This window comes from Gopherus flavomarginatus, chromosome 10 (genome assembly GCF_025201925.1).
Source record: "Gopherus flavomarginatus isolate rGopFla2 chromosome 10, rGopFla2.mat.asm, whole genome shotgun sequence".
In the NCBI taxonomy this organism is placed as follows: Eukaryota; Metazoa; Chordata; order Testudines; family Testudinidae; genus Gopherus; species Gopherus flavomarginatus.
In genome coordinates, this window is record NC_066626.1 from 11,992,979 (window position 1) to 12,048,174 (window position 55,196).

At 51.3% G+C, this 55,196-nt stretch overlaps 1 protein-coding gene and 1 pseudogene across 1 annotated transcript in view; both read left to right on the top strand.

Annotated features, from left to right (window-relative positions):
• The window catches only part of LOC127030139 (E3 ubiquitin-protein ligase TRIM39-like), a 17,334-nt gene extending 11,237 nt beyond the window's left edge, over positions 1-6,097 (top strand). Inside the window, exons 4-7 of the mRNA XM_050916173.1 lie at positions 1,817-2,047; positions 2,922-2,944; positions 3,033-3,136; positions 3,872-6,097. Of these exons, the coding sequence (XP_050772130.1) occupies positions 1,817-2,047; positions 2,922-2,944; positions 3,033-3,136; positions 3,872-4,431 (918 nt within the window). The 3' untranslated portion in view covers positions 4,432-6,097. The remainder of the gene's footprint in view (positions 1-1,816; positions 2,048-2,921; positions 2,945-3,032; positions 3,137-3,871) is intronic.
• A 13,228-nt stretch (positions 6,098-19,325) lies between these two features.
• Positions 19,326-40,923, top strand: LOC127030102 (butyrophilin subfamily 1 member A1-like; annotated as a pseudogene).
• The last annotated feature ends 14,273 nt before the right edge of the window (positions 40,924-55,196 follow it).

Here is a 55,196-nt window from a genome sequence, read left to right on the forward strand (position 1 = left end):
CCACTGCCCCCCTGCTGAGCTTTACCCTGCGCCCACGTACCACTGCCCCCCTGCTGAGCTTTACCCTGCGCCAACGTACCACTGCCCCAGTCCCAAGCTTTACCCTGTGCCCACGTACCACTGCCCCCCTGCTGAGCTTTACCCTGCGCCAACGTACCACTGCCCCAGTCCCAAGCTTTACCCTGTGCCCACGTACCACTGCCCCCATGCTGAGCTTTACCCTGCTCCCACGTACCACTGCCCCGTGCCGAGCTTTTCCCTGCTCCCACATACCACCGCCCCCGTGCTGAGCTTTACCCTGCGCCCATGTACCACTGCCCCCCTGCTGAGCTTTACACTGCGCCCACGTACCACTGCCCCCCTGCTGAGCTTTACCCTGCGCCCATGTACCACTGCCCTCGTGCTGAGCTTTACCCTGCGCCCACGTACCACTGCCCTGTTGCTGACCTTTGCCCTGTGCCCAGGTACCACTGCCCCCATGCCGAGCTTTATCCTGCGCTCACGTAACACTGCCCTCTGCTGAGCTTTACCCTGCGCCCACGTACCACTGCCCTCGTGCTGAGCTTTATCCTGCGCCCACTTACCACTGCCCCTTGCTGAGCTTTACCCTGTGCCCACGTACCACTGCCCCCGTGCCGAGCTTTACCCTGTGCCCATGTACCACTGCCCTGTGCCGAGCTTTACCCTGTGCCCCCGTACCATTGCACCTGTGTCGAGCTTTACTCTGCACCCACGTGCCACTGCACCTGTGCCGAGCTTTACCCTGCGCCCACGTACCACTGCCCCCGTGCCGAGCTTTACCCTGCGCTCACATACCACTGCCCTCGTGCCGAGCTTTACCCTACGCCCACGTACCACTGCCCCTGTGCCGAGCTTTACCCTGCGCCCCCGTACCACTGCCCCCGTGCTGAGCTTTACCCTGCGCCCACGTACCACTGCCCCGTGCTGAGCTTTACCCTGCGCCCACGTACCACTGCCCCGGGCAGAGCTTTACCCTGCGCCCACGTACCACTGCCCCCGTGCCGAGCTTTACCCTGCACCCTCGTACCAGTGCCCCCGTGCTGAGCTTTACCCTGCGCCCCCGTACCACTGCCCCCGTGCCGAGCTTTACCCTGCTCTCACATACCACTGCCCCTGTGCCGAGCTTTACCGTATGCCCACGTACCACTGCCCCGTGCCGAGCTTTACCCTGCACCCACGTACCACTGCCCCCATGCCGAGCTTTACCCTGTGCCCCCGTACCACTGCTCCCGTGCCGAGCTTTACCCTGCGTCCACGTACCACTGCTCCCGTGCCGAGCTTTACCCTGCACCCACATACCACTGCCTCCGAACTCTGTCCCACTCCCCATGATCAATCCTGTCCTCCGCCGGTCTGTTCCCACACTGAGTCCCTGGTCCAAGCTCGCCCTTCTTACCACAGGGGTCTTCTCAGGACTCTCTGATTTCAGGGAGAAGCCAGATGCTCCCACTCCAGTGTCACTGTTCTAGGGGTCACCAAGGTTGGCCATTTCCTGCCGCCAATCCAGCAAGAGCACCAGGATCTACAGGAGAGGGACAGGGCCCTCGCACCCTGCTCCTCAGACTCCCCCTCACAGATCAGGGGAGGGGTTGGGGGTGGAGATACAGGAGCAGTGACTCAGAAGCGCATTTTACATTTCCCTTACCGTGACCCATTACTCGAAAGCCTCCTATGGATGCGTGATCCTCACAGCCCGAGCCTAGCAGCCCCGCTCCCGCACCCCGAGGCAGGCTCGGCTCAGTGTGTGCACAGCTCCGGCTCCTGCACTTTGTTCCTTCTCCATTTTCTCCTTAAGGGCAGAGTGGAGAATCGGAGACAGTCGATCACACGTGAATTTAAGACGCTGCACCAGCTGCTGAGTGAGGAAGAGCAGCTGTTGCTGCGGAGGCTGGCGGAGGAGGAGGGGGAGACTCTGCAGAGACTCCAGGACAATCTCACACAGCTCTCGGAGCAGAGCGCTGCCCTGATCAATCGCATCACAGAGCTAGAGGAGAAGTGTCAGCAACCGGCCGCCGAGCTGCTGCAGGTGAGACTGGTAACAACCTCCCTATCATCCATCCTGCAGCACTAAACTCCCCGGGCAGCGCCCAGATCCCAGGAATTAGTGACCAGTCCCATTTCCAGTGCCTGCTCTGACAGTTTCCCGACATGACCAGAAGCCCAGGCGTGACACCCTGTCACACTGACGTGTCACACCGACTTGCACACTTTGTGTTAGAGGGAAACGCAGACGCAGCGGAGGCTTTGCCCGTCGAACGGCTGGAGCAGAAGGAGCAAGGGGCTGACGTGGTCCCTGCTGCGGAGATTCTCAGCGGTGACAGAGGGGGGGAAACACGAGACAAAGTGAACTCTCAAATTCATGAAATGAAAGGGCCAAGACTGGCCATTGGCGCAGGAGGCCTCCATCTCTGGGTGCCAGCCTGGGATCCCTGGGCCTGATCAGGGGAAGTGCTGAGCACCCACGCAACAGCTGAAGCAGTGGGAGCTGCAGCTGCTCCAGCTGAGGATCTGGGCCCTGTCACCTTTGATCTGCAGCAGGAAGCTGCATAGGTGTGAGGCTGGGGACAGCTGGGTGGCAGCTCTGCAGGGAAGGGGAGGGACAGAGAGGTGCATTAGGGATGCTGCTGCTTTCCTTGTCCCAACAAATCTCCTGGTTCAGTGTTCACAGAGCATCACCCCCCCCCCAATCTGTGCCATTGTCACATGACACTGGGCTCCTCTGAGAGTCAGAGCCAGGGTGACGGGGCACCTGAAATCGGGGATCACTGCTGAGTGTCCTGCACAGAAGCCGCTGCCCTGACGTGCTAAATGTTGTGGATTCAGTGTGCTAGAGAATGGAAAGTCACTAGGTGTTTTTGCATGTGGTGTTAACTCAGTTCCCTGTCTCTGTCTCCTTTCAGGGTGTGAAAAGCGCATTGATCAGGTCTGTTCCCATTTCCTTTTCTCCTTCTGAGCCGGTGAGCGATGTGGGTGCAGAGCAGCTGAGTGATGAGGGGACCTTTTCTTCACAGGAGTGAGTGTGTGAAACTCCAGCCACCAGAAGCCGTTTCTCCTGCCCTGAAGAGCGGGTATAAAATCTGCCTTGACATGAGGGAAATGTTGAAGAGATTCACTCGTGAGTGAGAGTGCCTGGCTGGGTTTCCTCTGCATGTGGGCGGGGAGGAGAATCGATATGCTTTGTGCATGGGGACAAATGGCCACATTGTGACTGGCAGGCTTGTGTGGCAGCAGCCCCAAAGCCAAGACCTGGTCTCCCTACATTGGGAGAAATCTCCGTGCTGGGGATGTTGACAATCATTCACCACAAGTCACTGGGATCTGGGCTCCATCCTTAGAGATTTGACGTAGAGCTGGGCAAAATGTTTTTGGCAAATAGTTAATTGGCCAGAAAATTATATTTTGGGTTGACTGAAACTATTTGTGAATTCGTGTTGAGTTTTCTGAATAGTTTCAAATGAACAGAAAAGTGTTGTAATGGGCTGCACTTCTGGGGTGAGCCTGGAAGCTACTGGAACCGCTGCTTTGCCCCCCGCACTATTCATCTGGGTTGGCCTCTCACTCTGCTTTGGCTGATGACACAAATCCAGCCCCTCTGGGCCCTGTTATCACCCAACACAACAGTAGGTGGCACCACACCCCCAGCTGAGTTACCTGAGTGCTTTACCTGTGCCATGGAGGCGCCAGCCAATTTCCACACTCCCAAGCCCTGCCCTTCAGAGTATAAACCCAGAATGACGCCAGCTTGCAACAGCACCCCAACACAGTGATTAATGGGGACGCGGGTTAATTTCCCTTTGATCCCAGTGACCAGCCCCTTCCCCCGGCACTGACTCTGTGACTCTCTCCCCAGTGGACGTGACTCTGGATCCAGACACGGCTCATCCCAACCTTGTTCTGTCTCAGGATAGGAAACGTGTGAGACACAAAACCAAACGACAAAATCTGCCCAATAATCCTGAGAGATTTGATCCCTGTGTCTTTGTCCTGGGCGCTGAGGGATTCACGGGCGGGAGGCATTACTGGGAGGTGGAGGTGGGAGACAAGACTAGGTGGACCCTGGGGGTTTGTAAGGAGTCTGTGAGCAGGAAGAGTCCAGATCACCTGTCACCTAAAAACGGATACTGGACTGTGTGTCTGAGGGATGGGGAATACGAGGCCCTCACCTTCCCCGCAACCCCCCTCCATGTGGGTGTCAGACCCAGCCAGGTGGGGATTTTCCTGGACTATAAGGCAGGTGAGGTCTCCTTTTACAATGTGTCTGACAGGTCCCATCTCTTCGCTTTCACTGACACCTTCTCCGGGACAGTCCGCCCTTTCTTCAGTCCCTGTGCCAATGCTGGGGGTAAAAACGCAGCTCCCCTGATAATCTGCTCAGTCCCAGCTCAGGCCAGAGGGAATCTTGGTCCTTGAAGGTGACAGCTAAGCTGGCCACTCACACATTGCCGGAAAACCAGACTTCCCGACCCTTCTGGAACAGCGTGACCCTGCCCCCATGGGTGTGATGGTGGAAAGGTCATCGCCTTCCCCCACTTCCCACCCCCACCCCTCTCACTTTCCAGAACCCATGATGGGGGGGAGAGGAGATAGGGGAGCAGGTGCAGGCTGCTGGGCTGTGTAGGGTCCAGGGTAGGGAGGAGTTTGTAGAAGCAGGAAGGGAAAAGCCCAGATCATAAGAGGAAGGCTGGGGGAAGGCAGGGCCACCCGGGGGGGGTAAGTGGGGCAATTTTCCCCAGGCCCCCAGAGCCCCCCACGAGAGTTTTTTGGAGCCCCTGGAGCGGGGTCCTTCACTCGCTCCAGGAGCCCTGGAAAACTCTCGCAGGGCCTGGGCCCCTGGAGCTTCTTCCGCTCCAGGTCTTCGGCGGCAATTTGGCAGCGGGGAGTCCTTCCACCCTGGGCCCCCCCCCCCGCTGAAGACCCCAGGCCTCCTGAATCCTCTGGGTGGCCCTGGGCGGAGATGGTTGTAATGAGGGGGGAGGGGAGAGAGGCCCCAAGGAGGCAGAGCCTCTGGCAGAAATGACAGGGAGGGGCAGAGGAGCCCAATGAGTGCGAGGGGCCAGTGAGCGACAGGAAGGTCCTGGCCTTTCCTGCCCTGGGGAGTCTCTGCCCATGGAGGGGAGTGAAATGGCCCCAGGGGGCAGAGCAGGGGCAGGAGTGAGAGTACTGGGGCCCCGCTGTGGGGGCCGCTTTGCGCTGCAGACTCAGCTGTGTCGGGGGAGATGGTCCCAGTGCTATGGAGGGGGATAGGGAGAGCTGGGGGAGGGATTCGGTAGCTGGGCAGGGGAAGGGGAGTGAGAGCCCAGCCTCAGGACTGTGTGAGCGAGGGGCCCAGGTTGGGCAAATTGAAGCCACTTACTGGAAAAAGCCAGGCAGCTTTTTCCCCCCTTCCAATGTTTTGCTCTTCCCTTGTGCCGTGTGACACACAGCTCCTAGCACGGGGTGATACTGGTGAGAAAGACTCATATGCAGCTCATGGGTTTTTCTGCCCCAGCACGGTTTGCTCCCCCACTTTACCCCTCCCCTGGCCCAGGGGGTGCTGGTGGTGATGGACGGGAAACATTCACTCCTGTCAGAATTTCTACCCACGTAACATCTCAATTTTAAATACTGAGAGAAAGGAAAAAAGAGATTTTTCTAATTTAGAAAATGCTGTGATTGTAACAAGGTGTAAATACAAGAATATTTTAATTTACATTTCAACAGTATTTCAGAAACATGCCTCTAAAGATAGTCTTAGAAATGGAATTAACATGTATTGTTTGAATGCTCGTTGTCATGTACATTCAAATTTAATTTCTCTAAATAGCTGACTTTTGTTGTTGTTTTAACTGTTATTTCAAGAAATCCCAAATGTTTATCATTACAAAATAATTGTAAAACTGTCAGACCAGTTTATTCAATTCTATGTACAGCACAATGTTCACGGGTTATAAATATCACAACTACACACACGTTGAGGTCTTTCAGGACTTGCACTGCACCTTTCAAAAGTAAGAAGGAAAATCGATGCCACAGAACTAACAATGCAAAATATTATTTCAGTTCACTCCCTCATGAGTATAAAATAATATTCCTTGAACTTCTGCTAGACTTCATGTGATTTTTAACTATCTAGCTACATATAATACTCTCGAGGGAATTCTGCACCCTGGCACATGCACAGAATTCTTGTCAGATGCAGATTTTTTTTTCCTGCAGAAAAAACATCCTGCGGAAGAAGTGCTGCAGTTCTTCCTTTCGCCTAGCAGAGGCCAAGGTGGCACCAGCCCAGCCGGCTGACGGCGCTAGCCCATACTTTGCCCACCCCTGAAATGGCCAAGGACTAATCAAAGCAGTGTGTGAATTGGTGGCTAGGCCTTGCAGGTCTGTCTCTAGTTAGTAACCAGGTTAACTAGAACCCAGCTGTGCCCCTGCGGCTTCTCCATATTGTGTTTGTTGTGCGAAGAGCAAAGGACACAACCAAAGGTTTGTTATTTCCCATTCAGCTTTCCTCCCGTATTTACTGTCCCTCCCCTGCACCCAGACCATCACCCCCCTCACCTGCCAATCACATACCTGAGCCAGCACCACTCAGCCATGTCCCTTCCCTGGCCCTGGGAGGATGGGACGCTCTGGAGCAAGACATGGGTGTCATTCTGCAGCCTGTCAAGGCGAGAAGGGCAATTGGGCAGGCTCCAGAAAATGGTTTTGTCCATTTCACACCCCATTTTCTCCTGGGCTGGGGCCCCCCTCACCTGCAGGACCTGAAGCCAGGTCCTAGATTCTGCCAGGCTGGACAAACACTTGATTGCAGCACAGCACAGCGCCTCCCACCAGGACTAAACCCACTGAGACATTCTTAGAAGTTCCTGCAGGCAATCTCAGGGCAGATCTCCTGTTGGAGTAGGAGCCCCCTCCCCAGGAGGCCCAGGGGAGAATTCTTCCATCAGCTCAGCACTGTCTGCACCGGAGGTTAGGCTGCTTTCACAGTGTCGCTGAGTGACATAGTGATACTGACGTAATTTCCTAGTGCAGACTTGGCCTTAGAAAAGAACAGACTCAAAGGAGCCAGTTTTGGGGATCCCCCGACACTGTCCCAGGGCAATGTGTCTTCCCAGCAGTGGGGGGACAAGGCGGAGGCAGCAACTGGCTTCCCAGGAGAGTCAGTCTGTCTGTCCTGGGGGATTCATGTAGTGAATGGAGCTGGGCCGGGCTGGGAGCCTGGAACCTCCCTCCCCACTTATTGCTCCTGCTGCCCCTTTCGGCCTGTTTATTTCTCCCCTTCCAGCTCCTTCCCCCTCTGCCCAGCAGGAGTCGGTCCCTGGGGATGTTTGCTCTCCCGGAGAGGCCGTGAGGGCAGAGTCACTTTCCTGCCCGGTGCCAACCCTTCCCCCAGGGCCCCCTCACCTGCAGGCTCCTGCTTCAGGGCTGGTGCGGGCAGAGCCCGGGGCTGCCCCACCTGGGCTGGGCACAGCGGGGACTTGGACAGACCCCACTGGGGAGCAGCAGCAGCTCAGCCCAGGCAGCTCAGCCCCTGGAGGGAAGGGGCAGGGGACTCTGCAGGAGGTTTCCCACACCGCTGAGCTCTCTTGGAGCAGACTGGAGCGAGCTGGCCATGCCTGGAAACAGCTGCTGATGCTGCTGCTCTCACTTGCCATCAGACTCTCCTCCCAGCTGAGGGGCGCAGCGGGAGGAATGGGGAGAATCTGTGCAGGGACCGAAACGTGTCCAGAGATGGGTGGAACAGCTGGTGGTGGCAGGGGAAGGGGGGAACTGGGAGAGAACCAGGGAGAAGACGCAGGAACCCAGATTGGGGTAGGGAGAGATGCGCTGCCAGACAGGGGCAAAGGGGGAAACCTCAGGATAGGAAGGGGCAGAGGGGATATGAGTTACCACAATGGGATGAGCCGTCTGCTGTGGTTGCCAAGGTAGGACATGGGGGCAGAGGCTTGTGTTACTGGCCGGCCTATTGCAGCCCCCCTCCCCAGGGCTGTGGTGTTAAAGCACATTGCCCTATATGTCTTGTTACATAATAATCCATTGTCGCTTTATGTGGGTCTGATCTGCTGTTCTGATGGCCTGACAGTTACTCTGTTTCCCAAAAGCCACTGGGAATGCAACTTCACTCCATTTTAGTTAGTTATTTAGCCATTCATTTTTAAAAGCAGTGTTTTGGTTACTCCTGTTTTCCTTGGCATGCCTTAGTGAACACTGTGCACATGGGTGTCAATGTGCTACTCAGTGTACAGTTTTAATAATAAATAATCACAGAAAATAATAAATTGATGCTAGTATAAGCAACCACTTCCTATGTTTGTAGCAGAACATTTCCTATGTTCTTGCCATGAATTTGTAATTAACAAGTGTTATTTCACAATTTTTGGTCTTTTTATTTTTCCTCTAGCACAAGTTTACTCTTTATCATATGTTTTCATAGACATGTAGGCCTGGAAGGGACCTCAAGGAGCCACCGAGTTCCTCACCTTGTAGCTGTGGCAGGTTCAGTATATCTAACCATCCTCGACAGGCATTTGTCTAGCCTGTGTAGAGATTTTGGAAATCCTACAGACGCCCACTTGCATCTTGAGGTGCCTAGATACTTTTGTAAATCTGTCCTGCGGAATGCAGGCCCTAAGCACAGAATGGGGACTGTCTCCTGGAAAGCAATGACTCTAGAAAGGACTTAGGGGGTCCTAGTGGCCCCGTAACTAAACAGAAGCTCTCAGTGCGATGCTGTAGCAAAAAGGGCTAATGTGACCCTTGGCAATATAAACAAGGTTGTAGTGACTAGGAGCAGGGAGCAGAATGTAGCTCTGCATATGGCATTGGTGAGACTGGTACTAGAATAATGTGCAGGGTTCAAGTGCCGATGCACAGCTCAGGGTCATAGAAGCAGCGAGGGGGAGAACAGTGGGAGAATTTACCCCATGCTGGAGACGTCTATACATACACCAATGCAAGAGTACAGGGAACAAACTGGAAGCGTTAGCATATTAGCTAAATTATGACTTAATTAGCATTACAGAGACTTAGTGGGATAAATCTCATGCCTGGAATACCGGTAAAGAGGGATACGGCTGTTCAGGAAGGACAGGCAGGGGAAAAGGGATGAGGTGTTATGTTGTACACCAAGAATCTATTCACTTGTTCTGAGGTCTAGAAGGAGATGAGAGGTAGATCAGTTGAAAGTCTTTGTGTGTAAGGACCAAAGGTGCCAGAAAAGGGGAGGGGACAGCAGGGGCCGCTGCCTGACCCGGACTCTTTTTTATGGATCTTGGCTTTGTGATTCCTCTAACATTGACCCAGTGACTCTCTTCCCTGGTACGCAGACCTCATTCCATCTGTGACTTGTAGGCAAGACTGCCTATGCTCTGATCCCTTACAATGGGTTAAGATAAAAGGGGGGGAGGGGAACAGAAGCTATGTCATGGTACGGGTCTATAAGTGACCCCCTAATCAGGAGAAGGAAGTAGGTGTGGCATTTCTAGAACAAATAACAGAATTATAAAAACATAAGACATAGTATTAATGGGAGTCTTTAGCTACCAAGATACCTGTTGGAAAAGAAATACAGCAAAACACAAACGGTTCCAATAAGTTTTTGGAATGTATCCGGGAGAACCTTTTGTTTTTGAAGGTGGAGGAAGTAACCAGGGGAGCAGCCATTTTCTACGTGATTCTGACTAATGGGGTGGAAGGATTTAGTCGTGAATCTGAAGGTTGGAGGCAGTTTGGGTGAAAGCAACCCTGAAATGGTAGTTGCCATGATTGTACGGGAAGGAAGGAGTCAGAGTAGCAGAATAAGGACAATGAACTTCAAAAGTCGACTTTAACAAATCCAGAGAGCTGGCAGCTAAGATCCCACAGGAAGAAAATCTACAGGAAAAAGGAGTTCAGGAGAGCTGGTAGTTTGTCAAAGAGACACTAATAAAGGTCTGACACAACAGCAGGCTACCATGATGTGAAGGAAAGCCAGGAAGAATAGAAAGAGGTCAATATGGCTCCATCAGGAGCTCTGCAATGACCTGAAAACTAAAAGGGAATCCTACAAAATGTGGAAACAAGGATAAGTTGCTAGGAATGAGTCCGGACAACTAGCGCAAACACATATGGACAAAATGAGAAAGGGAGAGTCAGAGAATTAGCTCCACCTAGCTAGGGACACAAAAGGCAATAAGATGAGGTTCTGTAAATAGGTTAGGAGCAAGAGAAGGATGAAGGAAAGTGCAGGCCCCCTACTTAGCAAAGGAAGAGAGCTAATAACTGACAACCTCAAGAAGGCCAAGAGTCAGGAACTAGACCCAGTCTCTGGGCAACATGATGAGCACAGCTGGCTGGCATTGGGCTCAGGGCCGGCGCTTCCATTAGGTGACCCTAGGCGGTCGCCGAGGGCGCCAGGATTCGGGGGGCGGCATTTTGTGCGCTCCCCACAGGGCGCGTGGGAGCTTCCAGTTCCACTCTCGTCGCCCCGCTGAAGAAGGACCTTCTGCCGACGTGCCGCGGAAAACAGTGGCAGGCAATTGAGCAGCTCAGTGACTACCGCTGTCGCCTATGACATTTTGGCGGAGGTTACTTCTTCGGCAGCGCGATGGGAGCGGAACCAGAAGCTCCCGTGCACCCCGTGGGGAGCACACAAAATGCCACCCCCTGAATTCTGCCTAGGGCACCAGAAACCCTGGCACTGCTCCTGAGTGGGCTGCTTGATTGGCCACAGCACCTGATTGGCTGGAAGAGTCAGCAGAGCAGCTCTTCAGCCCAGCAGCCAGCGGTAGTTCAAAGGCTGCTCAAAGCATCACTCATGGGTGTGACAGCTCTGCCCCTGCCTTGCCTCATTCCAGCTAACCCCGTTCTGACCCCTCAACCCAGAGTCCTGATCTCTGACATCAAGTCTCTGACTCCACTTTTGACCCTGTGCTCTGATGCCTGGTTACTGACCCCTGCTTTGAGCCCTAGGCATGACTGCCCGTGTCCCAGGCACTGACCCTGGGGTGTTTAATGCCTATTTAGCATCAGTCTTCACTAAAAAGGTTAATTGTGACCGGGTACTCAACCCAATTCATATTCACAACAAGGGGGAAGGCACACCAGACAAAACAGGGAAAGAACAGGTTAAAGAATATTTGGATATGTTCGATGTATTCATGTTGGTGGAGACTGATGAAATTCACCTGAGGGCACATAAGTAACTAGCTGACACACTCTCAGACCCAGTAACGATTATCTCCCAGCAGAGCCGCCCCATCCATAGGATGGTTTGAGCCGGGGCGACTCTAGGCATGCCTCTCCCCAACAGTTTTGAAATTTTAGTTGGCTTTATTGGGGGCCCCCCATGCATTCCTCCCTCATGAGTCACCAGCTCCACTCCACTATGCCCCACCTTGCCAGTTCCTGGTGTCTCTTGGGAGAGAAAGGGGGTGGGAGTTTGGGAGAAGGGGTGGAATGGGGCAGAGCAGGGATGGGAAGAGGTGTGGTGGGGGTTTGGGACTGGGGCGGAGGAAGAGGTTGTCCTGGGCCCTGCACCTCCCCCACCTGAGGATGGCCCTGCCTCTCAGAACTCATGGAGGATGGCTGAAGACCCAGGGACTGGAGAAGGGCAAACATTGCACCTATCCTTAAAAAGGAGAATAAAGAGGACACAGGTAACTACAGACCAGTCAGCCTAACTTCAGTTACTGGAATGAATATTTATTTTAGTGCAGTCTCCCATGCAGGGCCATCCCTAATGGGGTGTGGGCCTGGGGTAACCCCACCACCCACCCCAAGCCCTGTCCCACTCCACCCCTTCCCCATAAGACCCTGCATCTTCCTGCCATTGCTCTGCCCCCACAGGTCCCACTGCATCCCTGTGAAGCGAGACCCCCCCAAAAGCACAGGGCCCAGGTGACCGCCCCTGGATGGGACGGCTCCGCTCCCATGAGGTGTGGGAGGCCCCCGTTTAACCCTTCTCTTCCTCAGACCTGGGTCTGTCTATACTGGAGATAAGAGCTCGAATCACGGGGCTGAAAGTGAGGGACTGGGGCCAGACCTGCTGATTAGAGCCCCAAGGCAGGATAAACCAGGATGCACCCAGGTTCATGGGTGCTAACTGGGCTTGGGCAGTAGACCGGTGTGTGTGTGCCGGGAAGGAGGGGGGTCTGGCGGTGAACCAGGCACTTAGGGCGGGAGCTGCTACTACATAAAATCAGGCTCCAAGTGAGTTTGGGGTTTTCCTACTTACAGGGCCGGTGCAAGGATATTTTGCGCCCTAGGCGAAACTTCCACCTTGCGCCCTCTGCCGCCACTCCTCCCCTCAGAGCATTGCTTATTATAAACTTTCAAAAATGAATACTGCATAATGTGGCATTGTTCATTAGAATAAATACATATTCGGCTTGAAACATTATTAATTTCATTATTTAGCCTACATATTTAATGAAAATAATTGAATAACCTGACAGGGTGTGGGGCTGGCTGGCTCTGGGCAGGGCAGGGGATGTGAAGCTGGTTGGAGATGGGGTGTGGGGTTGGCTGGAGACAGGGGGTGCGGGACTGGCTTCGTGCAGGGCAGGGGGTGTGGGGCTGGCTGCAGGCAGGGCAGGGGCTGCAGCAGGGGCTGGATGGAGATAGGTCATGTGGGGCTGGCTATGGACAGGGCATGGAGTGCAGCAGGGGCTGGCTGCATGCAGGGCAGGGAGGGAGAGGCTGGCTGTGGGCAGGGCAGGGAGTGTGGGGTGGCTGGAGACAGGAGATGTGGGGCTGGCTGTGGGCAGGGCAGGAGGTGTGGGGCTGGCTGTGGGCAGGGCAGGGGGTGCAGCAGGGGCTGGCTGCGGGCAGGGCAGGAGGTGCGGGGCTGGTTGAGGTAGGGAAGGGGGTGCGGGGCTGGCTGCGGGCAGGGAGTGAGGGGCTGGCTGGATACAGGGGTGTGGGGCTGGCTAGAGACAGGGTAGGGGGTGTGAGGCTGGCTGTGGGCAGGGGAAGGGGCGTGGGGCTGACTGGAGGCAGAGCAGGGGATGAGGGGTTGGCTGCAGTCAGGACAGGGGGTTCAGCTGCCATGGATGGAGCTGGAGCACAAAGAGCAGCTGCAGAAGGAAGAGCTGTTGGACAGAAGCTTCTGTGAGGAACCGGCTCTGTCCCATGGAGAGGTACCGCTGCAGGATCTGCATTTTAAATAGCAGTGGGGACGCCCCTGCAGCCCCTTGCCCTCTCAGCCTCCTGGGCACTGGCTCTCTGCGGCTCACTCCCTAGGGGCTCAGCCCTGCTCCTCTTGCCCCCAGTCCCTCATTAGGCCTGGGTGCATGGAAAGCATGCAGCATATCTTTGTGCTGTGTTAATGACTCCTGAACTGGTGGGGGCTATGCCTAATTGCTGCCACTATCTCTTTCTTTGCTGGGCAATTAGATGACAATTAACTTGGAATAGCCCAGAGGGGTCAGAGTAGAGAAGGAGGGAGGAGAGACCTTTAGGTTTCAGTTCTGTGCAAAGCCGGTTAACTTTTCTTTTCAGCTGCCTATAGTAGAGAAAAGAGTTTCTTCCCCACATCCCCTCCCCCAAAAAATCGGTTATGATTTTAATGGATCCAGAAGCAAAATAATTCTGTAATCAAAAAGACAAGTTTCCTGCTTTCCCTTCCATAAAGATCTATTTCCAACCCAGGTAACTTATTATTTATTATCTTTAGTAACTATGTTCTCACGTTTGAATGATACACGGTAGTGGTGTCGGAGTTCTTTGGAAATCCCTCAGCTCTTTTGTGGTGTTGGGAGTGAATGCTAGACCCTCGGTTAATTACTTTTACCTTACTTCACATGCCTATCTTTTGGACATTAATTTTTGAAGTTAAATTAGATTTTCAAAACCCAGCTTTAAAATGATGTTCATGCCGACAATTGCAATTTAATTGTCTAAACGGGAAATCGATGCCTTGAAATGATGGGATCTAATTTTAAAATTGTATTAAAAATGTGGCATTATAAAGGGGAAATATTTTAAAAGGTTTATCCAGCATCCCCATTACTGTTACCCAGGATTCTGCTTCAAGCAGTAACACAGGAGGGAGGGGGCAATGGACAGATTAGTGTTCAGTGGTACTTCAAACAAAAAGACATTTACTCTTAAATTATCTCGTTGATGCCTAATTGACGATTTAATAGCATCAAGTACATCAAAACTTCGCTGAATAAGCTTGTTAGCATTTCTAAGGGGGACACTGAACATCCCAAACAGTGATAAGTGGTGCCTGCGGGTGGTCGTGCAGGCCTGACTGCGGCAGCTCAGACTCCCTCTCTGTCCCAGCAGCAACGGCTGCTCAACCATTTAAAAAAAAATTTGAGGGCGCTTTTTGGCGCCCTCCAATCTCGGCACCCTAGGCAAGCGCCTAGTCTGCCTAAATGGTTGCACCGGCCCTGCCTACTTAGCAAGTTTGCCTTAGAAGCAGCTCCGGACACACAGAGCAGTTTCAGCTACCTGGATCTCAGCCCCCCCCCGGGCACCAGAGCTGGAGTCCCGCCCCTGGCCCCGCCCTTCCCAAGTCCCGCCTCCTGCTGCCGGGACTATGGAGCGGTAATGCAGGAGGTACCACGTCCTGGAGCCCCGCTCCCGTGTGCGCCTCGGGGCACGGCTTGGGAGATGTGAGTTTTGCAGGCGGCGCTGCCGGTGGCTGGGACCATCTGCAGGGAGCAGCGGGGACCCCCTCCGGGGCTATTTGCTTCCCCCCCCCGCGCCTGCTTCTGTTTTCGGAAGGGGGCGGGGCTAGGGGAGGGGATGCAGCTCATTAGGGTGCGGGGCAGCCGTAGCTTTCAGCTCTGCGGCCGCCGATCCCCGCACAACCGGCCCCGGCGCTACGCCGCCTCCCCGTGTTACAGCTCCTCGGAGGGCGCTGCCCGCCCCAGCCCCGCACCTGCAGTCTGCAGGTGAGGAGGGCCGGGGAGGGGCTGGGGCCGGCGGAGTGGGAATGTGCCGGTCACGCTCACTGCCAAGTGTGAAACCAAACAAGGATGTCTGAGCCCGTCTTCTGCTGCCACGGGCAGCGCCTCATGATCAGCCACTGATCCAGCCGGTGGCTCTGGTTTGTCCTCATTTGCTAACCCTTGGCAGTGGGGTGCGGGGGAAGTATAGACTCTGCAGCTCCCAAAGGAGCCTGCCTGGTGCACGTGTGTGTCACAGACCTCCGCGTAAAGTGAGGTCATTTACACACCAGGTCTTGCCCGCAGCCTCCTGACACCAACGCTTCTGCCCAGATGACCAGGGGTTGGGTTCATTTCAGTGGGATGCCAAACATGTGGAGGATCATTTAAAATCCCAGTGTCCTAGGCCTGTGCCTTCAGTCTCCTGCCCTGCTTGTGCGATCTGACCATCTCCTGGGCGGGCGGGCGGGCACAGGCAGCCATGCACTCGGCCGGCTGCCTTGACTGAGACGGTTTCTGATCAAAGGGGATAGATTCCAGCAGGCTCCTGGGGACTGTCTCGCTGGAGACCAAAGGGCTCATTCAGACAGACATGCTGAAGTTAGCAGGGTGACGAGGAGCCAGGTGGGTTTCTCTCCATGCAGGTGTGTGTGAGGGGCTAGGGAGTGACAGAGGAGAGAGAAGTACCTTGGATTTGCTGTTTCTCTTACTGAGGGCCAACTAGGCGGCATCAGACAGAGCGGAGCTGCAGTGGTGAGCATTGGGATGCCTGTGCCTTTAAGAACCCAGCCCTGGAAGCAGGGCTGCTGCTTCCATTTAGGCGGCCTAGGCAATCGCCTAGGGTGCCAGGCTTATTGGGGGGCGGCATTTCCGGGGGGGGGGCAGGCGGCTCCGGTAGACCTGCCGCAGTCGTGCGGGGCAGTGAGATGGCCGTGTGCCTAGGGCACTAAAAACACTAGTGCCGGTCCTGCCTGGAAGCCCCTGCTGAGGTAATGTCTGTGGGAGGGGGAATAACCCTCTTTCCCCCCCCCCCCCCCGCAGTATTTTTGTGGCATCAGAGCTGGAGGGGAAGGTGCTGGGGTTAAGCCCAGGACTGAAGTGCTGCCAGAAGGTGACTGAGGAAAACCCCGGCACAGATGGGGCAGGGCAGAGGGGGTAACAGTTATCTCCACATCCCTGATTTTGCCCCTCAGCCCTTATCCTAACACTGCCTCCAGCTGCTTGACCTCCTGGGGCCAGTCGGTTTTCACCCCCTGCTCAGACCCTGGCCTCCCTCCCCCTCCAGTTTGCCCCCTTTAGCCCCTGTAAAAAGCCATCTACAGTATCTGGTGCCATGTAAGGGTGGGGTGAAGTGATGCCCTCAGCAGATGTTATTGAGCAGGCTCAGGGCAGTAGAACATTAAGGCCGAAAGCCGTTTTTCACACTGCACCTGGCAGGAAAGTGACTTTGCACAAACAGCTCCTCCTCGCCCCATCTCTGCTCCCAAGGGTCTGAGTCCCAGAGCTGCTGCCCCCACTGGCACCCCCAGGCTCTGCCCCCTGAGTGCCTGCGGGAGCTGAGTCAGCTACGGTCCAGTTCCCGAATTACATTCAGGTCTGTTCTTAGCTCTCTCTTCCTGCCACTGACCAGCTGTTGCTTCCCGCCCAGTTCCCACTCTGGATTTCAGCTCCCCCTCCCCCCACAGTGCCCCCCACTTCCACCTTCCTCCTCCTGTCTCCCCAGGGTAGGGGGCGCAGGGTACTGAAAACTGGGTGGGGCTTTTTGCTGGTGCTCCAGCTGGAGAAAGCTGCGACGGATGGTGCTATGCAGAGGGGAATTACTGAGAACCCAGTGACCCCTGGAGAGCAGGAACAGCAGCTTTGGGGGGGCACTGACACCCCTACACTCAGGAGCAGTGCCAGGGTTTCTGGTGCCCCGAGGCAGAATTCGGGGGGTGGCATTTTGTGTGCTCCCCACGGGGTGCGCGGGAGCTTCCGGTTCTGCTCCCGTCATGCCGCTCCGACGAAATGCTGCAGGCGACAGCGGCAGTCACTGAGCTGCTCAATTGCCTGCCACTGTTTTCCGCAGCACGTTGGCAGAAGGTCCTGCTTCGGTGGCATGACAAGAGCGGAGCCAGAAGCTCCCGCATGCTCTATGGGGAGCGCACAAAATGCCAAATCCCGGCGCCCTCGGCGACCGCCTAGGGTCACCTAATGGAAGCGCCAGCCCTGCCTACACTGGCACCTTCAGCAAACTGCCCCTACCAGGCTCATCCCTGCCAGCTCAGGGCCCTGTGGGTTGGGTTGTTCCTTTAAGAGGAATTTCCTCTCTGCCCCGGTCAGCCAGGGATGCAGACCATTCGTTTCTGAGGCTTTTTGTACTTTTGTTTTTGCGGAAAGTGAAAGGGACAGGAGGGGAGAGTACTCGGCCCAGTCAATTCAGCTCCAAATGTAACAACCACCATGACGAGTCTGGACCCAACCCCCCAGCTTTGTGATGCCCTGTGTGGAGCAGGGGCAGCAGCCTCGGTAAGTGAGAGGGGGATTTATGGCGTGAACTCCCCGTAGGGAGCGACTGCGGGTGTCAGAGACTCTGAAAGCCCCTGGCAGTGACAGGCATGGGTTCAAAGCTTCCTTCTGTCCAGGATTTGGCAGGGAGGGGCACTCTGGGTGCTGGATCCCCTGCTCCAGGGCTCGGTCTGAGACCCGCACACACAGCACTGACCTTTCAGATGAGCTCTTAGCACCAACAGGTCTCACTGAAGGGATTCTTAGGAGAAACTGGTGCCTCCTGACTCTGAATGTAAACCTGGCTGTGGGACTGTCCCTGCCAATTCAGAGATTGCTCTGTTCGTCTGCACACGGACTGGCTGGCAGGGCCACCCAGAGGATTCAGGGGTCCTGGGGTCTTTGGCGGCAGGAGGCCCCCACCGCCATATTGCTACTGAAGACCTGGAGCGAAAGAAGCTCCAGAGACCTGGGCCCCGTGAGAGTTTTCCAGAGCCCTCGGAGTGAGTGAAGGACCCTGCTCTAGGGGCCCTGAAAAACTCTTGTGGGGGCCCCTGAAGGGCCCGGGGCCTGGGGCAAATTGCCCCACTTGCACCCCCCCTCCTGGAGGCGGCCCTGCTGGCTGGCACGGTGCTGGGCTCCCTGTCACTCATTGGTTCTGTTCAGTGATGCCAGCTGTTGATTGGCCAGTAATTGCCATGTGTAGTTTTCCTGTTGTGATGTGGTGTGGGGGGGTGTTATTTGTTTGTGATTCTGCTCCCTTTCTTCCCCTTTATTGTTACATCACTAAACTGATGTTCCAGAGTGAGGGGGTGAAAGACAAGAAGAGAAAAACCTTTGTTGATGTATCATTCCTACCAGCCCCTTGCCAGGCTGTGGGGCCATTGCCCCGAGGGAGGGCAGGTGCTGTTATTGCTGCCACTCACCCTATGGGTGTCACCTGCCCCAAAAGCTCAGTCAGTTGGAGTCACGGGGGAGTGATGGTGGTGGCGGCCTTGAGTCTGTGCCCTGGAGCCTTTGTCTGGCTCCCTTCCTGGCCAGTGCTGGCCACTGTCCCAGGCTAGGGAGAGTCACAGGCACAGTCTGGTTCACGCTGACCACTGCACGGCCTGGCAGGAGCCACACAGCTGGGTGCAGCATGCCCTGAGTGACTAACACTAGTGCAATAAAAACAGCAGTGTAGCAGGGGGTAGCGTGGGCAGTGGCTCCAGCTAGCTGCTAAGTACGTGTCCAGGGGGGTTTGTTCTCAGGCAGGTAACCCGAGCTGCTGCCTGGGTTACCCCAGCTACACCGCTAGTTTTAGTGAACTAGCTTGAGCAGAGCTATCCTGTGTCCGTCTACACCCACGGCAAAGCTCGCTCCCACCAGCAGTGCAGACGTACCCTGAGAGAGATTTAACGTTACGGATCCCAGGGGCACAGAGCCGGGGTGACCCTGCTCAGAATTCATCACGTTTGCACAAGGCTGGAGCCAATGAGGGTGGGTCACCGACATGTAAAATCGCCAGGGCCAGGCACTCATCTGCTCATTGGGAGACCCCAGAGAGCCCTCACCTGGGATAGGTGTGGTCAGACGGTGGAGCCACTTTTTCCCACAGCAATCAGTGGCCATTCATACCACACTGGCTTGTTTTCCTTTATACATCCCATTCGACAGTAGTGCCTAAATGCTCCATTGTTCCAGGCCCTGGACACACCAATAGTCAGAGACCATCCCTGCTCTGGAGAGTTTCTTACAACCTAATAGACCCAGACAGCTCCACAGGTGCAGCCGTGGTGTGAGTGTGGTATGGACTGGCTCCTGGCACAGACCAGGGCTGTGGGGGGAATTCCTTCCCTTCTGGTGTATGTTGGGCAGCAGAGAGGCTCGTTACCTCCTCCCACTGCCCCGTGGTGCTGTCACTGCATCCCTCTCACTCGCTCACCGTCTAGTTTGCTATTTCTCCTGTTCCCCAGACCCAGCTACGATGGCGGGGAAGGTTCCCTTGTTCTCCCCCGGCTCCACAGTGAGCTCTGCTCTGCCTGGCTATGTGGCTCTCTGCCTCACCCTACAGCTTCACAGGCTGGTGTCAGGTAGGAGCTCCGGCCTCCTCGCTGGGTTTGCTGCTGTTCTGTTGTTGTTCACTAACATCCATCTTACATCACTGCCGTGTCTTATAAACCATGTCTGTGCAGCCTGCCTACAGCCAGCAACGTTGAGCAACCACAGGGCACACCTGGGGCCCCAGGAACCGTGTTTGCTGCCCATACACAGTGTTGTTGTCAGGCCTCGCTGCACACACCCTGCTGCTCTGACTAGAAGCTTTTAAGACATAGAACGTGGTGAGCACCATTACAGGGCTCACATATCATTTAAAGGGACACTGTCCAATTCCTGTAGATCACACGGCTGGACTGTGTAAGACACAGATCAAACTCTTAAGCCACAAACAAATCCTGAATCCCTGACTCTCCGGTTATGAAATGAAAACCCACAAGTCACTCACACTGCACTAGGCACATCTGACTAGGGCTGAGAGCGAGACCTCATCTCAAATGGGGATGTGAAGATATTTACTGGCTTCTTCATTCTGTGCCCTTGGTGAAGACCTTATGGTCCCGCTCCACCCCCGGGGCTGCTCCCACAGCTACTCAGGCATTTTGGTTCCTTCTGCTGTGGTTTCCATCCTGCTAATTTAACCAGCGCACTCTCTCTCTGGATGCTGAGTCTCTGCCCTGAGACCCGCCTCCCCCCAGCCTTTTCTGTGCAGTTCCACAATGCCGGTTCTCTGTCCCAGCACTTTTCTATCTGCCGCCTTCTCCCTCTGACCTATAACTTTACCTGCATAAGCAGCAAATAATCCTGTGGCACCTTATAGCCTAACAGACGTTTTGGTGCCACAGGACTCTTTGCTGCTTTTACAGATCCAGACTAACACGGCTACCCCTCTGATACTTTACCTGCATAGTGATGATGATCGACTTTCATATCTTTACATCTTGCAGGCCCTTACACCATCCCTACACCGATTGGAGAGGCCCCCACACTGAACAGCATGAAAAGTCCTTGGTGTATCAGAGAACCTGACCCCCCAGTATCCATTATACCCAAGGACCTCTATTCAGAGATAATAGGGACAGTGTATAATGTTCACATGTGAACTCTGGGTGACCAGTATTGGAACCACATGCAGTATTTTGGGAACTATCAAATTAACATGAATGTGTATTTTTGTACTCCTTGATAAATAGTATCTGTGTGTAACTTTGTGGGCTCAGGACTGTAATCTACTCCATCGGGGAGGATGTGATGTTCTGTAACTCAGGAAACACCCAGCACCCTATGTTCATCCTTGTAAAAATGATTGTGTGATGTCCAATCCAAAGTTTGTCATGTTGGGTGTCTTCAGAAAGCTCAAGATGCACTGAGTGTCGTTGTTATAGTAATGTTATAGTAATTGTTATTACAAGTAAAGTTGTAGTAATATTATAGGTTATAATTTCATGTATGTAGTTATGAGGCTGAAAATGTGTCCTCATGGCTTAAAATGAGCCCTGGCAAAAACTTTCCAAGAGCAGAGGGGCAGTTCACACCTCATCAGGGCAGATATGAGACAAACCCAGCCCAGCCTCCCAGGAACAAAGGACACTGGCTTAGGCAGCAACAAAGGGTCTGTTGGACACTCTAGTTCTAGCCCTTCCTTTAGTCAGTTTGAAACTGCGAAGAGGTGATGCTCACCTGACTCTGAAGGGGGGAGGGGGAACAAAGCCAGGAGTGAAGAAAGGACATGATAAAAGGGAGAGACATTTGCCATGCTCTCTCTCTTCCACCTACATCTACAGACACCACCACCAAGTGACTGACGCGCTGATCAGAGGGGAGAGCCTGCCTGAAGAGCGAGCAGCCAGCCTGTGGTGAGAAGCATCCACGTTTGTAAGGGCACTGAAAATGTTAAGATCAGCTTAGAATGTGTTTTGCTTTTATTTCATTTGACCAAATCTGACTTATTTGCCTTATAATCACTTCAAATTTATTTCCGTAGTTAATAAACGTTTGTTTGTTCTACCTGAAGCAGTGCATTTGGTTTGGAGTGTGTCAGATACTCCCCTTGGGATAACAAGCCTGATACATATCAATTTCTTTGTTAAATTGATGAACTCTTATAAGCTTGCAGCATCCAGCAGGCATAACTGGACACTGGAAGACAGAGGTTCCTAGGCTTGAGTCTGGGACTGGAGGTACTGGCTAGTGTCATTCAGTTGCACAATGCAAGGAGCAGATTACATGCCAGAGGCTATTTCACTAGGAGGGAGGTGAAGCACTGGAATGGGTTACCTAGGGAGGTGGTGGAATCTCCATCCTTAGAGATTTTTAAGGCCCGGCTTGACAAACATAGTGTTTCCTAATATCCAACCTAGACCTCCCCCATTGCAACTTGAAACCATTGCTCCTTGTTCTGTCATCTGCCACCACTGAGAACAGCCAAGTTCCATCCTCCAAGTGCTTCAAAATGGATTTTTTGAGGACCTGCTCCATGATTTTGCCAGGGACTGAAGTGAGGCTGACCGGTCTGTAGTTCCCTGCGTTCTCTTTCTCCCCTTTTTAAAATATGCGCACTACATTAGCCTTTTTTCCAGTCATCCGAGACCTCCCCTGATCACCAGGAGTTTTCAAAGATAATGGCCAATGGCTCTGCAACCACATCCGCCAGCTCCTTTTGCACCCTCGAATGCAGCACATCCGGCCCCATGACTTGTGCTCGTCCAGCTTTTCTAAATCGTCCCCAACCACTTCTTTCTCCACAGAGGGCTGGTCACCTCCTCCCCATGCTGTGCTGCCCAGTGCAGCAGTCTGGGAACTGACCTTGTTTGTGAAGACAGAGGCAAAAAAAGGATTGAGTACATTAGCTTTTTCCACATCCTCTGTCACTATGTTGCCTCTCTTATTCAGTAAGGGGCCCACACTTCCCCTTGGTCTGTTGAATATCTGTTATTCTATGTACCATCATTTCATATGAAGTTATGAAGTATTGCTCTAGGTTTGTTACTGAAATATGTGGTAAGTGGGAGACACTCAGAGCCAGGCTTTCAGTGGCAACAAAGAAGCAAGTGTCACTGTTCAGACAGGTGTTGATGGCCCATCAAGGAGAATCCACTCACCCATAGGCTTCTCAGAGGGCACGCATGCCCAAGTGGCTACCAACCCCCACGTCACATCAAACATTTTTCTAGCACCTGGAGAGAAAATATAAGTGAGGGATGATGACATCACAACTGGGCCTCTCTGCTCCCCCCTCTGAACACGTGCAAGATTGAGGGAAGACAAAGACTTTGAACTGGGGAGATTGGTCCCCGGCTGAAAGGGAATCCAGCCAGTGTATTAAGAACTGTGAGCTGCCTGGAATATCGGTTAGGGTGAGAAACTGCTTGATTCAAATCTTGCCTAATCTGTGCAATTTACACTGTGATTTTATTTCTTATGTAATCTACTCTGATCTCTCTGCCTGCTACTTATAATCACTTACATTCATCTTTCTGTAGTTCAGAGGTTCTCAGACTTCATTGAAGCGTGACCCCCTTCTGACAACCAAAATTACTACATGACCCTACGAGGGGGGAACTGAAGCTCTGCTGCCCTGGTGGGGGAGAGGGAGCGGGAGCAGGAGCAAAGCCTTGGCTTTGGCTTCAGTCATGGATGGTGGGGCCTGGGCTTTGACTTTGACCCCAGGGCCCAGCAAGTCCAAGACAACCCTGGCAACCCCATTAAAAAGAGGTGATGACCCACTTTGGGGTTCTGGCCTGCAGTTTGAGAACTGCTGCTGTAGTTAATGTATCTGTTCTATATTTTACGTAAAATAATGTGGTTTTAGTTGAAGAGCTTAGAGAATTTCAACCACGGGTATTGGAGCCTTCTCAAAAGCAGGAGGGCTGGGGGCCCCCACCACCCGAGGCCCCTTCCTTTCCCCCCAAGGGCCTGCCCTGCTCCTCCTCTTCCCCTAGAGTCCCCACCCCTGGCCAGTCTGGAAGCTGCCAAAAGCATCCCCTGCCCATGTTCCTGCCTCCCAGATCTCCACTCGGTGCAGGTGGAGGGACTCAGGCTCACCACAGCTGCCTGCACAGCTCTCCCCAACCCGGCTCTGGCTGGGGGGCAGGGTCTCGGAGCCGCAGCCCAGCTATGATAAGAGCTGTGTCAGCAGCTTTTGACAGCCATGGTGGACCCTCCACCTGCCTGTAGCGTTGGGGAGTGGGGGCACAGAGAGCAGCCCCTAGCCCATATTCCCATCCCCCAGGCTCCAGTTCCAAGTTGTACCCTGGGGATCCTGTCACAACCACCCAGAGGGGAAATTGCTTAAAGTAGTTCAGACCAGCTCCCAGAAGTCGAAGAGAACAAAGATTTTTTTTTTAAATCCTTGATTTAATCTGGGAAGAGACCTGTGATTTTGGGCTACAAACTGACATGACCTGTTAAGCAAGAGGGCATATACCATTATAGAAATGTTTAAAGACGGCCCTACCAGCAAGTCTCATGTGCCAGATGAGAATCATTTGGTATAAGTGTAATGTGTTCAGACCTTTGATTTACAGTACATTTTCTCTGTCAGACTTTTGCTCTGCTTTGGAAGTTATTCGGTCACTAGTAACCACTGGCAAATGCTGTTCATAACTCTGGGAGAGAAGGCAAAATGCAGGTGCTGGAGTTTTCTCAGGCCTGCTGGGAAAACCACTGTGAATGGCAAGAGAAGGATGTGGATCCCTGCCCAGAGAGAGGTGATGGCTGAAGGCTTGAGACCTAAGGGGAGGAACGTTCCTTGAGTAGACCATAGAGGAAGTCAGAAGCCAACCCTGTGATTCTCTGCACTCCTAGACATGTTGAGAGCACTGCCTGGCTACATGGTGTTCACTGTTAGTACAGGGCGCTCTCTTACTGTATATCTTACTGCTGAATTAATGCCACCTCCAGCCTCTCGCTGATTTAACTTCCATTGTTCATTGTACATTTCACAGCACAGTTCACAGTGATTGGACCTGACCGTCCAGTCACTGCCTCCCTAGGGGGTGAGGCCGTCCTGCCCTGCCACCTCTCCCCCAGGATGAGCGCTCAGAAGATGGAGGTGAGATGGTTCCGATCCCAGTTCTCTGCGTGGTGCACCTGTGCCACGATGGGCAGGATCAGTATGCAGAGCAGATGTTGGAATATCGAGGAAGAACTGAGGGATGACATCACCAATGGGAGAGTTTCCCTGAGAATATGCGATATCTGAGTCTCCGACAAGGGACAGTACACGTGCTTTTTTCAGTCCAGTGTCACTTATGAAGAAGCTTTATTGGAACTGCAGGTGGCAGGTCAATAACTTTTGTGATACTTTGACATCTTCAGCAGGGTAATAAGTGGGGTCAGAGGGGCTACTGCGAGGTGACACCTGATTTATCTTATTCTTGTGGGGCAGCAGCTCTGCTCTGGTTGAGGTTTATTCTAGTTAACTGTTAACAGTTGTTTTTTCTAAGGGCTCTAAACTCCAGACCCATGCTTAGATTGCCTTGAAAATTGCTGTGACTCACTGGACTCAGAGGTAGTATTAGTGGGCTAAATTTAGGGTCATTAGAGCCAGGGATTAATGAGACCCACTGTCATAAACAGATAAGAAAAGTCAATAGCACAGAAGTACTTTATATCTCTTTGACTATAAAGGGTTAACAAGTTCAGTGAGTCTGGCTGTCACCTGACCAGAGGACCAATCAGGGGACAGGATACTTTCAAATCTTGAGGGAGGGAAGTTTTTGTGCTGTGCTGTTAGTTTTGGTTGCTGTTCTCTCTGGGTTCTCAGAGGGACCAGATGTGCAAACAGTTTTCTCTGCAATCTCTTTGATACAGTCTCTTATAAGTTCAGACTAGTGAGTACTAGGTAGATAAGGCAAGTTAGGCTTATGGTTGTTTTCTTTATTTGCAAATGTGTGTTTGGCTGAAAGGAGTTCAAATTGGTATTTTGCTGAAAAGATTTTAATTTGTACTTGAATACTTAGGCTGGGAGGGTATTCCCAGTGTCTATAGCTGAAAGACCCTGTACCTATTCCATTTTTCTTTTAAATTTACAAAGATAATTTTTACTGTTTTTCTTTCGTTTATTAAAAGCTTTTTCTTGTTTAAGAACCTGATTGTTTTTTTATTCTGGTGAGACCCCAGGGGACTGGGTCTGGATTCACCAGGGAATTGGTGGGGAGAAAGGAGGGAAGAGGGAGAGAGAGGCTGATTTGTCTCTGTGCCAGGATTACTTTCTCTCAGGAAGAGTCTGGGAGGGGGAAAGAGAAGGAGGGAGGAAGGTGAATTGTCCTCTCTGTTTTGTGATTCAAGGAGTTTGGATCACACAGTGATCTTCCAGGGTAACCCAGGGAGGGGAAGCCTGGGAGAGGCAACGGTGAGGGAAAGGGTTTACTTTCCTTGTGTTGAGATCCAGAGAGTCTGGGTCTTGGGGGTCCCCAGGCAAGGTTTTGGGGGGACCAGAGTGTACCAGGCACTGGAATTCCTGGTTGGTGGCAGTGCTACAAGTTCTAAGCTGGTAATTGAGCTTAGAGGAATTCATGCTGGTACCCCATCTTTTGGACGCTAAGTTTCAGAGTGGGGAATTGTACCATGACACCCACAGACACCAATAAAAAGTCAGGTGATATTAACAGGTAGTTACTACAATGTTTTTGTGCACACCAGGGTGCCAGACGACGGCTCTGATCCTCCTCTCACTGATGCCACCAGCCGGGACTGATCTCGGCTGGTGTCTGGCACCCACGATGGTACAGAGAATCCTGTAGCCCACTGCCTGGTCTAAGAGTGGGAGAGTTGAGGAATTGCCCCCCAGGACAGGTGAAGGCAGGAGGTCTGACCCCCTGAAGGTGCTGCCAGACGGACGAGCCAGGGGACAGGTGTAGCTAGGTCTGTGACCGTGATATGAGGCATAGGTCAGGTGGAGCGAACACCAGACTGCTGATAATCCCCATGGCAAGAAAACGCCCCTGTGCACTTCTGCTGACACACCTACAGACCTCAGCACTGAAATGAGAGACATGTGAGATCCCTCTCCCCATATCACAGTGACAGCTCTGTCAGCCTGCTTGAATGAATCCCTCCCCCAGTCACTACAATGACTCCAAACACGGGGAAGACAGTGGGTGGGCAGGCAGACAGATGCTGGAATCCAAATCCGAGAAACACAACACAGCGGTGGCACCTTCCCATGGCCCTTCCTCACGTCTGTGTGTTATGGCACCACTTTTACTGAGTCATGCCCAGCACCTATTGCCAGCCCAGGAAGCAGAGTTCAGGTGGCAGGGCTGGGACGCTGTGCACCGTTACTGTGTATCTCTTGGGTTTCAGAAAATAAAGTTTAGCTGCTCTCTGGTGGGCAGCCTGAATTCTGCACCGACAAGTATTTTGTGGAGCACAGCGGGGTAATTCCCTTCCACCACAAGGGCACTTGTTCCAACTCCCCCACTCCCCCAGGGTAAATGCACACACCCCAGAATAGTACCACAAATATAGGAAAGGGAAATATTGACTTACAGAAGGATGAAGGTAGAAAAACAACAGGGGAGAATATCGTGGGAACAGCAAAATGGGGTTAGATCCAACAGCAGGACCCACAGGCCTGGTGGTACCACAATACGAGAGGGTAGACGCTGAGCACTGCAGCTGCATTCAGAGTTCAGGGATCCTGGGCAAAGTTCAGTCCAGCTGTGAGTCTTGAGTGCTCCTGGTTGTCTTTGGTGCCAGTGAACTTTCCCCAACAAACCCCTTCGGTGCCCTCTTCTGTCGCTCTCAGCAAATCCCACAAAGCAACCACTTCCCCATTTACCTGGCTACAGCCTCCCTCCTTATTCCTAATGCAGGGTCACCAGCCCCAGTAAAGGGTGATGTGTTCTTCCTAAAAGGCGGGGGGGGGGGGCTATGAGGCCCCATCCCCTCTGTGGCCCTGCCCCTGCCCCTCTCTTCTCCCTGAGGCCTCAGCCCTTGGCTAAGCTGGAAGCCAGAAGCTGGCGTAGGGAAACTGGGCTCCCCCATCTGCCCGTGGTGGGGGGACCCAAGAGCAGCCCCCTGCCTATGTCCCTGCCTCCCCAGCCCCCACCCAGTGTAGGTTGTGGGGATGTGGCCCAGAGCTGGCCGGGCTCCAGCTTCTGGCCTGGCTGGGGGGGCATGGTCTTGGGGGGAAGGGGAGGGGCAGGGGTTCGGCCCATACTGAAAAGTGGATGGGCCAGGCCCCCTGCAGAATGCCAGAAGTGGGTAGCAGAAAATTTGGTACCTCTGAAAGCAGGGAACCTGAACTCCCTTAAAATGAGTTTTTATTAGTGAATTATTCAAGGCTTGTTTACATATACATGTGCACTGATTTCAATGAACTAGTGCAAAGCCCTCTGTGGACACTTACATGGGTTTGGAAATGGCTTATACTGATTTAGCTTGAGTCAATTTCTTCCTGATTGCAGCGTCCACACAGGAATTTGCACTTGATGAACTAAATCACTTTAACTAAACCGGAGCAAGAAAAAGTCCTGACATTAACATTAATTTTACTGTGTATCAAATAAGAATCTGACCAAATTAACTGACCAGCCACACCCATGGACTCGCATTCAATTATTAGTTTGATAGGAAATGGCTTTTGATAACAGTGTAATAAAGCTTTTGGCTCATCACTGGGCACTGTAGGATCATCAACAGTAAATTTATTTCTTCTGTAGGTTTGGGCTTTGATCCTGACATCTCTGTAGAGGGACATCGGGACGGAGGGATCAAGGTGGTGTGTCTATCATCCGGATGGTACCCAGAGCCTGAGGCTCAGTGGAGAGATCTCCAGGGGCAGCTCTTACCATCAGCCTCTGAAAACATATCTCAAGAGGCCGGTGGCCTGTTTCAGACAGCGATTGCCATTGTTCTAACAGAAGAGTCCAACCACAAAGTGTCCTGCTGTGTCAGGAACCACCGACTCAACCAGGGGAGAGAGTCAGCGATTTCCATAGCAGGTCAGTGCCTGTCCATGCTGCACTTGGATAGACTGAGATGCTGCAGATGTGGGCAGAGAGTATTTATCATTGTGTTTCCTGTGTATTGGCCTTTGCCTTCAACATGCTGAGCACTTCTTAGTAACTTCTGAGCAACCTTTGTTCTCTTTGGATATGCCTACACTAATTCAAAATCCACTGATGGACCATGCCAGCTGACTCAGACTTGCAAGGCTTGGGCTAAGGGTAGCTTAAATTGCAGTGTAGATATTTGGGCTTGTGCTGGAGCTCAAGCTCTAGAACCCTTTAAGGTGGAAGTTGTGCCTGCTCCCTTAGGGAGCAATCCCTCTCTGTTTTGGATTCTTGTGTGTTAAGGTTTTGGATTCTGAGAAACAAAGTCATTTTACACTTCAACCTTCAAGCAAAAGTATTTGTGTGTGTGTGTGTGTGTGCGTGCGTGTGTGCGTGCATGCGCGTGCTGTGAACATCACAGTTCTCAATGGGGGTGATGGAGAAAATTCTTTTTTTTTTTTTTTTTAAAAGGTTCACCAGCCTGTAACTGTCAGGATCATCTCTGGAGCCTAACTTCAGTACCAGATAAATAGATTGAAACTATAGTAAAGAACAGAAAAATTGGGCACATATGTGAACGTGATTTGTTGGGGGAAAGTCAACATGGCATTTGTAGAGGGAAATCATGCTTCGCTAATCTATTAGTATCATACCTTTAGTCCCAGATTTGGACCTTAGCGTCCAAAATATGGGGGTTAGCATGAAAACCTCCAAGCTTAGTTACCAGCTTGGACCTGGTACTTGCTGCCACCACCCAAAAAATTAGAGTGTTTTGGGGCACTCTGGTCCACCTGAAAAACCTTCCCTGGGGACCCCAAGACCCATATCCCTTGAGTCTCACAACAAAGGGAAATAATCCTTTTTCCCTTCCCCCCTCCAGGTGCTCCTAGAGAGATATACAGACACAAGCTCTGTGAATCTACACAGAGTGACTCCCCCTCTCCGTTCCCAGTCCTGGAAACAAAAGCACTTTCCTCTTCACCCAGAGGGAATGCAAAATCAGGCTAGCAAATCCAACACACACAGATCTCCCCCTGATTTCTTCCTCCCACCAATTCCCTGGTGAGTACAGACTCAATTTCCCTGAAATTTCCCAGTAAAGAAAACTTTAACAGGTTTTAAAAAGAAAGCTTTATATAAAAAAGAAAGAAAAATACATACAAATGGTCTCTCTGTATTAAGGTGACAAAATACAGGGTTAATTGCTTAAAAGAAATATGAATAAACAGCCTTATTCAAAAAGAATACAAATCAAAGCACTCCAGCACTTATATTCATGCAAATACCAAAGAAAAGAAACCATATAACTTACCATCTGATCTCTTTGTCCTTACACTTAGAAACAGAAGATTAGAAAGCAGAAACTACTTCTCCAAAGCTCAGAGAAAACAGGCAGACAGACAAAGACCTCAGACACAAAATTCCCTCCACCCAAAGTTGAAAAAATCCGGTTTCCTGATTGGTCCTCTGGTCAGGTGCTTCAGGTGAAAGAGACATTAACCTTTAGCTATCTGTTTATGACAATTAGACTTCTTTGAGGGTGTCAACAAATGCGTGGAAAAGGGTGATCCAGTGCACGCAGGGTACCCAGAGTTTCAGAAAGCCTTTGACAAGGTACCTCACCAAGGGCTCTTAAGCAAAGTAAGCTGTCATGGGATAAGAGTGTTATGCTTATAGAAAGCAAACGAGATCTTTTTCAGGAGAAAAGGCAACACGCCGTGTTTGTTGAGAATACGACATAATAAATTAATGCATGTCCACGCATACACACACAAGTCTTGCTGACGATGTTATAGTTACCTAGGCTGTAGCTTGAGGCAATGTAATGACCGGTTAGATTGGTCTCAAGTGGAGAAGCCAGGTCCTTGTTGGTCACGAACCGATGCTCCCACATGCTGGCAAGATGAATCCAAAGCTTTATGGCAAACACCCCTGGTTTTATTGTGCTTTTCACCCATTAGAGTTTATGAGTTTTGCACAGTCAGGTTATAATCAGTCCCATGACCAGTCCTTTGGTCTGCATCCCGAGGCCAGGGGGCCCCAACATTCCCAGGAGGGAAGGTCTGGATCTCCACAGCCACATTATTTTATCTTTGTGGGTGTTTACTTTTAGCTTCAGGGTCATCAGGATTGCTCTTTCCAATACGCTTGTGGTGTCTTCAAGTCTCTTCACTCCTCCCTTGAGCATCTGGCTCTAGAGATGGCCTTCACACTTCTCTTCTCATACACTCCTTCACATGCATACCAACAGATTTCACCCGTTGGTTACCCTTAAAGCATACTATTGGTTAGTAATGCAAAAATATTACCTTTACTTAGGCCTAAATGCCCATATATTTTCTTCCTGCCTCAAGAGCGGGGTGAGCACTGAACCTCTTATCCGATGTGTGTCTCCCAACAGTCTTTGAGCACTCCCCCTGCTATTCAGAAATGGGGGCTGGCAGGGTGCAAAGTACAGACAAAGAAAAAGCATGAAAAGAATTGAAAGGCAATCTGAATGCAAAAACAATCTAAATGCCATATATGAATTCTTACGACCATTTACTTCTCTACTTCATATCATGACACAATTTACTATCACATATTATCATATATGAATTAATTAGGCCACTAGGTGACAAGATGGAAGCTTCTCTCATGGATCAGTATCTGGTTAAAAGACAGGAGACAAAGGGTAGGAATAAATGGTCAGATTTCAGAAAGAAGAAAGGTAAATTGTGATGTGCCTACAAGATCTGTACTGGGACCAGTATTGTTCATCATACTCATCAATGATCTGGAAAAAGCGGTAAACAGTGAGATGGCAAAACCTGGAGATGATACAAACCTACTCAAGACAGTTAGGTCCAAAGCAGACTGTGAAGAATTACAAAGGGATCTCACAAAACTGAGTGACTGGGCAACAAAATGGCAGATGAAATTCAACGTTGATAAATACAAAGCAATACATATTGGAAAACATAATCCTAAGTATATATACAAAATTATCAGGTCTCACTTAGCTGTTACCACTCAAGAAAGAGATCTTAGAATCATTGCAGATAGTTCTCTGAAAACATCTTCAGCAGTGGCATTTAAAAAAGTGAACAGAATGTAAGGAACTATTAGGGGGTAGATAATATACTCCTGAGGGGATTCTGCACCCCAATGGGGGCACATAATTCATATGGCCTGCATTTCTCTGTGCCTTCCGTGCAGAAAAATGAAAAAAAAAAAAAAAAACCTGCCAGGGCCAGGGTCACAAGCTGCTTCCCAGGCAGCCCAGGAGGCAGTGCGACAGTTCCAGTGTGCCCTGCTGGTGCAACCTCAGAGACAAGGGAGGGAGCAGTGCTAGGCATGCGTGCCTGTGTGATCACCTGCGGCAGGTGTATCTCCGTATGTCCCAACAAGCAAGAGCAAGAAAGAGGTCCCTCTCTCTGCAGCTCCCTGGCATGTAAGGGTCAGGCTTTTTATTAGGCAGGAGGCAGGCTAGGCAGCCTGCCTGAGTTAATTGAGCTCATTCTCAGAGGCACTGTGTAGTGTGGTAGAGTTGTTGAAGTTGCAGTTGATGGGTAACTGATCTCATTCTCAGAGGCAGAAATGCAGCAGCGGGCCCATTGTTCTTATTGTTAGTTAACTGTTCCCATTCTCAGTCATTTCCCCCAGGAGTATAAAACCTGTGAAACTTTTCAGGCCCCTACATTGGAACAGAGTCTTCTTACTTCTAAATGACAGGAAAGGAATCCTGGAGTTAGGGAGATCTATGCGCTTTGTCACTTTTTTCCTGTGCCAAAGTGGCACAATGGGGTTAGATTATAGCTCAGGATATTTTGTACTTACCCATTTAAAAAAAAAAGAGAAGAAGATTTTGAAGGCAGATAAAACATTCACCAAGCAGTCAATAAAATGTCAGGACAATCAGAACGATGCATTTCCCAAAGTGCCATGCCAGGTCCAGGACAATTATTAGCAAAACTGTACTACTTTCATGTGGGAAAGTCTGAGCAATTTAAAATGACATTCTACTTTTTCGTTTGTTTTTTTTGCTGTTTGGTGTTCTATAATGTAATTTAAATGGAAATGCAGGATTATAACTGGAATGCAGGGTGTTAGTTACCAAGTGTTTGTAACTTCATTTTCATGTGTTTAGGAAATGCTGAATAGTTATTGTGACTTCTTTCTGTATTGTATTTTAATTAACTTACCAAAACAATTGAAACTGGTGTGATTATATTGCATTATTAATTCAAATAAAATATGCAGAATTTTGCAGAATTTGGGAGCACAGAATATTGAATTTTTTGGCACAGAATCCCCCCAGCAGTAATATAAGCAGACAATAATATCATAATAAATATATATAAACCCATGATACACCCACACCTTGAATACTGTGTGTAGATATGTTCACCCATCTCAAAAAAGATCTATTAGAAATGGAAAAGATCCAGAGAAGAGCAAAAAAGTGATTAAGGGTATGAAAGTCTTAAGGGTATGGAACAACTGGAACTGTTCTGCTTGGAAATGAGATGACTAAGAGGGGATATGATAGAGGTCTATAACATTTTGACTAGTATGGAGAAAGTGAACAAGGAAGTGTTATTTAACCCTTCACATAACCCAAGAACCAGGGAATGAAATTAATAGGCAGCAGGTTTATAACAAACAAAAGGAAGTACTTCTTCACACAACTCACAATTTGTGACACTCCTTGCCAGCGGATGTTGTGAAGGCCAAAACTATAATGGAATTAAAAAAACAACTAGATAAGCTCATGGAAGATAGGTCCATCAATGGTTATTAGCCAAGATGGGCAAGGATGGAGCCCTGTGCTCTGGGTGATCCTAAAACTCTAGCTGCCAGAATCTGGGAATGGGTGAAAGGGGGATGGATCACTCAATGATTGCCCTGTTCTGTTCATTCCCTCTGAAGCACCTGGCATTGGCCACTGTCAGAAGACAGGATACTGGGCTACATGGAACATTTGTTTGACCCAGTATGGCCATTCTTATGTACATATTTGTTTCCAAGTCAATGGCACTTTCTCTTGCAGAGCTGTTTTTCCCAAGAGTCAATCCCTGGAGGGTGGCTCTGGGTCTGATCTTGCCTCTCCTGGCTGTTCTCATTGTCCTGGCTGGTTACTGCTTCTGGAGGCAACACAGAGCGAAAGATAAAGTGACAAGAGGGAAGAAAATGAATGAATAATTAATTTATAATGTATCAGAACCCCCCAGAAGGAGATGTTTATTTTATGTGCTCTGGACTATGGAAAATGATAGGATGCGCCAGGATAGAAATGAGGTTTGGGGACCTGCAAGTCCCTCTGTGCTAGAAGAGGGTGCTCTGGAGATGACCTCACTGCAGCACTCTTGCAGAAGTAGCCCCGAGTTACATTATCCAGAGCAGCCCAGGACAGGAGGATGTCAGGAATGCTGAAAGTCACCTTAGCTCTAATAGGCTCTGAGGCTGCAGGTTCCAAGCACAGAATCTCACCATGAAAATTTAGATCGTGTGAAGCAAAATTATCTGGCTTTTTTTTTAAAACTAGAGGGTCCCCTACTTCATTGACTATGTAGGCTGAGTCCCTCACCCCACACTCTGGTCAGAACCCTGTTGATTTGCTGAAAATCAGAAAACAGGATAAGAAATGGTTACTACTGTAACAGTGCTGCTTCAAGATGTGATTCACACACATATTCCATCTAGTCATGTGTGGGACAAGCACATTGAAGCTGGGGAATTTTACCCAGTAGTACCTGTGGAAGGGCAGCCTTTGTGTTTCATGGTGATGGCTCCTTCCCTGGCTAAATGAGGCAACGCTGCCCCGATTCACCTTGGTTCCTTCACACTAAGCACCCAGATGCTGGACTCTGATGCAAAGGAGATGGGAAGTGGGTCATGGAGTGTGAATCATAGAATATCAGCATTGGAAAGGACTTCAGGAGGTCATCTAGTCCCACCCCCTGCTCAAAGCAGGACCAACACCAACTAAATCATCCCAGCCAGGGCTTTGTCAAGCCTGACCTTAAAAACCTCTAAGGAAGGAGATTCCACCACCTCCCTAGGTAACCCATTCCAGTGCTTCACCACCCTCCTAGTGAAATAATGTTTCCTAATATCCAGCCCAGACCTTCCCCACTGCAACTTGAGACCATTACTCCTTGTTCTGACATCAGGTACCACTGAGAACAGTCTAGATCCATCTTCTTTGGAACTGCCTTTCAGGTAGTTGAAAGCAGCTATCAAATCCCCCCCCTCACTCTTCTCTTCTGCAGACTAAACAATCCCAGTTCCCTCGGCCTCTCCTCATAAGTCATGTGCTGCAGCCCCCTAATCATTTTTGTTGCCCTTTGCTGGACTCTTTCCAATTTTTCCACATCCTTCTTGTAGCTTGGGGCCCAAAACTGGACACAGTACTCCAGATGAGGCCTCACCAATGTCGAATAGAGGGGAATGATCACGTCCCTCGATCTGCTGGCAATGCCCCTACTTATACAGCCCAAAATGCCTTTAGCCTTCTTGGCAACAAGGGCACGCTGTTGACTTATATCCAGCTTCTCATCCACTGTAACCCCTAGGTCCTTTTCTGCACAACTGTTTCCTAGCCATTCAGTCCCTAGTGTGTAACAGTGAATGGGATTCTTCCATCCTAAGTGCAGGACTCTGCACTCGTCCTTGTTGAACTTCATCAGATTTCTTTTGGTCCAGTCCTCTAATTTGTCTAGGTCCCTCTGTATCCTATCCCTACCCTCCAGGGTATCTACGACTCCTCCCGGTTTAGTATCATCTGCAAACTTGCTGAGAGTGCAGTCCACGCCATCCTCCAGATCATTAATGAAGATATTGAACAAAACCGGCCCCAGGACCGATCCGTAGGGCACTCCGCTTGATACCAGCTGCCAACTAGACATGGAGCCATTGATCGCTACTTGTTAAGCCCAACGATCTAGCCAACTTTCTATCCACCTTATAATCCATTCATCCAGAATACTGTGGGAGACCGTATCAAAAACTTTGCTAAAGTCAAGGAATAACACATCCACTGCCTTCTCCTTATCAGGGCCGGCGCTTCCATTTAGGCGACCTAGGCGGTCGCCTAGGGCACCAGGATTTGGGAGGGCGGCATTTTGCCACCCGCGGCGGCAATTTGGCAGTGGGGGGTTCTTCTGTGCTCTGGGTCGTCGGCGGCAATTCTGCGGCGGGTCCTTCACTCTCTCCGGGACCCGCCGCCGAAGTGCCCCGAAGACCGGGAGCGTGGAAGGACCCTCCCCCCCGCCGCAGAATTGCTGCCAACGACCTAGAGCGTGGAAGGACACCTGCCTAGGGCGCCAAAAACCCTGGCACTGCTCCTGCTCCTTATACACAGACCCTGTTATCTCATCATAGAAGGCAATCAGGTTGGTCAGGCATGACTTGCCCTTGGTGAATCCATGCTGACTGTTCCTGATCGCTTTCCTCTCCTCGAAGTGCTTCAGAATAGATTCCTTGAGGACCTGCTTGATTCTAGAGGTCCCATTGAAGCTGCTAGGACTGTGTTAAGGTACCACAGAGGAACTGGCTCTCAGACTGGAGGATGGATGGATGAATAAGCCTATGGCATTAGAGAAGACTGATCTCCTGTGAATGGGGGATGAAATACTGATATCGTTACTTTGTGCACTCTCAATGAGCTATGCACAAGATCTGATGGCTAATGGTGTAGCAAAAGCTGTGAGATGTCCTGGATAGAAGCCAGCATCAGTTGGATTCCGTGGGACAACAACCACACCAAAAAACGCGTCCATTTCACTGGCTAAGCCGGGGTTCTCAAACTGGGGGGTTGGGTCACGAGGTTATTATATGGGGAGTCGAGAGCTGCCAACCTCCACCCCAAACCCCACTTTGCCTCCAGCATTTATAATGGTGTTAAATATATAAAGAAGTGTTTTTCATTTATAAGGGGGGGTCGCACTCAGAGACTTGGTATGTGAAAGGGGTCACCAGTAAAAAAAGTTTGAGAGCCACTGCTAGGCTATTCTGGTAGAAGGCTTTCTACTGAACAATACTCTTCCTCCTCATTCAACCGTGAAGCAGCTACATCGCGAGATGCAGATTGCTGAGCGCGGGATGCAAGGAGTGACCATGATTCTTTGAGAGTAGGTTGGGATGGAGAGGAGAGGGTACCAGAGAGGCTGAACTGGTAACGTGAGAAGGTGGGAGAACCAGCACTGCCTCGGCCATGCCAGGGAAATTTGAATAAGCTTGCCATGACCCGCTCTCAGTGATGATTAGGATTGGAGGAAAAGCATACAGGAGAGCTGACTGCTGGCTGGGTGGAAGATGTCAGACAGGGAGCCCAGACTCAGACACTCTCACCCCTACCTCAAGAGCAGACAGCATTTCCTGTTGTCCCTTATGGTGAACAGGTCAATTGTTGGGATGTCCCACACTGCAAAAACGACACTCACATTACTAGGCTTCAGAGACCACGAGTGGTTTAGGGGAAAATTCCTGCTGTGATGTGTGCAAGATGATTCTGAACCCTGGGTAAGTGATCAGCCATTGGAGTGATACAATTGTAGACCCAGAACTGCTACAACCTGATCTCCTCAAGGCAGAGCATCCTGGAGCATGCTCCCCTCTGCCTGTTCACATCATATAGTGTTGTTGGTAAGTATATGAATTTTTGACCCCCTGATGTGGGGGGGTCTGTGTTTTACTTGAACAAGAAACTCAATTTCCACTAAAGTTAGGCTTTTCCAGTTTTCTTATGTTTACCATAATCACTCGGTTCTGCCCATTGACGCCTAGAGCACTCCCGGAAATGTTGGAATTGATCAAATATGGTTTTCAAAAAGCTATTGAATTACAGACAAAGACATAGAAATGCCATTGAGTTGAGTGTAGGGTCTTGTTTCACTCAGCCACCAATAGTGGATTTTCATGAGACTGCCTTAACTTCAAGATAGACACATTTATTTGATGATTATCATCTAGATAGCTGTAACAGGAACAGGCCTTTAAATATATACAGGTCTGTCTCATCTTACGCTGGGGTTACGTTCTGCAGTCAGCACGTAAAGCGAAAATCGCATATAGTCAAAATTACATTGAGTGTAATGGCAGGTGGGATCGTCCACACTACAGAAACAGTATTTAAATTGTTATTTTTCTCTCTCTTTTGTTTTTTTGGTGCCGACCGCATTGTAACGTTCATGGGAGACTACGGGCCTACCCAGAATGCTCTGCAAGAACGAGGCCCACACACACTGTGAGTTATTGGCTTTAATGAAGGTAACGTGACACATCCGCAACGGGGACTCCGGGCATTGCTGTCACGCAGGCGGGGAACCTAGCACCGAAGCTCAGCTCGGCCTGGGTCGGAGTCCAAAGGCGGGACTGGGAGCATACAGCTATATAGACACAATACAAAAGCAACTCATACGTATGCAAAAAGGGACTTCCCACAGGCTATGTCCGCCCCTTGGCCAAAGGCCAGGGACTGTCCACGGGCGGTGTATGCCCTTTGGCCTAAGGCCATACAAACTGGTTTCAACCAGTTAAAAGCAAGTTATAACTGGCATGCCATGTCCTACAATGACCGGCCACTTAGCAAGCAGGGGCTTTCCACAAGGCTGCTGAGAAAGCGGAAATACCCTAGCTAGGCCGTGACCCAGTCTTCTGCAGTCCCCTACACCCATAAAGCTGAAATTGTGCTTGTTAAATGTGCCTAAGATGTGACAGACCTGTGGCCCTGTTCAGCAAGGTGGTTAAGCACATGTTGAACTACAAGTAAATCTCTCCCTGCTCAGAATGTGCAGAGTGTTTAGCTGCATCAGGCTTCAAACCAGATGTGTTTAAGAACACAGGAATTTGCCAGAGTAAGTCAGACTGGAGGCTGCCTTGTCTGGAATCCTGTCTCTGACAATAGCCACAGTTTCTCAGCCATGATTGTATTTTAGTCTCTCATACCATGATGACTGGGTTTCCCTATAATCTTCTGTGAGGAATTTTGCAAAGACTGTTTGGAAGTCCGCATAAATTACCACCTCACCTACTTTGTCTCTTGTATATCCTAGACCAGGGGTCTCAAACATGTGGCCCAAGGGGCTCTTGTGTGTGGCCCGCCAAGCTCCCTGCACCCCCCACCCCTCTGCCTAGCCGCAGCGCCGCAAGCCTGGTGCTGCTCTCTGAAGCAGCTGGCAGCATGTCCCTTCGGGCTGGAGGCAGAGGGCTCCTGCATTGCCTTCTTCCAGGCACCGCCCCCGCAGCTCCCATTGGCTAGGAACAGGGAACCGTGGCCAATGGGAGCTTCGTGGGAGGTATCTGGAGGAGCGGCAAGAGCAGCAGATGCACAGAACCCTGAGCCCCTCCCCCTCCCCCAGGGACACGGTTCCAGCTGCTTCCTGGAACGGAGCTGAGCGGTGCGGGGCCAGAGGCCAGGCCAGGCAGGCAGGGAGCCTGCCCTGGCGCACCGCCGCCACCCCGGAGCCACTCTAAGTAAGTGGTGCCAGGCTGGAGCTTCCACCCTGAACCCCTCCTGCACCCAGCTCCCTGCCCTGAGCCCCCTGCCGCATCTCGCACCCCTCCTACACTCCCTGCCCTGAGCCACCTGCTGCACCCTGCACCCCTGCTGCACCCAACTCTCTGCCCTGAGCCCCCTGCTGCATCCTGCACCCCCTGCCCTGAGCCACCTGCTGCACCCTGCACCCCTCCTGCACCCCCTGTCCAGAGTCACCTGCTGCACCCTGCACCCCTCCTGCACCCCCTGTCCTGAGCCCCTTGCCGCATCTTGCACCCTTCCTGCCCTGAGCCACCTGCTGCACCCTGCACACCCTGCCCTGAGCCACCTGCTGCACCCTGCACCCCTCCTGCAACCCCTGCTCTGAGCCACCTGCGGCACCCTGCACTCCTGCTGCACCCAACTCTCTGCCCTGAGCCGCCTCCTGCACTCTCTGCCCTGAGCCCCCTTCTGCATCCTGCACCCCTCCGGCACCCCCTGCCCTGAGCCACCTGCTGCACTCAACTCCCTGCCCTGAGCCCCCATCACACCTCCCTGCCACACCCCACACCTCTCCTGCACCCAACTCCCAGCTGCACCCCACACCCCTCCTGCACTCCCTGCCCTGAGCCACCTGCCGCATCTCGCACCCCTCCTGCACTCCCTGCCCTGAGCCACCTGCTGCACCCTGCATCCCTGCTGCACCCAACTCTCTGCCCTGAGCCCCCTGCTGCATCCTGCACCCTCTGCCCTGAGCCACCCTGCTGCACCCTGCACCCAACTCTCTCCCCTGAGCCCCGTGCTGCACCCCACACCCCTCCTGCACCCCCTGCCCTGAGCCTGCACCCCTGCTGCACCCCCTGCCCTGAGCCTGCACCCCTGCTGCACCCAACTCTCTGCCCTGAGCCCCCTGCTGCATCCTGCACCCCTCCTGCACTCCCTGCCCTGAGCCTGCACCCCTACTGCACCCAACTCTCTGCCCTGAGCCCTCTGTTGCATCCTGCACCCAACTCCCTGCCGCATCCCACACCCCTCCTGCACCCAACTCCCTGCCCTGAGCCCCCTGCCACACCCCACACCCCTCCTGCACCCAACTCCCCTCTGCACCGCACACCCCTCCTGCACCCAACTCCCTGCCCTGAGCCCCCTGCCACACCCCACACCCCTCCTGCACCCAACTTCTTGCCTTGAACCCCCTGCCATATCCTGCAGCCCTCCTGCATCCCAACTCCCAGCCCTCAGCCCCCGCCGTACCCTGCATCCTTTCTGCACCCCCTGGGTCAGCGTTGGGGTGGGGGCTTCAGGGAAGGGGTAGGAAGAGGTGGAGCCTAATGGAAGGGGTGGAGTGGGGGGCAGGCCAGAGGCAGCAAGGTGGGGTGTCAGTGATGTGGCCCTCGGGTCAATGCACTAGTCCTCATGTGGCCCTTGTGGTCATTTGAGTTTAAGACCCCTGTCCTAGACCCAACGTGGCTACAACAACATTGCAAAGACAAACCCATTCCAGAGGGTTCTCCTTTGACTGCTATTTTATTGACATGCTCAAAGAATTCAGATAGATTTGACGAGACATCATTTTCCTTTGTAGAAGCTCGGCTGGTGAGAGGTTAGACTCTCATACCTTTATCCCTATTTTAGAATTTGATTTTAGTTATTGATTCGAACCAGTTTACCAGGTGTTGAAGAAAGGCTCACTGGGCTGTAATTCTGTATTTCTTCCTTTCCAGCATCCTTTGTTGCCCAGGGGGCTTCCTTGCTTTAAGGTCTTTTTCACTTGCCTCTCTTCTGCACAATAATGTGACACTGACTCGTTTCTCTGTGTTCAATTTTCAGACAAACTCCAGGCTGAGCTCAGTAAGTTCCATTCCCCCCAGTACGACCTTTGTGTGACATTGTCTCCTGCTCAGTGTGTCTGTGTCCAGGGGCATTCTCACCCCTCTGTTTGTGTTTGGTTGCAGGGTGGAGAAGCGCCCAGATCTACACAGGTACTGTACATACCTCTGGTATTTTATCTATGGTGAGACCCACCTCCCCTGGGAGCTGTCTGCTCCTTTCCCTGTGACATTCAGTAGGCTGGAAATAGCAATGCTGCCGGGGGCAGATGGAAGGGGGCAGACAACACCCAGGTTTGCTGCAGAGCAGGGACATAACCCTTTTGGGAAAGGGCTGATCAGTGAGGGAACACTGCCTCCGGTGTCACCTTTGCAGGATGGATGTTCTCATCTGTCCATCCTCTGCACTGAACTGCTCGGCTCTCTCTTCCTAGCAGCAGGATTTCCATGCTCAGACTTTGCTTTAGCCACAGTTTTTTTCTAGTGGAACATGCCCAGCCAGGAGCTGTTCGTTACCTCCATGGCTCTGGGGTGAGGCAGGCCCTGTCCCCACTGCAAGGGCAGACAGATTTTTATAACCAGCTTGTGACACTCCCCTTATGCTCAAATAAATTGGTTAGTCTCTAAGGTGCCACAACTACTCCTGTTTTTTCCCAACCCAGTTGCCACAAATGGAGCCCACACAGCAGCTTTTCTGCCTCGCAGCAGTGGCTGAGCTGTGGGTGTTTGCACCCAGCCTGACCATGGGTATGTGTTGGTGCAGGCTGGGAGAGGCTGCGCAGCTCTGGCAGGTATCAGAGAGCCCAGTGGATGTGCACACGCATTGCAGCACCATAGCCGGGGTGAAAGTGGGACTTACCGGTGCGCCCCACACCAGGCCCAGCATCCTTACTAAGGGAGTGGAAAGGACAGGGCTGGGAAGCTCCACTCCTTCCCCTAAGCCCCACCCCTGTTCTGCTACTAGCCCAGTGGCTCCTTGCACACCAGAGTATCCCCCTACACCAGTGGTTCTCAAACTTTAACAACCTGTGAACCCCTTTCACTAAAATGTCAAGTCTCACAAACCCCCTCCTAAAAATGAATATTTCCAGGGATTTTCTCCTTTACCTAAGTATAAATTATAAAAAGTTGTGATCTTGGAAATATAAGCATGTCATAAAAACACATTTTATTACACTCTATTTATTATTATTAATCATTACAGTATTTTTATTACATTATGAAAATGGCAACACTCTTCTAAGATCTCACTTTCATAGCTTGTATCACTTTGAATAAGCCTGTTATAAGCCGAGGCTCCTATGTTTCATCAAGGAGTATCAGATGTGAAACAGCAGGAAGGTATTTAAGAAGCCAGCTCAGAGTTCCTTCTACACAAGCATTCAGGTCTTGAGTAGTCCAGGCAAACAATGCATGTTACAACAAAGTTTAAACTTGTTCTTCATCATAATTTTAAAAACAATACTAGCTGCCTGTTTGTTTTAAAAATAGCAAAAAATATCCACCTCTCTTTTCATTTCTTATAAGGAGTCTTAAAGTTTAAATCTCCTCGGTGTGATCAGGGGCAGCTCCAGGCCCTAGCACGCCAAGTGCGTGCCTGGGGTGGCAAGCCGTGGGGGGCGCTCTGTCGGTCGCTGTGAGGGCATCAGGCAGGTTGCCTTCGGCGGCATGTCTGCGGAGGGTCCGCTGCTCCCGCGGCTTCGGCGGACCTCCCACAGGCGTGCTGCCAAATCCGCGGGACTGGGGACCTCCCACAGGCAAGCCCCTGAAGGCAGCCTGCCTGCTGTGCTTGGAGCGACAAAATACTTAGAGCCACCCCGAGTGATAGATATGCTTGCTTTGATCTGCATAACTCTTGAAAGTCCAGGGGCTCCGGGCTGCTTGCCCCATGCTGCCCGGGGTGATCTATGGACAGCTCTGTCCACCATTAGGGATTTTTTTCCCCCAAGAGCCCCCTATAATGCTTCGTGACCCCCCAGGAGTTCGTGAACCCCCGTTTGGGAACCAGTGCCCTACACTGAGCTGGGAGGGAGAGGGTGTCCATTATGGTTACCATTAGAGAGCAAAGGCACCAGCTTCCTCCTTGCCCTGGGGGTGCTCAAGCCTCACTTCGCCCCATGCCCAGCCCCCATTCCATCCCTTCCACCAATCTCCCACCCCCGACCCCCCTCTTCCTGCCCAGTTCCATCCTCTCCGCTGAGCACTCCCTGTCCCCACTCCTCCCCCCATGTCCTCCCGCACACTGCAGAACCGCTGATTGTGGCGGTCAGGAGATCCTGGGGGGGCGGGAGGGAGGAGTGCCTCAGGTAAGCGTCCTCCATCCCCCCACCCCCTCCCACCTGCAAAATTCCTCCTGCACCCCCCAAACACCATCCCAGAGTCTGCATCTCTCACCCCCTCCTGCACCCCCACCCTTTACCCCAGCCCAGAACCTGCACCCACACTCTCTCCCAGAGCCTTAGGCAGATGTGTATGTGGGGGCAGTTTGGGGGCACTACCAAAATTTCTACAAACCTGCCGCCCCTGGACGTAAAGCGGGTACAATCTAGACTAGTGACTAGCTGTGCCCCCTTTACACTGCTTTGCTGCTATGGCATCCAGTCAGGACTGTGCACAGAGAGCGTGGTCTGGGTGTCCCTGCTGTCGGCCTGTCACCCCGAGGCTCTTACCAGCCTGAATTATACCTCAGGGTAATCCCAGCACACTCCCAGGCCCACATTTCCCTCCGGAAAAGTCTGTCTGCTCCTGGGCAGCTCTCTCCTGGATAGTACAAGCTTGCCAATTTAAAGTCTGTCAATTTATTACTAGAAATGATATGCATGAATCTTGTTATCCCAAAGGGAGTTTCCAAAAATCATCAATTCAAACACACTGGATTAGATAAAACAAATTTATTTGCCACAACAAAATAGATTTTAATTGAATATAGTAATGATGAGGCATAAATGATTGCCAGAAAAATAAAGGTAACACACAACTCGTGCCAAACATAAAAAACTTCATTGCACCACAACCCCCTTCTGACAACAAAAATTGCTGCACGACCTGCAGAGCTGGGACCGAAGCCTGAGCCCACCCAACCCTGCCACCTTGGGGGGAAACCAAAGCCTTCCTGAGCTCCACTCCTCGGTGGGGAGCAAAGCTGAAACCCAAGGGTTTCAGACCCAAACAGGGGCCTGTAATCTGAGCCCCACTGCCCAAGGCGGAATCCCTCAGGCTTCGGCTTTGGCCCTGGGGAGTGGGGCTCGAGCTTCAGCCCTGGGCCCAAGCAGGTCTAAACCATCCCTGGTGACCCCATTAAAATGGGGTTGGGCCACTTTGGGGCCCCACTCACAGTTTGAGAACCTTTGAGATAGGAAGTCTCAGGACAGACTCTCTCCTCTGTTGAACGTGTTGCACTATGGATTGAGTAACTAAAGGTCATTGATCAAAGGTGCCAACTTTCTTTTTTGAGTGGGGGGTGCTCCACTCCTGCCCCGAGGCCCCATTCTGCCCCTTCCCCCAAGGCACCTCTCTTGCTCCACTCCTTCCTGCCCCCACTCTGCCCCCTCCCCCAGCTTCTCCCACCCACTGCCAAACAGCTGATCAGCAGGGCCCACCGAACAGCTGATTGGAGGGTTGCTGGTGAGCACCCACTTTTTTTTTAAATTTCTGAGAGTGCTCTAGCCCCGGAGCACCCACAGAGTCAGCACCTGTGATTGGGCCAGAGACAGTGAGTATGCGACTGACTCTACAGCTGGGTGGTTAGAGCATCCCCCTGAGAGGTGGGAGAGCCGCGGTCCAGTCCCCTGCTCCAATGGCCCTTTAATTATTTATCCACCATGGACAATCCTCAACAGGAGAGAGTTCAGGAGCCCCCCACATCAGCATGGCCTAGCGGTTAGAGCTCTCTCCTGAGAGCGGCAGAGCCCTATTCCAATCCCTCCTCCCACTTGGGCAGAGGGGGAGCTTAAACCGAGAGCCCCCACATCCGAGGGGAATGCTGTAGCCACTGAGCTGAAGTTTCCGAGGGAAGCCCTTCCCCACCATCTGTTGTGTGTGACCTCACCTGAGGGTCCCAATCTGAGTGAGCCCCTGAGCATGCCTACCAGACTAGGCCTGGGATGGCTGGACACCTCTCTTCCCCGTCTGTGGATCGTGCTGGGCTCAGGCAGGGGAACAGGCGTTCGCGCGCCTGCAGGGAGGCAGCCATGGTCACGGCCAGCGGGAGAAACAGGCCAAGGGGACTGTGACTGTACAGACCTTGGCACCACGTGAGTTCGTTCATCAGGAAGTTTGTGCATCACGGTGGAGCTGAAACCAAGGACTGAGGCCCCGAGCTGCAGCTTTATGTGCTATCCAGGAGCCCACGTCCTACGGACAGTCACTGGGAGCTGTGCCCCTCAGTCACAGGTGAAGATCCCCCTCTGTCTGTGCAGTGCCTGGCACAAGGGGGGACTGGCCTGAGCGGCCTCTAGGCCTCACTCTAATGTCCCCCTGGCACCCACCCCTCCCTGCAGCTCCCACAGCGCCTGCCTATCCCATTCCTTGCTGCTCCCACAACTCCTGCCTCCTGCCCCATCCCAGCCTGAGCCTGGCACCTGCCCTTTTCCTCCCCTCACCAACTTTCTGCCTGCAGCCTGCCCTCCCCCTCTGCCTCCCTAGCACCCATCCCCTTCCTCGGCTTATACCAGCCCCTCCCCACTCTGCTACCCCTCACTACTCCCCTCCTCCCAGCCGCATGGCACCTGCCCCTCATTCCTGGTCCCCTGCTGCTACGCACCCCCCCAGCCCTCTCAACACACCCTCCCCCTGTGGCTGCTCCATCCCTGCACCCACCCCCATTTCTCTCCCTGTGACCCCACCCCCTCGCACCTGCCTCTCCCCTCTGGTGCCTGCCCCTCTGTTTCCCCCATCAACCTGGCAACCACCCCACCCCTCACCTTTTGCCCTGGTACATGCACCTCCCTGGTGCCCTGTCCCATCCCCTGGCCCCCACCCTGTCTTCCTCCTCTGATTCCTTGGTGCCTGCCTCATGCCCCCCTACTCCTCCCTGGAGCTCTCTCCCTTCCTTCCCTTCCACTCCTGCTCCCCACTCCTCCATCAACCTTACCCCTCTCCCCTGTCCCCCCAGCATTAGTTGAGCTTCTGACTCCCCTTAAGGGTGAAGAAACCCATGTCATAGCAAAGTCTCGTTTTACCATGTGACTGATAGGTCCCATCTCGTCACTCGCACTGACACCTTCTCAGGGACGCTCCTCCCTTATTTCTATCCGGTTACAAAGAAGAGGGTAAAAACGCAGCTCCTCTGAAAATCTGCCCTGTCCCGGCTCAGGCTGGAGGGAATCTCTGTCCCTGACAGTGACTCTGCAGCTAGGGTGACCAGATTTCCTGATTTTATAGGGACAGTCCCGATTTTTGGGTCTTTTTCTTATATAGGCTCCTATTACCTCCCACCACCTGTCCCGATTTTTCACATTTGCTGTCTGGTCACCCTACCTGCAGCAGAAACTGTCCCCTCCCAGCGCTGACCAGCTCCCAGGCCTGTTCCTATGGGGCTGGTACAAAGGATATCATCTGCCTGACCCCCCTGTTATACTTAGAAAATGAAAACAGCAGGATTTTATTTAGGGGATAAGGCAATATGCTGAGTTTATTGTGACTCTAGAAAGAATTAGAGTACGTAGTCAGTTATAGCTATAACATTTTATTTAATTGTATATTTATTTATATACATACATAAGTTTTGCAAGGTTGTTATAGTTACCAGCTCTAGAGTTGCTTGTGCCAGGTCACTGGCCAGGTGGCCTGGACACAGGATGGAGCCGAGTCTTGTGAGATGTGCATCCGATGCTTTTGGCGGGTGGTTGCAGAACCAGACTCAGGCCTTGGCTACACTGGCACTTTACAGCGCTGCAACTTTCACGCTCAGGGGTGTGAAAAAACACCCCCCTGAGTGCTGCACAATACAGCGCTGTAAAGCCTCAGTGTAATCAGTGCCGCAGCGCTGGGAGCACGGCTCCCAGCTCTGCTGCCAGCTACACCCGTAAGGGATGTGGTTTACGTGCAGCGCTGGGAGAGCTCTCTCCCAGCGCTGGCACTCTGACCACACTCACACTTCAAAGCGCTGCCGCGGGAGCGCTGTACAGCTGCAAGTGCAGCCGTATCCTAAAGTTTAGGGTTTGGATTTATAGGGATTTGGTTTTATACAAGTTTATGGGGCTTGGTTTGTTATGCTGCTTTCACCTTTGCAGTGTTGTTTTTATGTTTGAAGTGATAATTAATCACACAGGTGGTACAGCAATGACTGTTCTTTGAGGCAGTTAGGAGTGGATTCTGGTGTGCCCTCAGGGTTACTATTGGGCTATTTTACCCAATGCATTTTTCAGCCAAATGGTCCTGGGTAGTTTTATTTTAAGGCTGGTACCTTAATCTTTTATTACTTATTTAAATATACATCCACAGTCACACCCTATTTTACTTCACTATTTTTAAATCATTGGGGCATGACAGACTCCAGTGAAGTTGTCTGTACTATTTGCTATACAGGAAAAGAAAAGAAGAAAGATCAAAAATGCAAAGGGCAGGAGTCAACAAATCTGATTGCTGTGTTCCAGAAGACAGTTGTGACAGCAGTTCTTTTACTAGTTTGTTTTATTACTTTAAGAACAGACTCTTTGCTAATGGTAAAAAAAAAATCCAGAGACACAGATCTTGCAAACTAACAGGCCTGCTTCAATTAGCACAAACTCAGCAGGCTGAGAGACCTATTTTTTTCAAATAATACAAGCCAAATCCAGGGCCTGTACTGGACCCTACTTTCCCCAAATCATTAATGTATTAATTACCTTTAATTCAACACCACCTCAGTTCCCATCACCAGGCCTGTGAGCTGGGGGAGGGGAAGGGCAGAGAAAGGACTGCAGGGAGCAGGCTGCTGGGGGGTGCAGGGGCAGAGGGGGATGTGTGGGTGCAATGTCAGGGGTGGATGCTGTGGCGGAGGGTGGGGAGGGGACTGCAGCAGCAGGAAGGGATGAGCCCAGATCACAAGAAAGACTCTGGGGAGGGGTTTGGGGGTTTGTGACACAGTAGAGGGGAGCCCTGCCCAGTACACCCATCTCCCTTGGGGAATAAGGGTGGAGGTACATGCTTTTACCAGCAAGGCCATCAAGCCTAGTGGTCTAGTGTACACCAAGGCACTCTACCAGGTAGAGCGGAGCAGCTCAATTATCTGAGTCCCGATGCTTGATGTAGAGGGGGAAACAATCTGATGCTCAGACCTGAGGGGAAAGTTGATCCTTTTGGGGGTTTAGTTCCCCTCCCCCGCACTGGGGTAATGACTCGGGGCAACAGTTTCCCTCCAGAACAAGACCTGGCAGCAGACGGACTGGGGAGCCCAAAGCCGCAGAGGGTTTTCCATCAGTATTTGAGAATTAGACAGAAAGTGACACAATCTGAGGAGATTTTGTATCAGTAGCCAGTAACAAGAGAGAGAGGGGACAGAGCTGAAGGGGATTTTATATGTAATATGGTAATTAAATGGAAAATGGGAGAACTCAGTGGGATTTTCATCAATATTTGGTTTTTAGAGAGAAAAGGGCAAAAGCCAAGGGATTTTTCATCGATATTTACTAAATCACTGGAAAGTGTCCCCATCCCCCGAGCCCTGCCATTGACACAGGCAGAGGGTGACACCGCATTGGGTCAGCACTGGGCACAGGGGCGCATATGCAGGTGAAATGTACATGTCTCAGAGCGTTGGTTTTTTCACACCGCTAAGTGACAAAAGGCTTCCCACCATTCGTGCTGGTGTAGACATGGTCTGAGTTCAATGTGCGAAAGGTCCGGAAGTCCCATGCTGTGTTCTGAGCACTGCAGGGTTAAACTGGGGATCTGGAGGAAGCTGAATTTAAAGTGAGACACCGCCTCTACGGGATGCCTTCCAGCAGCTCCTACTTAGTTGAGACAGGACACTCCTGAACCAAATCCCATCTGCTCCACCGGACACTCACAGCAGGGCCGGCTCCAGGCCCCAGCGCGCCAAGCGCGTGCTTGGGGCGGCATGCCATGGGTGGCGCTCTGCCGGTTGCCGGGAGGGCGGCAGGCGGCTCCGGTGGACCTCTCACAGGCTTCCCTGCGGAGGGTCCGCTGGTCCCGTGGCTCCGGTGGAGCATCCACAGGCACACCTGCAGGATGTCCACCGGAGCCGCAGGACCGGTGAGCGGCAGAGTGCCCCCCGCGGCATACCGCCGTGCCTGGGGCGGTGAAATGGCTAGATCCGGCTCTGACTCACAGGATTCACAGCATACAAGTTCCTCTCAACATACAGCACGTAGCTACAGTGAGAGTGAAAACAAGGGTAAGTTCATTTAACAAAGAACAGAGACTCGAGAAATAACAAGTAGAAGAAGTGGAAACAAATGGTTACAGAGCAAAGAAAATCATAATATGCCCTTGAGAGCTGGGACTTTGGCAACAAGATACTCTTGTGTCGAATTAAATATTACTCACCCCAGAGCTTTGCAGCCAGCCTAGCTGTGACCACCTTGCTGTTTGTTCCTGTAAATTTCCTCTCATGGAGATTTTGCAAGCGTGCAGTTTGCACCTGGCTCAGCGTGCACATAGACCGCACATTGCACCATACAAATGACTAGGCAGGCAGAGAGGTGTCTGTTACCTGGAAATCTTGCTTTCAGGCAGGAGGGATGAGCCCTCTTGGAGACCTGCCTTAACTCCAGGACCTTAGGGGCATAATTTTCAGACTAGCTACGTAACTCCTTATAGGTTAGCCATGTAGACATTTTGCAAGGATGATGATGTGTGAAAATCGCTAATTTTAAAATATAATACAGCATATTCTCCCATTTTAAGTATTTAGCTGTTAGTCTTATTTAACCAGTAATTTTTCCAGCAGTTTGCGTTGATTTATTATTATGATGATTAGTATTATTTATGTATTTATTCATTTATTTGCCTAAGTTTTTTCCTATTGATGTTCTGTGAATAAACGTTGCACCAGTGAGCTGCCATTGATGAAGTTTAAAACCGATCTGTCGGTATATATTTTTATTCTTCTTTTGGGGATAACATAGATAAAGGGCACATTTAAGTGCATATCGTTAAAAAAATAAATACTTCTTCCCACAAGATTTATAGCACAGCCCCCTCCCAGTTTTCTGCCTAGCACACCTCAGCCCCTCCACCAAGAAGAGGCTGGAGCCACTGAGTTGCCAAATCCTCCCTAGAGACACACTGTCCAGTCAGGGGCAGCAGCTTCATCCCCTAACCCAGCCAACCTTCCCACCCCTCAGTGCCCCCCTGTATAGACTTGACCTCCCATTTCAGCAGTGCTCTGGGCTGTGGCTGAACCGGGTCAATGCCCTTCCCAGAGACATAGGATACCCCTCCACCCCTGCCCCCATCGAGCTCACAGCTCTCTGCATACAGACCCGGCCCAGTTGGAGCGTTTCACTGTCTGCCATTCGTACTTGTTTTATGTACCATTGTATCAGGAATGTTTGGAATGCAAGAGCTGCGTTCTCAAAGCCCACCAGCCTGCACCCCCAAGCGCCCCTGCAGTTTACATCCCCCCTCCCTTTCTCTGCCCCTCTCCAACCTACTAGCTCACAGGCCTGGTGCTGGGAACTGAGATCTGGGGAACAGACCTGGAGGCTGGTCAGTGCTGGGAGTGGACAGTGTCACTGTTAAGGACAGAGATTCCCTCCGGTCTGAGCTGAGACTTGGCCGATTATCAGGGGAGCTGCATTTGTACCCCCAGCACTGACACCAGGACAAAAACAAGGGCGGAGCGTCCCGGAGAAGGTGTCTGTGAAAGTGAAGAGATGGGACCTGTCAGACACATTGTAAAATGAGACACGCAATTTTCTCCCTGGCCCAGCCAGGTAGGCCTGAAATGTCCAGAGTTTTCTCCCCAGGCTGGAGAGCGCTAAGGAGACATTGCAGGAGGGAAGCAGTTTACATCACAGGTAGAGAGAGGATGATCATTTTACCAGGAAGCAGCTCTCTTCACAGAAGTCTTGATGGGTTCGCTCTCCATTGCAAAACTGAGAGGCTTTCTGACGGATCAGTGATCAGAAGAGAATGAGTTAACGCTCTCCTGATCTGCCATTTGCCCAAGGAGAGGCTTCTGTTTTCAGCAAAGGGGATTGCAGATTTGGGGGATACAGAGGACTAAGGAAATTGTCCACTGGAATTGTGGGATACGTCTGCCTGACTCCTGGGACCAGAGTCAAGTGCGGTTACGATACACTGCAAAGTAATAGGGCGCAAACTCTCCATCCTGGCTTGATTTCAGCGTGGACCATCCAGCCCTGCAGACACAAGGGAGGTCATTAGCCTTGAGCCTGGGCTCAAGCATGGGCTCATATTGCAGTGTAGCCATGCCCTACGTGCTCTGTCAGACCCAGCTGGACAGGCCACACTGGGTGCCTCACTTCCCCTCTCCAGTGTCTGGTTCTCCCCTTACTGGGCTGGTCCGCACTCAGACCAGGAGTCCCTTGTTCTGTCTCTGCAGCGCCTGGCTCACTCGTGGGCATGATACCAATAATAACGCTCACTGACCAGCCCCTAAGGGCTGCGTGACAGCGCAGGGCCTTCCCCATTGTACACGGGGACCCGGGGGTGCAGGGAGACCTGGTTACTGCCCCACACATTCACCCAGTGACTTCCCTGAGCTGCTGGATGCGGGTCCCTGGCCACTCCTTAAAACTGGTGCCCCTAGAGCATCCCAGTGGTAAGAGGGCGATGGGAGTGGGGGCTAGGTGAGAGGACAGCTCAGGGAGGAAGGGGGCCAACACATGGGGATAGTGGAACATGAGTGGGGGGTATGGGCACACACGGAGAGGCACTGATACAAGGGTGAGGGGTCAGGACACATTATATGTGGAGACTGGGGGACTTTGGCCCCTTACTGAAGCGTAACCCTTCTGCCCATCTGAGTCGGCAGCAACAAGGGCTGGGTTCAGTATCCAGGGGTGCCGTTTCAATAACACAATGCCAAACCGGCTCGAGCCCCCAGCCAGTGACTTGGGACAATTACATACCACCCCCCCCCCCGGGCGCCTCTAGGACGCAATACTTCCCCTCTCGCAAGCACGGAGTCTGAGTGTAGCAAAATCCTTTTAATAAAGGAGGGAAACAATGTGGCATTATGTTGGGGAAACACCACAAACAGGATTCAGAACACAAACCATGAGCAAAAGTCCCACCCCCAAGTAAGTTTGGCAGTGTCCTTTTCCCCTCAGGGTCTTAAGTCCAGCAACCCCAAAAAATCACTCAAAATCCCAAATGTCCAACACCCCAAAAGTCTCTGTCCCCGGTCAGGTTTCAGAGTAGCAGCCGTGTTAGTCTGTATCCACAAAAAGAACAGGTATCAGAGGGGTAGCCGTGTTAGTCTGGATCTGTAAAAGCAGCAAAGAATCCTGTGGCACCTTATAGACTAACAGACGTTTTGGAGCATGAGCTTTCGTGGGTGAATACCCACTTCGTCAGATGCATGTAGTGGAAATTTCCAGGGGCAAGTATATATATGCAGGCAAGCTAGAGATAATGAGGTAGTTCAATCAGGGAGGATGAGGCCCTGTTCTAGCAGTTGAGGTGTGAAAACCAAGGGAGGAGAAACTGGCTTTGTAATTGGCAAGCCATTCACAGTCTTTGTTTAATCCTGAGCTGATGGTGTCAAATTTGCAAATGAACTGAAGCTCAGCAGTTTCTCTTTGAAGTCTGGTCCTGAAGTTTTTTTGCTGCAGGATGGCCACCTTAAGGTCTGCTATCATGTGGCCAGGGAGGTTGAAGTGTTCTCCTACAGGTTTTTGTATATTGCCATTCCTAATATCTGATTTGTGTCCGTTTATCCTTTTCCGTAGCGACTGTCCAGTTTGGCCGATGTACATAGCAGAGGGGCATTGCTGGCATATGATGGCGTAAAAAGAACAGGAATACTTGTGGCACCTTAGAGACTAACACATTTATTTGAGCATAAGCTTTCGTGGGCTACAGCCGCTTCACTGGATGCATGCAGTGAAAAATACAAGAGTGATCAGTTAAGGTGAGCTATTACCAGCAGGAGAGAAAAAAACTTTTTGTAGTGGTAATCAAAATGGTCCATTTGCAGCAGTGGACAAGAAGCTGTGAGGAACGTGGCGGGGTGGGGGGGGATAAACATGGGGAAATAGTTTTACTTTGTGTAATGACCCATCCACTCCCAGTCTTTAGTCAAGCCTAATTTAATAGTGTCCAGTTTTCAAATTAATTTCAATTCAGAAGTCTCTTGTTGTAGTCTGTTTTTGAAGTTTTTTTATTGTAATATTGCGACTTTTAGGTCTGTAATCAAGTGACCGGGGAGGTTGAAGTTTTCTCAACTGGTTTTTTAATGTTATAGTTCTTGACGTCTGATTTATGTCCGTTTATTCTTTTGCGTAGAAACTGTCCGGTTTGGCCACTGTACATGGCAGAGGAGCATTGCTGGCACATGATGGCATATATCACATTGGTAGATGTGCAGGTGAACGAGCCCCTGATAGTGTGGCTGATGTGATTAGGTCCTGTGATGGTGTCCTCTGAATAGATATGTGGACAGAGTTGGCAATGGGCTTTGTTGCAAGGATAGATTCCTGGGTTAGTGTTTTTGTTGTGTGGTCTGTGGTTGCTGGTGAGTATTTGCTTCAGGTTGGGGGGCTGTCTGTAAGCCGTCAGTGGTCAGTGCAGCCCCAGAGTTCAAAAGTTTATCTCATAGACTCATAGACTCTAGGACTGGAAGGGACCTCGAGAGGTCATCGAGTCCAGTCCCCTGCCCTCATGGCAGGACCAAATACTGTCTAGACCATCCCTAATAGACATTTATCTAACCTACTCTTAAATATCTCCAGAGATGGAGAATCCACAACTTCCCTAGGCAATCTATTCCAGTGTTTAACTACCCTGACAGTTAGGAACTTTTTCCTAATGTCCAACCTAAATCTCCCTTGCTGCAGTTTAAGCCCATTGCTTCTTGTTCTATCATTGGAGGCTAAGGTGAACAAGTTTTCTCCCTCCTCCTGATGACACCCTTTTAGATACCTGAAAACTGCTATCATGTCCCCTCTCAGTCTTCTCTTTTCCAAACTAAACAAACCCAATTCCTTCAGCCTGCCTTCATAGGTCATGTTCTCAAGACCTTTAATCATTCTTGTTGCTCTTCTCTGGACCCTCTCCAATTTCTCCACATCTTTCTTGAAATGCGGTGCCCAGAACTGGACACAATACTCCAGTTGAGGCCTAACCAGCACAGAGTAAAGCGGAAGAATGACTTCTCGTGTCTTGTTTACAACACACCTGTTAATGCATCCCAGAATCACGTTTGCTTTTTTTGCAACAGTATCACACTGTTGACTCATATTAAGCTTGTGGTCCACTATGACCCCTAGATCTCTTTCTGCCATACTCCTTCCTAGACAGTCTCTTCCCATTCTATATGTGTGAAACTGATTGTTCCTTCCTAAGTGGAGCACTTTGCATTTATCTTTATTGAACTTCATCCTGTTTGCCTCAGACCATTTCTCCAATTTGTTCAGATCATTTTGAATTTTGACCCTGTCCTCCAAAGCAGTTGCAATCCCTCCCAGTTTGGCATCGTCCGCAAACTTAATAAGCGTACTTTCTATGCCAACATCTAAATCGTTGATGAAGATATTGAACAGAGCCGGTCCCAAAAACAGACCCCTGCGGAACCCCACTTGTTATATCTTTCCAGCAGGATTGGGAGCCATTAACAACTACTCTCTGAGTATGGTTATCCAGCCAGTTATGCACCCACCTTATAGTAGCCCCAACAAAATTGTACTTTCCTAGTTTATCTATAAGAATATCATGCGAGACCGTATCAAATGCCTTACTAAAGTCTAGGTATATCACATCCACTGCTTCTCCCTTATCCACAAGGCTCGTTATCCTATCAAAGAATGCTATCAGATTAGTTTGACGCGATTTGTTCTTTACAAATCCATGCTGGCTATTCCCTATCACCTTACCACCTTCCAAGTGTTTGCAGATGATTTCTTTAATTACTTGCTCCATTATCTTCCCTGGCACAGAAGTTAAACTAACTGGTCTGTAGTTTCCTGGGTTGTTTTTATTTCCCTTTTTATAGATGGGCACTATATTTGCCCTTTTCCAGTCTTCTGGAATCTCCCCGTCTCCCATGATTTCCCAAAGATAATAGCTAAAGGCTCAGATACCTCCTCTATTAACTCCTTGAGTATTCTAGGATGCATTTCATCAGGCCCTGGTGACTTGCAGGCATCTAACTTTTCTAAGTGATTTTTTACTTGATCTTTTTTTATTTTCTCATCTAAACCTACCCTCTTCCCGTAAGCATTCACTATATTGGACATTCCTTCAGACTTCTCAGTGAAGACTGAAACAAAGAAGTCATTAAGCATCTCTGCCATTTCCAAGTCTCCCGTTACTGTTTCCCCCTCCTCACTGAGCAGTGGGCCTACCCTATCCTTGGTCTTCCTCTTGCTTC